Here is a 72,089-nt window from a genome sequence, read left to right on the forward strand (position 1 = left end):
CGGGGAGGGTTTCTCTATTGTTAGTGAGGCAAAGGAATGTTAGATGTTATAGGTGAACCGTTGAAGAAACAGAGAGTTTCTTATCTGTGAGTTGGCAAAAATTCAAATTCTTCCTTATTTGTTTGCTTAGAGTCCCTTTCGATTTTTAGCTGCATGATTTCATTGCACAAGAGTATTAGAGGTTGAAATTCTATTCCGATTTCTCATAATCCACTGAGACGTCCCTCTGTTCTTCTCTGTTTTCCGAATGTGATCGAACAGAAACCCTGTTTTAGTTAGATTAGCTTCTTGTGTGTCTGCCATTGCTCATATCCTGTTGGAAAACTTCTTGTGTGACTTCAATTGCTGATATAATATATGAAAAATAGTTCCTGTGGCAGCATTTCCTTTGTTTCATTGTTGAAATAGCATTCGAAACTTCAATCAGTTCATCCCTCTATCCTTTTTCCATTGTCATGGCTTCAAAAAAAATAAGTAGCCCTGTTTTCATGGCTATTTGTTCTTATGGTGGCGAAGCTCTTATTATTTCTATCTCCGAGGACACAAATCTCGATCAAATTTACAAGAAAATAGTGAAAAGGTGGAGACATCTTTCTGATACAATGGTAGAAGTTAAATATTTTATTCCAAACAAGTCTAGAATACTTGTTACGCTCCTGTGCGATAAGGATGTTAGGAATATGCATCAAATACACGTCAACTTAAATGCGCCGGTGATTGAGTTAGTTGTTAGTCACATTCCATGCTTGATCGAAGCAGCCGATGTCGTCATTGATATGAGGTAATGCAGAAGTTAATTGCATATGTTTCTATTTTGGTAATCTTAGTTTAAACTTTGTTGTATTACATATTTCATTTGTAGGTTTGTTCATGTTAAGCACAAATTTATTAGTTAGTATGCCGAATTTTTGTTTAACTTATTGTAGGGATAGTGGCCCATCCCAAAATGTCGAGTGGAGTTGCAGATCCAATTTTTTTTCAAAGGGTAGCTCAAGTAATTTCGGTCGAGTTGTTGAAGAAACAAGAACTGCAATTGATGAGCAACCTAGTCAAACAAATTCTTTGGATGCTTGGAAAACTTCTATAGAGGGTGTTGGTCAGGAGTTCAATGATGTGAAAACTCTCCGCGACACGATCCGCAACTTCTGCATTGCAAATTGTAGAGATTTTGTGTTTGTAAAGAACGATCGTCAGTGACTGACCGTAGAATATGCATACGAAGGATGTGAATGGCGTATCCATACTTCCCAACTTGGGAATCAAGAAAGATTTGCAATTAAAAAATGAACAGTCAGCATACATGTGGCGGAGGGTTGCAAATCCGGTCACATCCTAAGGCTTTGAAACGTTGGGTTTGAAACATTGTTAAAGAAAAACTTCAAGATATGCTATTATATAGGCCGATTGATATCGTAAAGGATATTCGTCGAGAATATGGTATTGAATTGCCGTATCATCAAGCTTGGCATGGCAAGGAGGTGGCTATGAAGGACCTTTATGGTCACAGATCAAAATCTTATGACCGGATACGCTGGTATTGTGACGCCATTCTTGAGACCAACCCCGGCAGCATAGCTGAGTATGAAACTATTGAAGGTCGATTCAGACGCCTGTTCATTTCTTTTCATGCTTCAGTAGTTGGTTTCATAAGAGGATGTAGACATCTGATTTTTATGGATGGAACATTTATAAAGCATAAGGATGGAGGAGTAGTACTTAGCACGACTTCCAAAGATGCGAACGACGATATGTTTTCTATTGCTTACGGTGTCGTCGATACAGAGACTGATGACAATTGAGACTGGTTTTGTCGAATTTTGAAAGAAAAAATTTATAGTTGCAGTGAGTGGCGAAGTGAATAAATCACATTTATGATGGATAGATATCAAGGAATTATTAAATCAATGCCGAAGTACTTTCCTGGCAGTTACCAATCATATTGTTCCGTCACGTGAAAGGCAACTTCAAGAATCAGGTATGGAATGTCATATTCTTAATTATCAACCCATAATTTATCTAACTAATTTAGGATGTTGTAGATCTCATCGTTTGATTATTGTTAATGCAGGTGCTTGTCCATTATTGTGCAAGTGAGAGAAAGAGGCTGCTCGATTTACTAAATGTTGCTGCCTATACTCCAAGGCTGAATGTTTTCCACAAATTAATTAGCAAGCTTACATTAGAAGCTCTAGGGAGAAGAACTTTTCTCCTGCATGCAAATCCGAAGCATTGGGCAAATGCAGTATTCCCAGGTCCATGATGGGGTATTATGATGTCTAACGTGGCAGAGTGTTTCAACAGTTGGATCATGGAGGCTCGCCAAGAAATAATGATGTGTAGATACATGAGAGGTGTGTGCCATATGTACATAAGTGTGTGCCGCCAATTGAAAAGTACATGCGAAAGTTTAGAATGCTTGTAAGTTTTTTGTACAAACATTGAAACTTTTTCGTACACCCTTTTGCAATGCATCATCTCTTCGCGTCTCTATCGGAGCAACGTCTCGTGGCCTTCCTTGCGAGAGAATGTGCAACTCCTCCTCTCTAGGCTCTAGTTTCTCGATCACCTGATGCAAGCGAAAACTTAAAGTTTGGCATCAACTTAAATTATTTTCGATGTAAGAAATAAAAATTCAAACCTGATATCATTTTAACTTCTTCATGATTTCAGCAATCACGTCCACCTTGCGAGGGAATGGGGCATTGCTCCAACGCAGGAGACGTGGATACATGAAGGGGGGTCGTTGGCTTCCAACAAGGCTGTTCGCATGCTCAATAGCCCATGCCTGCAAAAAATCAATGTAAACATCAAATTAGAAGTAAATACATATCTTAACAATGAAATTTAAAACAAACATTAAGATGCTTACCACCAAAGCGACCGTGCAACCGTCCATATATTTAGCCGATCCCTTGCCGGTGATATTTCTTGACCTCACACTATCGGCTAGACTAGGTATTTGTTTGCGAAGAAAAGAAAAAACAGCAAGACCCCAACTATATGAACCTAAGCGGTCTAAATCATCAAGATATGAACATAATGCCTTAGGAACATAATAGTGTATAGTTGGAAAGAGGATAGTCACAAAGAGATATAGAACCCATAATTTTGTGAAATCCTCTACATCTTGATGTCCGCTCTTTCCAACAAGAAATTGTAATCTATTTTTAACTGCATTTCTATTGGCTTTTTTTATGGTCCCGCTTAAAAAAATGGATAATGAGGTCAGACGTAATCCTCCCCTTCCTATGCAGTTCTATCTCATCGCCCGTCGCACTTAAACCAAGAATTAGTGCAAAATCGCTCCTTACAAAAGGAAGTAAAATCTTACCAAACAAAAAATCCTCCTCCTCGTCATCCCAGAAGGAGAGCAGAGTGTCCAGGACAGGCCTACTCTATTTAATATATAGAAGACCTAGCAAATGCCCAAAAGGTGTGCTGGTGATCCTAACCTTCTGCTCATGAGACATTAACGGGACTAGGATGACAATAAAATTGACAAAATTGACCATATTTTTTGGGCCAACAGCAAGTGCTTTGCGTCTAGTTTGAATTGGAGCCATCAAAAATGTCTGCAACACAAATATATTCAAACACTAATTGTGAATAAAATCAACTCAAATATAGAAACATATAATTGAGTAAAACATAGATGGGATAATGAATAATTTTAAAAAACTATAACAACGAACAGAAATGGAACCAAATAATTAGGCTTTTTGAAGACAAAAATCTCCATTTTGATATCACAGCGTCTTTGTCTGATAATTTCTCAAATCCTAAGCATTCGCACATTTTTAAAATAAATGCCCTACAATACTATATAACAGTTTGTTGTTAGGAAAAACAATTCGAGAAAATATGATGTAGGATTTACAAACCATCGAAGGACTGGCAATACGCCTCAGAGAGGGTTTGGGAAGCAATGTTGAACGAAGCGCCGTCAACCAACAATCAGGGCGAAGTCGCGAGTGTCAAGGAAAGCTTCTGGAGTGGGACTCGACAAAATGCTGTCGACTCAGAGCTCTCAGTCGGAGACTTGCCGGAAAATAGAGTCGAGAGAGGAACGGATTAACAAGACAAGGGAGCAAGAGCGATTTGCCGGTGGGAACTTGTTTACGGTCTTAGGGTTTGAAACATAGGACTAAAAATCAACCGAAATCGGTGAGGAAGATGGAAAATTTCGTGGGGAGATAGGATTACAAAAAGGGGAAAATATAAAACCTTAACGATGAGAGCTATTTCCGTGTGAAGATAAGAGTGAAAAATGGGAAGAGATGAAGCCAAATTGGTGAGAACTTCAGGGCTATTTTCGTCTCAAATGGAAAGCTAGAAACGGGATAGACTGGCTGTTACAAAAAGAGTCAACAAGGACTAAAACTTATAGTCCGGTCCAACACCGGACCGGCCATTAATTACCCCTTTTTGATATACACCTAGCAGCAACCCAAATACATACCTTTAGATAAATCGATATATAGTTTCCAGAATATAATATTCTCCAGTACAATAGTATATAATTACTTGATACACACCTTGCAATATAGTCATCGAATATCCCAATATGCACCCCATGTAAATTAATACACAGTTTCCATAATATGATTCTAACCAGTCTTACTACATGGTTAAGTAATACACAATCGTCGATTTTTCAATACATACTGTGAGCTTTTTTTGATATATACTGAGCAACAACCCAATATATACCTTCAGATAAATAGATACATAGTTTCCAAAATATGGTATTCACTAATACACACTGCACGATTAGCTGATACATGTCTACTAAAATAGTCATCGAACATTTCAATATGCAACTTTATGTAAATCGATAAACAGTTTCCAGAAAGAAGGAAGAAAAGAACTCGGAAGAAGAAGAAAGACCTTACGAATAGGAGAAATGAAGAAGATAGAAGAAAAGGCTCGACGAGAAAGAAAAAATGCGGATGATCTTTCTTCATAGATGGTTTCTCTTGGTGCGTATAATTTTATTTTATTTTATTTTTTTTAAGTTAGAGGATTGAGGACTCTGTTTGTAGAATTTTTTTATCCATATTTAACTTTTGAGTTTCTATTTAAGATAGGTGAAAAAAAAAAGTGCCCAAAAAGAGGTTATGCTCATATTATTATCTTCTATAGTGCTCCCCGCTATGATTTTTGCTCGTTTAAAGGAAGGATTGAGGACTCTGTTTGTAGAATTTTTTTATCCATATTTAACTTTTGAGTTTCTATTTAAGATAGGTGAAAAAAAAAGTGCCCAAAAAGAGGTTATGCTCATATTATTATCTCCTATAGTGCTCCCCGCTATGATTTTTGCTCGTTTAAAGGAAGGATTGAGGACTCTGTTAGTAGAACTTTTTTTATCCATATTTAACTTTTGAGTTTCTATTTAAGATAGGTGAAGAAAAAGTGCCCAAAAAAAGTTCTGCCCATATTATTTTTTTTTATAGTGCTCCCCCCGTATGATTTTTGCTCCTTTAAAAGTTATTCATTGATGCGGTTGTGACGCTGACCGCTAACCACGGGAGATACAAACCTTTACCACATCCAGGGAGCCCCGATCCCCGAAACGGGAATCGGGAAACGCATCCTATTCGTCCTTCCACATGGGAACGCCTTTCCGGGACACGTGCAGTCCGTAGCGCACGTTGGAGCTATCTTTTACCCTCTGTATGGAAGACCGATGAACGTGACTGGACGAAAGAACTCAAGGCTGAAGGTTTCGGCGAATCCATTATAAAAGTGGGTCCCACTTCCCCTCTCTCTCTCTCCAGGTACAATCGTGCGTTTCTTTGCCTTTGACAGGTCCCCCGAAGCTTTTCCACTTGCTAGGGACTCCAACGCGCCGCTGGAGAGGGTGAGAGGGAGAGGGAGAGGCGGAGGGGGAACTGGGAGAGCTTGGAGTTAATGGCGAGCTCGAGCCCGTAAACCCTCGTTGTTTAGATGGTCAGTTGCAATTCTGTGCACCGATTCTACGCCTTTTTTTTTTTTACCTTTTCTTTTGGATTTTTTTTAGTTTTTTCAGATTATTTGTTCTGATATTTATGTTCTGGCATTTAGTGGGGGATTTTGTTTTGTTCTTTCTGAGAGGAATTGGTTTGGTTTCTCTTTGGATTTCCAAGTGTATGATGATGGTTTATTTTTTGGGGGTAACAAACAAAAAAGAATGCACTTTTCTTCATTTATTATGTCCAATTTGAGAAATCCGTCTCCTAGTTTTTTCTATTTTTTCTGTAACATAGATCTTGGTGTACTGGATTGGATTCTTTGAAAAGAATCCTACTATTGGTTTACGAAGAGAGTGCGTGGGATCAAAAATTTGTTCAAATAAAGTCCCAATTTATCCTCATAATTTCTTTCAGGAATCAAGATGATAGTTCAGAAGGGAACTCATATTTCTTGGTATAGGAAAGACATTCTTTTAAGCAAGGGATCTGCCTTAAATTCTAAGGAAAGGTGTGACTTTTATCCTCTCTAATCGTCAATTCCACAACTTGGAAGAAAAACCCAGTTTTCGACGAGATCGGCTCTCTTGGTTTTTTCTCAACCACTGGATACCTTGAGAAAAGAATGAATTTTTATGTTTTGTGATCTCGTATCCTTCAATTGTATTTTGGAAGATGACAGGATGATTTAGTATAATTCAGTAATTTTGTAGCTTCTGTTTGCAGAAATTGAGGAAGACAGGAAGCAATAGAGACTATTCTGTTCCTATGGGGGAATACGGTGGCACTCAATTCCAGGGAATAGGTGAAGGAACTCTCAAAGCAGACAGTTTTCGGAAAGTCTCAGTTATTCCCCTTGTCTTCCTCATCTTCTATGAGGTCTCTGGTGGCCCCTTTGGGATAGAGGACAGTGTTCAGGCGGCTGGCCCCCTCCTAGCTATCCTCGGCTTCCTGATTTTCCCATTCATATGGAGCATCCCAGAAGCACTGATCACTGCCGAGATGGGGACAATGTTCCCGGAGAACAGCGGATATGTTGTCTGGGTCTCTTCAGCTCTGGGGCCTTTCTTGGGTTTCCAGCAAGGTTGGATGAAATGGCTTAGTGGTGTCATCGACAATGCGCTGTATCCAGTTCTCTTTTTAGACTATTTGAAGTCTGGCGTTCCGGCTTTCGGAGGTGGGCTGCCAAGGACATTGGCGGTGTTAATACTGACAGTTGCGCTAACTTACATGAACTACAGAGGCTTGACTATAGTTGGATGGGTAGCTGTCTTTCTCGGTGTGTTCTCAATCCTTCCATTCATTTTTATGGGGCTTGTGGCTATCCCGAAACTTAGGCCTTCAAGATGGTTAATGGTTGACATGCACAATGTTGATTGGAATTTGTACTTGAATACGCTATTTTGGAATCTCAACTACTGGGATTCTATCAGTACTTTGGCAGGAGAAGTTGACAATCCGAGGAGAACTCTTCCGAAGGCTCTCTTGTATGCACTCATCTTGGTTGTTGTTGGGTACTTATATCCCCTCCTGACAGGTACAGGAGCTATTCCGCTTGATAGGGAGCTGTGGACAGATGGTTATTTCTCTGATATCGCGAAAATTCTAGGCGGGGTTTGGTTGAGATGGTGGATCCAAGGGGCTTCGGCATTATCCAACATGGGAATGTTCATAGCAGAAATGAGCAGTGATTCTTATCAACTTCTTGGGATGTCAGAACGGGGGATGCTCCCAGAGTTCTTTAGCAAGAGGTCACGCTATGGGACTCCACTTGTGGGGATATTGTTCTCCGCTTCTGGTGTAATTCTGCTGTCATGGATGAGCTTTCAAGAGATTGTTGCTGCAGAGAATTTCCTTTACTGTTTTGGGATGATTTTGGAATTTGTGGCCTTTATAAAGTTACGAATTGAGCGGCCAACTGCTCCTCGGCCTTATAGAGTTCCTTTAGAGACCGTTGGTTGTATTTTGATGGTTATTCCTCCCACGGTGTTGATTTGTGTGGTTCTGGCGCTTGCCTCTTTCAAAGTTATGATTGTTAGCCTGGTTGCAATGCTTATTGGATTTGTGCTGCAACCATGTCTGATGTATATGGAGAAAAGGCGATGGCTGAGGTTCTCTATAAGTTCTGACCTGCCTGATTTTCGATCTGCTGAGCGTGAGAATGATGCTGAACCTCTGATGGACCAATCCAGTATTGTTTGTTGATAGGAGGCTACTCCTGCTTTGGACATCTACAATGTATTTTCTGACATACATTTGCTATCTATGTACACCAGGAAATTATTGTGATATTAAGGTCAACGGCAGGTAGTTTACTTCCAGTTTCAGAAAGCCCATGCAATCAGGCGCATCTTTCTGTGTCTTGCTGCTACAGATTTTCCTGTTCTTCCATTGTACGGGCGATCTTTCTGAATCTTTCATGCTGAAGCTAAGAACTTAGCAGTGCCCTGCAGCATTACTTCTAAGATACGTTGTAGTTCACTTTATCGCTTGATAAAATATAGCAGTAATGCTCTGCTTAGTTGTTGTTTTCTTATATGGAAGTTACATTGGTGCAGAATCAGCAAGGTCCACTTGAGACGTTCATGACTGGAAAGTGGTGCATATGAGTGGTAATTGTTTATGTTTATAATTTCACATTCTTATGCGACTGTCATTATGATGAAAGTGGTGCATATGAGTGGTAATTTAATCATGTGTTAGATCTGCAGCAGGGATAAAGACAAAACTACAATTAAAAAAAAAAACAAAATTCTGTCATTATATATGAGTGTGGAAGAAAATTTCAATCTCGTAAAATATGTAAATACATTGTTGAAGTGCATGGAAACTTGTTTTTATGTCAACTTAGCAATTATTCCTGTCACAAAAATGTGAATTTGACTTGAAAAGTGTTTTGACACGGGATGCTGGTTGTTAGGTTGTAGATAAAAGCTGAGTACTATTTGATATCTCAGACTGTTGAATTAGAAGCTAAGCTTGTATTGTTTGTACATGAGGCATTGCTATGAGATAACTTATGAAAACAAAAGCAGGACTGTCGCAAGTATGTTCTTTTGTTCATTCATTTTCAGTAAGAAGTTAGGTTTTGCTGGGCACGAGCATGGGAGGACCATTACATACTACCCATTGATGATTGCAAATAGGTCTGAAGTCTGACACCTTTTGGAGACCTATATATATATATATATGTATATGTGTGTGTGTGTGTGTGTGTGTGTGTGTGTGTGTGTGTGTGTGTTTGTGTGTGTGTGTGTGTGTGTGTGTGTGTGTATATATGTATATGCAATCAACAACTCCCTATGCCCACCATAAGTAATTCCTACGTTTTATATTGCTCTTGAATACATCTTAGACACAAAATTATTAGGTACTTCTCTCTCAGCAGCTACCAGAAGAGTCCTTTAGTATTTCTTTTCCAAAAAAAAAAAATAAAAAATCTCTGGTATTTTTTACCAGAATTAAATTTATTTGGAATGTGTGTGATGGTTACCAGATCTTGATTGACAGTAGCTTGCAAAACTATTATTGCTAAAAAATCTTTTTAATGACCTAATTTTTCCTCACTGAACAAACTAACGTGGAAGGTTTTTGCAGTGGCCCAAAATGTGTATCTAGCTTCAGGGTTTTCTTAGCTGACAATAGCACTAGTTTGACAAATCAAACTATGAACTAGTACTAGGACAAACTTTGGGGGCAAACCATGTTCTGGGATGATATGGCCAACATTATTCCATGTGGAAATTACCCTGATCTGGTTACTACTCATAAAATTATGTATTTGTAAACTAGATAAATGTTTTCCTGCCTACCTTGCCATGAATTTCTTGGATTCCTCGAGTTGGGTTACACCCATCATCTGTTAGCCAGTAGGGTGATTCGAGATGAAATAATCATGCGAGATTATGTGGTCAGTTTTGGTTGTGTTTGCACACACTTATTTGATTTGGTTGGCTTCCATGCTGTGGTCAGGGACATGCCTTGTGAGGAAAAACATAAAAACTAGGAGATGATTGCATCTTATTTGTTATAAATTGTGAAGCATAAGAAATCCATTTTTTTTTTCAGAATTTCTTTTCCTGTTTCAGTAAACTAATCCCATTTGTTCAAAGTTCCATCTATATGAAAGCCTGATGCATGTGCTCTCTTGGGTTGCTTTTTCATTTTGCATACCTAATTTAGCCCTTGTAACTTCAGAAACCATATCAATTTTCAACGTACATATCTACCCATTCAGATTGCTCGATAGTTTATTTCCTTAGAGTCCCTGTATCGTTCTGAAAACAGATTCAATTTTGTCAAATTCAAACATTCTAAGTCAACTTTATTCAATCAACCAGTCATAAATTTGTTGGTGAAAGGGCTTAGCAATCACTAAAATCTTGGTATCAGGTTATGTTCATTCCTTAATTCTCATTGTATTGAAATGCAGGAATCAGAGATGCCACGTTCTGGACATCATTTGTAAATTTTGAAAGGAGCTCTTGCATCGCCTCCTCAATCCCCATTTCTTTGTTCAATTTTTGTTTTGTCCTGCTAGAAACTCTTCTTACCAGACTCAAAAATGGTGACATATAGCATGCATCTCATTTTTGGTTTTAACCTAACGACTCCACTGTTATATAAAATTTTACTCATGGGAATGATATTCTCGGGTTGTGTAAGATGTTTTTTATGACCTCTCTCCATCATTGGCATTCCTGTAAAAATGACTACCAAACATTACAATTCCGAAATCCATGGGAGCCACCTATGGGAGGGCAATCTATTCTATTGCTAATGACCAAACAAGTCTAATGAAAGACTCGAGTCTACTGCATTATTTGCCTCAAAACCTGCGATGCTCTAGCTGTAGCAGAATGACCCAAGCCATTAACCTACGAGAATGAGATGCTAGGCCAAGCTCCTTTCGAAGAAAATGACTTGGAAATCATTGCCCGAACCTGCTTTAGCAAGCAACATTGAAATTACCAAGCTGCTCTGGGATGGTTCAGAAATTTGAATACTTTTAGCATGACCCCTGCACAAGAATGAAACGATATATTAATTTCAAATTTCAGACCTCCAGTGATTCTGGAGGGCTTCCCTAATGTCACATGCGGCTTTAGAAATGGTAAACGTGTGGCTTCCAGGGCCTGAGCTACAAAACAACCATCCTTCGGTATCAAAACAATAGCTTTGGGAAAACAAACTACCCATGTAATTGGCAAAGGTAAATAATTTGGCCGAATAATATCATTGTAGAGCACAACAGCTACACAAAAACAGAAATTAGCATTCATGCAATCGACATTGGAAAGGTCGCCAATGGATATTTCTCAAATGCCATGCCTGAACGTAAGACAATTAGGCCCTGTCTGGGAAAGCTTTTGGAAGGTTAAAAAGCACTTTCTGGCCCTCCAAAAGTACTTTTAAATAAAAATTGGTGTTTGGTAAAATTTTCGGAAAGCTGTTTCAGGCCTTATTTGGGGGAGCTGTTGGCAGTAGAGCTGTTGGAAGTAGAGCTGTCTGAAGTAGAGCTGTTATAAAAAGCTGTTTGCTGTTTGGTAACTACATTCGTAAAGTGCTGTGGTACTTTATTTTGTGTTTGGTAAACAAACTGAGAAAGTACTTTTGTATGACAAAATTACCATAAAGGACATTGCATAGTATTATACAACAGAACATAATAAAACATAACATATATTAGTACATAAATATACGATATAGTATAATATTATTGTAATATAAAATAATATTATTATAATATAGCATAATAGTAATATAATTATTAGAGTAAATTAATATTTGGTAATATAACATAATATTAAATTATTTAACATAACATATTAATGTATTATGATAGAATGTAATATATATTATATTTATAGTATAATACAATAATAAAGGTATAAAATATTATAATTATTAGTATAAATTAATTTTTCATAATCTAACGTAATATTAAATTATTTAAAATAACATATTAATGTATTATAATGTAATGTAATATAATATAATATTTATAATATAATATAATAATAAAGGTATAAAATATTATAATTATTAGTGTAAATAATTAATAATGTTGAAATATATTTATTTATTATCTTATTTATTCATTTATTCATTCATTCATTCATTTATATAAATATTTATGTATTTATTTTTTTTTTAAATTTTCTTTTCTTCTCTTTTTTTTCTTTCTTTTTCTTCTTTTTTTTTCCTTTTCTTTTTCTTTTCTTTTTTTCTTCTCTTCTTCTCCTTCCTTCCTCTCCCCCGTTCTTCTTTCTTCTCCTCCCGCGCGGCCGGCGGCACCGGAAGGGGGCTAGGCCGCCGCGGCCGCAGGAGGGGGCCAGGTCGGGGCCGGCGGCGGCCGCAGGAGGGGGCCAGGTCGGGGCCGGCGGCGGCCGCGGGAGGGGGCCGGGCTGCAGCCGACGGCGCCCGCGGCAGTCTCGGCGGCCACGACTGGCCCCGTGGGAAGTGCCCTCCTCCCGTGAGGCCGTCAGTGCCGGGCGGGCCGTGGCGGATGCAGGAGGGGGGCGGGTCGTGACCGCCGGCGGCCGCAGGAACCCCCTTCTTCTTCCTATTCTTCGGTCCCTCCCACCGTGGGACCTCCTTCTTCTTCGGCCCCTTCTTCTTCCTGTTCTTCGGCACCGCCCCTTTCCGTGACGGGTCGTCGCTGGTGGCAGCCGCGGGAAGGGGAAGACGACCTGTCTTCCTCTTCTTCGGCACCTCCCCACCAGGGGGGCAGGGGAGAGGGAGGGGGTGCGATGGCGGGGCAGAGGGAGAGGGTGTGGCAGCGGGGGAGAGGGAGTGGGGTTGGGTGGGAGAGGAAGAGACGGTGAGAGAGAGGTTTTTGGAAGAAATTTTTTTTAAATGGGGGTATTTTGGTCAAAAATACAGCTTTTCGAAAAAGCTGAAAACAGCATTTTTGGAAAGCTCCAAATTGGAGCTTCCCCCCAAAAGCTGTTTTCAGCTTCCCGCAAAAGCTGAAACAGCTTTTCGAAAAATTTACCAAACACTCTTTTTTAGCTAAAAGTACTTTTGGAGGGCCAGAAAGTACTTTTGGAGGGCCAGAAAGTGCTTTTTGGCCCTCCAAAAGCTCCCCCAAACAGGGTCTCAGTTTTTGCGGAAAGCTGAAAACAACTTTTGGGGAGAAGCTCCAATTTGGAGCTTTCTGAAAATGCTGTTTTCAGCTTTGTCGGGAAGCTATTTTTTGGACCAAAATATCCCTATTTAAATATCACTATTTTTCCCAAAACCCTCATCCAACCTCTTCCTTTCTCACCCATCCTCTCCCTCTCCCTCTCTATCTTCTTCTTCCTCTCAACGTCGCCACCTTTGTTCCTTCTTCCTCTTCTTTTTTTTTCTTTTTTTTTGTTTGGGAGCTCGTGGCTGCCCACGGTGGCAGCCACCATGCCGGCCACCACCCATGGCCGATGACCTTTCTATATTTCAATGAAATAAAATAATAAAATAATAAAATAATAAATAAATAACCAAATAAAATAAATTAAAAGAAAAATAATGAGTGAGTGGCAAATAATTTGATCTAAATAAATAAATAAATAAATAAATAAATAAATACAAGTAATTATTTAACCAATTTTATCACCTAGTTAGAAAATTTGTTAGAAAGATAAATGATCATTAGAAGAATGAAAAATTAATTTACACTAATAATTATAATATTTTATATATTTATTATTGTATTATACTATAAATATAATATTATATTACATTATATCATAATACATTGATATATTATGTTAAATAATTTAATATTATATTAAATTATTATTCTATAATACATAATATTATAGTACTATATTATAATAATATTATATTACATTACATTAATATTATATTATATAATATATTTATGTATTAATACGTATTATATTTTATTATGCTCTATTGCATAATACTGATAATGTCCTTTATGGTTATTTTACCATACAAAAGTACTTTCTCAGTTTGTTTACCAAATATATGTTAAATGCCACAGCACTTTATAAATATAGTTACCAAACAACAAACAGCTTTTTATAAACGCTCTGTTTCAGACAGGTTTACTTCCAAAAGCTCTACTACAAACAGCTTCCCCAAACAGAGCCTTACTCTATTGAGGTTACGTCTGGCATGTTGATATCAATTTGTAAACTTGATATTTATACAGAAAATAACAAAAAAGCATACTAAAAGCAAAAAAGAGCTATATTGTTATCAATTTTTCCTTGTCTCCTCACTGGAGGTCAGCCATCCAAGTTCATCAACAAGATTAAAGAACAAAGAACATGTCTGCAAAAGAAAAAAAAATTGTGAAAAGATCGTTATTGATCACCAAAACTGTATCACCAATATGGCCAATAGAGCTATAATGGAAAAAATCTGTTTAATTAGTCTCTCGGCATGGACTTTCCAGAAGTTCATCACCCTGCAGCAAGTGATGGAATTTCAAAACTCTAGTCTAGGGGCGAATATTATATTTCCTGGGCCAACAGAGGAGGCTGAATCAACTCCTCTTCCTCCTTGGGGGCGTGAATTGTAATTTGCAACAAGATCAGGCAACGTAGTGGGGACCTGCTTCCCCTTGGGATCCCAATCCAGCATGATCTTCACCTTGTTGCCAAGAACTCCCTGCACAGGTTGGATGTTGGAAATCATATCAAATGGATCGCCATGCACTTGAACTGTGGCATCTGATTTCAGTGGTACTTAAAGAAATCGTAGCAAGGACAAGATTGAAAGACAAAGCCTAAGCTCTAATGCACTAAGTTAAATATCTGTTTGATGCTACAATTTAATATATATTAGCATAAACATCAAATGATAACCAACTCAATCTACTCCAGTTTTTAACCACAAGGCAGAGAACAGCTGCCACTACAAATTCTGGGAAAGAGATTCAAAAAAGCAAGAGAGCAGAAAAGGCAAATATTCCCAGTTTTTGGGCATTACATAAATCCATCGACAGGTTTGTTTCCATGTTTAGTTGTTATGGTAAGTTTGTAAAGCTACATCCTGCCAAAAAAAAGCTACATCCTGCCAGACTCTTGACATCATCCTCCCAAAATAAGAAAAGCACACCTAAAAATTTCCATAACAATTAAGCAATTTTGTCCAACCTTCATAGTCATCAGGATTTGAGGAACTTCAAGATTTTGTAGAATGCATTTTCCTCAAAGAAAACCATAAAAGTTCCTCAACAAACCCCCATCAACTAAAAATACATGTGGCTTCCCTGAATTGAAAAACTGATGATCTGCAGAACGTAAGTTGGATATCTATTTAACTACATTGGAAGCTGACCTGTCTCAGAAGGACATGCCTCACAGCACAATCAATGTATTCATTAACTGGTTTACCAGAGGAGATCATGTAACCATCCTTCATTCACTTGGCACGTTGTGCCCTGAGCTTTCCGCTCACTATGACCTGGAAATAAGTCGCTCAGCAGCGAGACCAAAAACACAAGACTACTCACAGAAGATATTCGGTGGACAACCTTTTCTGTGAGAAAATCTCATAAAAAAGCACAAACATAGAACAATTCTTGCCATTCAAAGACTTACCTCACAACCTTCAGCACCACCGTCCATGATGAAGCGAATGACTCCATAGCAGGCCCTTGAGGCTTAAAAACGTATGACAAGAACTCATAGAATATAGATATTACACCACAGATGCATCAATATTTCAATACTTTGAACAGTTTGTACAAGGTCCGCTACTTATGGTCGTGATAGAAAGGCGAAAAAAACCCTCAAGAAAGTGAAAAGAAATGGGTCCACCAGGGGGGAAAAAAAGCAAAGTGTATACAGAACTATATCCCTGTTCTTAGCTTTCTGAGGTAAACAGCACTCATACTGTAACAGAGAAATATGAGATGGAATTAGTAGATGGCATCAAATATCAGTCATCTGTGGATCCATCCCTGCGGTTGTCTGGCCGCTGCCAACTGAATAGCTTTTCATTTACGCATTGTTGCTAAAGACACCACTATTTAAATACATGTGGCCTTATTATCCAACAAATGCAGTGAGTGAATGTATTCATGAAAGCAAAAGAATGCATGTGGCATAGTTAATGAATCGTGAATGCAGATCGATGCAGGATTAAATTGTAAATGCACACAATAAGAAAGAATGAAAAGAACCTCGTAATCATAACTCCCATAAAGCGGAAATCAGTAAAAGGAGTCTAGCAACCTGAAATGACTGGAAATCGTATTGAGGAATCATCCATGGACTGCAACAGGAAAGACTGCTCAAGAGAACCGCATGCCGAGACTTTATGGATTCAGAAGGTCAGATACCATAAGGTCTTTAGCAAGAGCTAAATGAATCTATTAACTTTTCTCTTGAAATTTGCATGGAGGCCCCTTTCTCTTGTAGCACATCTCAAACAATAGACCTAACCGCTCCCCCCCACCCCCAACACACACACACAAAAAAAAGAGAGGAAAAAAACGAAAGAAATAAAGAAGGAAACCTCTCTTGTGTTTTATCTTTATTACTAAAAATTAAAACATGCTGCATTGTTTGGTATACAAGGCAGTCCATTCAAGTCCACATATTCTAGCAGAGGACAGGCCCAACTCTGTTGACAGGAATAATTGATGTGAGATAGAATCAGTAGACAAATGGTATCCAAACCACTCACCTGTGGATCTATCTCTACGGTTGTCTGGCCGCTGCTGTAAAACAGCTTTTCCTGTACGCACCATATCTTGAAATCTCACTAGAAAGATGAGTGAGACCTCATAAATTTTCAGGTGCATGCACATTAGTATTGAAGCACAAAAATTTAAGTGTGTGCATACATACTGACAAACATTCAAGTGAACAAGTAACGGGGAAGTAGTCATGCCTATCCATGATGCATGCGTGCTTTGCATTCATATTCCACATAATACTATGTTGTATTCTTGTGCGGCAGACATTAATACCGATTACAATGAAAGGAAACATAAGTACATATGAGATGGTATCAGTAGACAAACAGAAATTTTTATCAGTCATCTGTGGAACCATCCCTGCAGTTGTCTGGCTGCTGCCGATTGAACGGCTTTTACTCTATGCATTGTTGCTCAGACCCCACAACCAGAACATGAGCGGCCTTGGTCATCCAACAAATGCACGAACATGAGAGAGAAAGGAAGCTGTTCACATACCTTTCCAAGAACTGACAAGTTTAAATCGCAAACCACAGTAGTGGTATAATAATATACTTTGAAATAAGGGGGTCTTTTTAAGAGAGAAAGTGAAAGAAAATAATCTCAATCGGTTAAAACACATGCTTACAATCCAAATATTTATTCGCTATTTCCAATTCTTTCATCCGAAAAAAACCAATCCAATTCAAAAATATATGGCTAAATCCAAGCCCTTACCAAGTATTCAACTTGCTTATCCTTTAGCGGCCCAAAAATTCCACATCAACTAAAAGTTTATTTTTATCATGTCACATGATTCTGAGATTCCCTTCGTGCAAAGATCAAGCATCTAGCCACTTAAATTCTAGGAGATCTTAAAAATCCTATAAGATACAAAAAAACAATTAATTACCCTACTTGGTCTACTGGGACGAACATATAGTGCAACGGAAACAAAACGCATCAATTACGGCTGCTAGAATGCATATAAACAGTGGCCAGTATGGAAGATGCTCGGTAAAGCAAATGGAGTGAAAACGAACGATCTAATCTATACCCCGATTAGAGTAAAATTCTTGGAAAAAAAGAGATGGAAGGAGATCTGAAGCAGAAGAGGACGAAGGTTCGGGTCAAAGAGGACTTGCCTTCCTCTTCTTGCTCATCTGGGTCGCCATGGCTGGAGATCAGGGAGGTAGGGCGAGCCCCTCTCTACAGAGCTCGAGCCTGAACCGTAGATTCGCTCGAAGAGGCGGCCGGGAGGTGGAAATGCCCTAAGAGAGCGGTACTTATTGTGGCAGGGACGGCTGCGGGCCTGCGAGAGGCACAGGCGCTAGGGTTGAGATGAGGTGTTTTTAGGCTGGAAATGGGTTGGGTTGGGATCGAGTCTAATTCAACCTCATATCAATCTAAAATTAATTAAAATTTTTAAAAAATCAATTATAATATTATTTTATTTTTTTATTTTTATTTTATGTATAACTAAAACTAATATTATGGAAAGATGAACAAATATTGTCTCAAATTAAATACAAAATAATATTCTAATTCGAAGCAATTTTAATTCCAGCTGGAGTATTAGTGGACGGTTTAACCATATTCTCGCATTCGCATAGTTTCTTCTTCTGTATGGCATTTCTTGTGGCTTATGCAAATAAATAAATAAATAAATAAATAAATAAATAAATAAATAAATAAAGAGGAGATCAATGCTTGGTGATGATCAAATTCGAACGATGCTTGGTGACGATCAAATTCGATAAGGAGCAAGAAAGAGAGACTAAAGGTGATAGATGGATAGGTATTTACAATGACATTTTTCTCCCGATCTTTTATTCTCTTGCTTGATTTGGTGCAAGTCATTGGCATCTGACTTGGGTGATTCCAATTGGTGAACTGCTCTGATTGAATGGCTTGAATAGGGCTTTTTCCTAAGCCGGATTTTACATGGACCCAAACTATAAAATATGCTGAAAGGTACTGATACGGTGCCATAAAATAAAAGTTAGATATATTATCTCGTTTTTTCTCAGGACAGTCTTATTACTGTGTAGTTAACTATATGTGGATGTTGTTTCATTCATGAAGCTCTTTGAATAGCTTAGTAACAAGTACCATTCATATCTTTGAATAGCTTGGTTACCTCGTTTAATTCAGTAGATGCCTTGGGTTGTACCTATCTTTGTTCTATACAGTGGTGTCAGTGTCTCGCAGCATCTATTTTCTTCTCATCTTTGTTGTGTGGAAAGTGGACAAGGGCCAGTAAGGGTTATCTTTCTTAGCTAGTCTCTGATGCACTGTTTCAGAAATTGTAAGAGAGATATGTCCATTTTGAGGGTCGAGTATGTTGTTTTTGTTGTTTTAATCGATTCATAACATATCTTTGACCCTGGGAACAATTCTACATTTCAACTCTAGACATTGCCACCAAGTTGATACCTGGGACTGCATTCACAGTACCCAACCTACTGCATGTTTCCCAATTAGAAAAGGTTTCAAATATTTGAAAAACCCCTATTGTGCAGCGATTAATCAAGATTAGTTTCAAAATATATCCCTTTCTCCACATAAATATGTGGATTCAAAGTAGCATAATGTTCATTTTAGATCATGAACCTTGATTTCTAAACTCAAGTCCTTAAGATGTGGCTTATTTTTCAAGAAAAAGAAAATATTCTGCATTTATATACACATCAATCACCAATGCTATTTCTATTGATGTGTATGGGTTTTCAGATGAGCTACAATCTTGATTGCTCTCTTGGTTGTTTAGAATGGCAGAGGGAAGAAACTTAGCACAAACATTACCATCAGATATGCAGGCAATTCTTCGGCTCCGTGAGAATCTTGAGAAGGAAGTGCGGCCGCTCAAACTCAAGTTGTGTTTCATGAACAGGTAAGCCCAATGACATTAGATCACATCTATATCTAGCAACCATTTGGAAATTACCTCCATGAAAAGGGTGGATGCATAAGGTTCAAGCAGTTGATGGAATATAGCAACAAAAAAATGAATCGAACTTATGGTGTTGCCCTCGAAATTCTAATGAAAAGCTCGGGAAGGATTCCGGTAACCACGTTACCCATAAAACCGAAACCATGATCAAAGCTTTATTCCATCCATTTGGGTTGGCTTTATGAATCCTCATTCACCAAGTATTTCTATTTAGAGCTGATGTCAGGCACATAAGAAATACTATCATGCACATCTGAAACTTCTTTGAGTTCTTATCATGATGTATATCACTAATTCCTCTGGCCTAGTCACATGCACACAAGATATAAAAGCTGAAAGAATTTTGCTAAGCAAACAAGCAGAGGGCAAAACTAATTTCAGTTCTAGGATTTAGACCGAACCGATCCTCATCAAACTAATTCTTTTTTTCTTCTCAGTATCAAAACGTCAAACAAGTAAACTGTAGTTGATTCAATCAAAAACATCATCATGGAATGCTACTTAGAGAGAGAAAGAGAAGGGATGAGAAAGAAACATAGGAATCAAATCGGCTGCTTCTTCCTTGGAGAAGTCTTTCTCGGCTTCGCGCAATCGGCCTCCTTCCTCTTCCTCCTCTCCACATTTCCTTTCCCAGTGATAGTAGGGCTCCTCACCGAGTTCCACTTCCTCCATGCCCGGCTTCCGGCTGGGTCCTCGATGCAACCCCTTCCCCCGCCTCACTATGCTTCCCCATCTGCTGCTGTTCCATGATCCTATCAAACTCATCTCCGAGCCTCCCCACCCTCTTCCTCTTCTAAGTGGACCCAGTTGACGGTGACAAAACGATGCTGACATCCTTTGCCTTCTTCTGCACCTCCTCCTCCTCGGACTCGGATTTGGAGGAGTCAGAACGGAGCGAGGCCAGAGAGCCTTGCCTTGGTCGCTGGGTTTCGGTCGAGGGAAGGGGAATTTTTGTGCATTCTATCTTGCTGGGCGCGGGGATTCTTGATGGAGTCCTTAGGCCGGCCCTGGAGGTGGTGGCGCTTAAGGTTGAGGACGCCCATGGACCAGTGGGCCTCGTTCGTCCACGAAAGCAGCGGATCCATGACGTGCACCGATGGGTCGACGCGGTCCTCGTTCAGCTTCACGTCGATGTAGAAGCGCGGCTGCAGGAGGCTGCTCCCGTAGAACCTGCCAGGCCCCAAAGCCGCCACCATCTCTGCGAAGATTAAAGAGGGAGAATAGGAGAAAAGTGGTGAGAGACGGTGGGGCGATGGGGCGCTTTTTATTGATGGGAAGTTAGGGAATGGCGGGAAGGTTCGGCGTCAGAAGGTCGGGATCACATTTCATAGCGGCAAACGGCTGCCAGTTATCCGACACGTCGATTTTTGAAGCCGAGTTGTGGGCTGCTTGAACGGAATTTTGATATGCATCACAGTTGCTGTAGGTTAGTCCAATTATTTGGGAGGACGATTCGACAACAATGATCTGATGGATTCAGGGGGTTCGAGGGACGAGAGCACGGACCACCTCTTGATCCGAGACATAGAAATGATGACGAGGGATGGAGTGGCCTTTCAGGCCAAGCATATATTTACAATGACCAACAGAGCGGTTGACTGGATAGCTGCCTACGTGGCTCACCACTCAAAGTACATCCTGTGGTCAGGAGAGGGGAAGCTATCACGGGCACTCCGCGAGCTTGTATTTTTTGATTTTATTGAGTGCATTCGTACACGCATTGTATGAAGAACCTGCCAAAGCAAAAAAAAAAAGCGAAAAGAGATTAATTACCAAAAAAAAAAGCGGCAAGAGATTCGATACGAGGCGATTCGAAAACCAAATGATGTGTGCGGACGGAGGCGGGGGAGAAAGATTCCCTCTTCCGTCAAACACCGAGATTCACTTTGGTTATTAGCCCAAGCCCTGATCATATAGAGCACTAACAATTTTATATATCAGGATTTAACTCAAAAAATCAGGGTGGAGCAGTTGATATTATGTGATCTTCATTAAGGCCATCACATATTATTGGCTTATTTTTGTGAACTCGTTTCCCTATTGAATCTTTGAGGAAAAGAAAAGTGCCTGTGAGGGAGAGAGATGAATTCAAAACCTAATTTATCCATTGAGACAGAAGGAATCTCTAATCAAGTTCAGGACTTTTAATTATGGTTTCTGATGGAGAAAATATTGGGCATCTCAACCTCGGACCAGACCGACCTCTCCGACCTTGATATAAATTGAGGTGGACAACTTTGGACCTAGTCGAGAAGCCATCAGACACCTGCCAACAAAGATAGATAGTATCTCAGACTGGACGACTTCAGCCTTGGCTGAAGAGCTGACTAGCTTAGGAGCCAATTGATATGTGCCGGCAACAACTGACAGTTCTGGCAGCCCACGATTGTGGTAGCACTACAGTCGGCATGCAGTCAGGGTCGTATGCTACCCATGTCGTAGATATACACTTGGCTACTAGTGCACGTTACATCAACCCAGGTAAACAACAAAATTAGACTCTAGTATATAAAGGAGTACTTCAAGGGACCTGAGGTATGCGATATCATACATAGAGCACTCAACTCTGCTAAAATCTCTTTCTTTCATACTATTGCTTCTCTATCCTAACTAAAGCATCGAAGGCTCTCCAACCAGAAACTCTCTAGCAAGTGGACTTCTTATAGAGCACTCCTGAAGAAGACCAGCCATCCCCACCTTAGCCAACTTGTTCAGCTCGATTTCTGGCGACCTCAAGGTCATCCGAGCTGCGCTCCGACCTCGGTCCGAATTTAGCGGCAACTGATTGGCACTAGAGGAAGGGTCACCCCCTAGCTACATTAATATTAATTGGAGGAAGATATAGTCAGCATGAGGTTGCGAGGAGCATACGGTGCATCTCATGCCTTGCAATGCCATACTCCAGCCTCATCAGAATCTCTGTAGAGCCCCTACACCTGTGGATAATGAATAATTCAACCTGCAATACAACTGGTGCAGGCTCTGATTGTGATGATTCAGGGCTTGCAACAATAGGTTGCACAACCAAAATCAGTTCACACTAGCCACCACTTTCAACGACCAGCGCATCATATGCACTTGGTTAGTCATCACTCGTGATGCCAAGACTCGAAGCAGTTTTGCCAGAGTCAACACTCCCAACAAAGTGGACTTGGTTAGGATGGAAAACAACGCACCCCAAGCCCCCATTCGGATAAGGCCTCAGCTCCGAGCCTCTCATCTCGCCCTACAAAGCCTCTGCCTCGGTGGGATGCCGAACTCGATAGAAAGATCAAGAAAATGAGCTGACAAATTCAGGCCTTGACAGGATAGGCGTCAAGGACGAGCAATGACCTCAGTTTCTCTTTGGAACCCTCCTTCTTTTGGCAGATCATGAAGGAACCGATCCCATCTCAGTTTAAGATGCCTCAAGTAGAGCCGTACAATGGCACCTCAGATCCTTTTGACCATCTAGAGAGCTTCAAAGCTCTCATAATGCTAGATGGGGCCACCGACGCCATGCTTTGCAAGGCCTTCCTGACAACCCTTTGCTAGGCGGCGTGGTTCTAATTCTTAGAAATTTGGTCGGGATCCATGCACTCCTTCGAGCAACTCAGGTGCCTTTTCGCTTCGCACTTCGTCTCTAGCCGAGGACAATGCCATGGCTTCGACGCATTGCTCAACATCAAGCAGCGGAGAAAGTTATGGCCTTCCATCGCAAGTTCGCTAATGGGAGACCTTCCAAAGGAGGCAAAAGGAGGCAAGAAAAGCGAGTGCATCGAGGAGTGCTTCACCTCGGTACGAAAAGCTCATGATGGTCCAAGAGCCCTCCTCGAAAGTTGGATGAGGGCTCCATCAACCAATAGAGACAAGAAGAAATACTCCCTCTTCCACTGAGATCATGACCATAATACTGAGGAGTGCCTCTAGCTCAAGGATGAGATCATGGCACTCATCTGATGAGGACGACTGGACTGATATTTTCATACATGATGTGACTGAGAAGTGCCTGCCTCAGCCTTTGATCCGCTACCCCAAGAGCTGATCAACAATCGTCCGACCGCTAGAGTCATCAACATGATTGCTGGCGGTCCTAATAAGGTCCCAAACACCTCAGGTAGCCGAGCTCCTCAAGTGACCAAAGCTGCCCCAAGGAAATAGCGCATGGGAGATGTCATCTCCTTCTCTGAGGCCGACCTAGGAGGAGTACAGACTCTTCATGATGACGCTATAGTTATTTCTCTTACTATCGCAAAATACGATATAAAGAGAATATTTGTTGATAATGGAAGTTCGACCAACGTATTATTCTACGATGCTTTCCAGAGAATGAGACTTCCTGTCGAACCACTCGAGAAAGTCAACACACCCCTAGTCAGCTTCTCAGGAGACTCGGTTCCTATGGAGGGCATGATCAATTTGTCGGTCACCATGGGACAAGAGCCCAAAAGTAATACTTTGTGGCTAGACTTTCTAGTAGTTTGAGTTCTCTTGGCCTACAATACAATTTTGGGCTGATCTGGTCTGAATGCTTTATAGTTGTGGTATCTACCTACCACCTACACGTGTGATTCCCTACAAGGAGCAGAGTGGAAAAAATCCGAGGTGACCAGACGATAGCTCGTCAATACTACATGGCCACCCTCAAGAAAAAGAAACTGGTAGGAACTCTACGGATAGAAGGACTGGACACAAGGGACGGATTGAAAAGCAGCAAGAAGAATTGGCCGAAGAGTTGGTGCAGGTCCCCTTAAGGAGGATGAGCCTGACCGAACTGTTCAGATCGGCTCCAACTTTAGTGAAGAAAACTGAGCCGAAGTAATCAACTTTCTCCACACCAATGCGAATGTCTTTACCTAGTCGGCCACTGACATACTGGGTATAGTCTCCATGGTTCATAGGCTCAACGTGGATCCGACTCATCGACCTGTGTGGTAGAAGAAGAGAAACTTTACCATAAAAAAATAACAAGTCATCAACCAAGAAGTTGACAAACTCTTGGATGCCAACTTTGTTCGTGAGGTGAACTATCCTGATTGGTTGGCCAATGCTGTACTCATAAAAAAAAGCTAACAAAAAATGGCGAGATTCCATCGACTACACCGGCCTAAATAAGGCTTGCTTGAAAGACAGCTTTCCACTCCCAAGGATTGATCAGCTCGTAGATGCAACTTCAGGACATCAGTTACTGACATTCATAGATGCATTCGTTGGGGACAACCCGATCCAAATAGTGCCCGAAGATGAGGAGAAAATAGCCTTTCTCACTAGCAGGAACCTCTACTGCTACAACGTAATACCCTTTGGCTTAAAGAATGTAGAGGCAACTTGCTAACATTTCATCAATAAGATCTTCAAGGAGTAGATCGGCTGAAATATGGAGATGTATGTGGATGACATGCTCATGAAGAGTGGAGTAGCAGAGCAGCACATAGCCGACCTAAAGGAAAATTTTATGACCCTCAGAAGGTACCAAATGAAGCCCAATCAAACGAAGTGCACCTTTAGAGTCACTTCAAAACAATTCTTGGGGTTATAGTGACATAGTCAGGCATTAAGGCAAATCTGAAGCAGGTCCGAGCAGTGCGGGACATGCAACTCCCAAAGACCATAAAAAAAAGTTCAACGTCTGACTAATCAGGTCGCCGCACTAGCAAGGTTTGCCACCAGATCAATGGAGTGTTGCCTCTTGTTCTTCAAGGCCTTGAAGCATCCGAAGAATTCCAATGGACCGAGGAGTGTCAAGAGGCCTTCGACCAACTAAAGGAATAGCTCAACTTGTCGCCTCTCCTCACCAAGCCATAAGTCGGAGAAATGATTTACTTGTATTTATTCATTTCTCCTTCTATTGTGATTTTAGTCCTGGTGTGAGAAGAAGAAAGATGCCAGAAACCAATCTATTACACAAGTCGGACTCTATAAGACGTCGTGACTAGATATTCTGAGTTGGAAAAGGCAGACTACACCCTTATCATGTCAGCTCAGAAGGTCCGACTATATTTTCAGGCCCATTCAGTCACTATCCTGACCGACCAGCCAGTGAAGCAGATCATAAAAAAAGCCAGAAAATATAGATCAACTAGCGAAGTGGGCAGTAGAGCTCAGAGAATTCGACCTGGAGTACCGACCATAGCCATCCATCAAGGCACAAGTGTTGGCAGACTTTTTGGTGGAATGCACCATCCTTATGAAGATCTCATCGAGCTCCCCAAAATAAAGACCATGAAGCAGCCATGGATCCTGCACGTAGACGGGACATCAGGCCTGGGGGCAGTAGGGCTAGGCTCATACGTATCGGCCTAAATTGAGTAATCATGGAGTACGCTCTGCGATTCGAGTTCTTAACCTCAAATAACGAGACTGAATATGAAGCGCTCATCACCAAGCTTAAGCTTTTCAAGAAACTTAGGGTCCAATAGCTGAAGGTCTTTAGCGACTCACAATTGGTTGTTGGCAATGTTCGAAGAGAATTCGAAGCTCGGGGGCCATCAATGATCAAATATCTACAAAAGAAAAAGAACATCAATTTGCCCTTTCATAGCTTCGACATACAACAGATCTGCCAGACAAAGAATGCAAGGGCCAACCTGCTGTCAAAACTGGCCATCTTGGAGACCGCCAACCTGACCAAAGCTACATACCTAGAATTCTTGAAGACGTTGAGCATCAATGAGCCTCAGGTCGTGATGAACACTGTTGGTGAACTGAGCTAGATAGATCCCTTCGTCGACTTCTTGAAGGATGGAAAATTGCTTGTGGACTAGGTTGGAGACCGCCACATAAAGCAGCAATCCTCCCACTATGCTCTCCTCGATGACAAGTTATATTGAAAATCATTTTCATTGCCGCTCCTCAAATGCCTTCGTCCGACCGAGGTAGATTATGCACTTTGGAAGTGCATAAGAACATTTGTGGCAATCACCGGGGGGGGGCAGATCCTTAGCCTACAAGATCCTGCGGTGAGGATACTACTGGTCGACCCTGCAAAAGGATGCAGCCAACCTCTTCAAGAGATGCGACCAATATTAACGCCATGCAAGCATTTAACGACGACCAGTTGTGCCGTTGACACTGATTGGTTCCCCTTAGCCATTTGCATAGTGGAGAATCGACATCCTTGAATCTTTTCGATGGCAATCGGGCAGCACCAGTTCCTCTTTGTGGCAGTGGACTACTTCACCAAATAGGTAGAAGCCGAGCTAGTGCTTGGATTATCGACGCAAAAGCTCGAGACTTTTTCTAGAAGGCCATAACTTGCAGATTCAGACTCCTTCAGGTGATCATCATTGATAACGAGCGTCAGTTCGATAATGTCCGATTCAAAAAATTCTACACCGAGCTCGGAATTGACCACCGGTTCACTTCGGCGGTGCACCCCCAGTCCGACAGGGAGGCCAAGGAGACCAACCGAACAATCCTGTAGGGACTGAAGACAAGACTGGACCGAGCAAAGGGACTGTGGGCCGAAGAGCTCTACAATATCTTGTGGTTGTAACGAACCACATCTTGAATCTCCACCGAGGAGACGCCCTTCAACCTTGCTTTTGGAATGGAGGCAGTGATCCCACTAGAGATCGGGCTTCTGTCATATCGGGTGGAAAGTGAAAGTGAATCCTAGGTTCTTCGGTGTTTAGCATGCTGAATTTTTTTTTTTTTTGAAAACCATGGCTGAACCTGATCGGGTTGCCTACGTACCCCTTCATAAGGGGGATCAAGCCATACGTAGTTCTTTTTAAGTTTTAAAACACAGCGGAAAAACCGAATCAAACAATTTAATTCATGCATGCTTACAAGATCAAATCTAGAAATCAGCACCTTAAGAACATATAGGATTATGCCGGAATCGTTTAAACAATTATGCTAAAACTTTTATGCATGATTAACTATCAGATCTGAAACTTAAGAACTCTATTCCAATTAATCTCCGAATATCCATCGAATGGATTCTGGAGATATCTCCGTGAGGAGCCCCAAAAGAGGGTAAAACCTCGGAGAATTGGACCTAGACCTTGACACCATAATAAATGATTAATGCTAGATTAATACCTTTTATGATGGATGAAAGTTGTGAATCTGATTCTTGACTTCGCAGCCACGCACACGAATGGCCTCTACGAGAAGTACACGCGAAGTCTTGAAGGATCTTCTTCCGCAACAGTGCTAGCAGCTGCAGAACACTTGAAAGCTGAAATCTGCCCGCCGGGATTCAATCAACTCTTGATCAATCGTCTTGAAGCAGATAGAGATGAGGTTTGTAAGAAAAGTAGAGGACTCAGATCTGATCTTGAATCTTCTAGATATTCACCCTAAAAACCCTATCTAAAATGGAGAAGAAGAGGAGGAGGAGGCGGGTGAGGAAGAAGGCTGCAATGGATGTGTTTTTGGTGCCCATGTTTGACCCCTTTTAATGGCCTCCGAATTTTCATTCAAAATTCAAAATTTATTTTCAGAAAACCTCTTTTAGTTGGCACATGCAAAGGAATAGGAACAACCCAAATCAGATCTCAACCAAATCTGATTTAAATTCAAATTTTAAACACATGTGCAAGAGGGAAGGAATTTGAAATCCATGCGGCAAGGTAAAACACTTCATAATTTCAAAATCACCTCTTAAAATTCGAATTTAATCCATTCAAAAACTCAGACGCCACCTTGGCTGATGGTTTGAGTGATTAAAATCATTTAACACATTGCTTAATGTTTGAATTTAAATTCAAATAACAAACAATGTCGCCATGTGTCAAGCAATGGGTCCATGTGCCATGCAATAATTTTGGTTTATTTAAAATTCATGAAATCCAATTCCATGTCACCAATAATTGCCACATCATCTGAGCCTAATCCCCTTGGGTTGCACCTAATCAAATTTGGTCAAACCCGAATTAAAACAAAGCAATTTGGTTGAACCCAATCTAATCAGGTCAGACCCTGATTGAGCTCAAATTGAATCCAATTCAATTTTGGCTCATGCAAACTCAATCAAATTGAATTATTACTTTGTGTTGGACCTAATTCAATTAGGTCAATCCCCAATTAAGAATAAATTAATTTAAAATTAATTTGATCAGCTTAAGTCCTTTTTGGTTCTGACCTAATCCAATCAGGTCAAAACCCTGATTGAGCCCAAACTTGAATCCAATTCAATTTGGCTCATCCTTAGCACAATTACTCAATCAAATTGAGTTTATTAGTAATTTAATTACTAATTAATCCTTCAATAATTATTTTAATTATTTTATAAGATAATTTGCCAATCAAATTGACCAAATTACCCCTGAATGATTCTTAATCATTCATCAGCTTTCTTGATCAATCAGGAATCTTCTATGCGTGTGACCTCATAGGTTCGAACCTAAGCCGGTAGTATAGGAACAATTTTCTACACTAATCGATGTGACCATCTAGCAATGGTACCCGACGTCCGAATAGGTCGAATATATGCGAAGCAAATATTCTGGAACTCTGAACTATGGTTACTGTATAATTCAATCCCTTTGACTCCTAATGCCAGGATGACTTAGAGCTCACTGTCAACCCTATAATTAGTACATCCATTATGTGATTAACTTTAGATATCCCGTGACTCCTCACTGGGATTACCCTGGCCAAGGTTTTGCTAAATTAATCACAAGACATTATCTCCTGTTTTCAGGAGGGGTCAATTCCATCTTGACTCACAACTGACTACGCAAGTACTTGACTGCACCCAGTGACCTTCCGTCACTGAATTAGAAATTCAGGTAGTCCGGTACCAAAGTACAGTGAGTTGCTTGCTAGTCACAGGTTGCGGTCTCAGGTCAGAGGGCCAAACTTATACCCATATCCACTCGGAACATCTCTCGACAGTAGAGCGTTCCGAAATTGGTCACGTTTAGTGAAATGTACTTCTACACTTCACTTGTGTGGCATACCAGTGTCTCCACACTCCTTGGTTAAGAGGACAACCAACGTATATGTCACACAACGACCTAATCTCGATAATGTTGTCGTCCTAGTAACAACATATCATTTCGTCGCAAACAAGTTTAAGGACTCAAAGATAAATCCTCCTTTATCATAACATAAGTCCTAAGGACTTCATCATATAAGAGTTCATTTGAAGATGAAATGATGAATAATGCCAAATAACACTTTATTAATTTGTCAATTCATTTACAAAATTCAATCATCAATATGCTGACGATTGACATTTAGGATACAAATTCCAACAACTCCCACTTAGCCTAATGCCAATCGGCACAGTATCTAATACCCATCTTCGACTTGTGTTCGTCGAACTCTTTGATGTCGAGGACTTTGGTAAATGGGTCAGCCAGATTTTCTTTTGTGTCAATCGTCTGAAGATCAATATCACCTCGATCGATGATCTCTCGAACTAGGTGGTAGCGACGTAGAATATGCTTGGTCCGCTGATGTGCTTTGGGTTCTCTGCTTGAGCTATGGCCCCAGTATTGTCACAAAATACAGGCACTGGACCATCAATGGAGGGTGTCACTCCAAGCTCGGTGATGAACTTCCAGAACCATACAGCTTCCTTGGCGGCATCAGATGCTGCGATATATTCTGCTTCACATGTAGAATCTGCCACTGTATGCTGCTTGGAACTCTTCCAGCAGATGGCCCCACCCTTAAGAGTGAAGATATATCCTGACACGCTCTTGCTATCATCTTGATCTGACTGAAAACTTGAATCAGTATATCCCTCAAGTTTTAAGTCAGAATCACCATAGACAAGCCACTGATCTTTAGTATTTCTCAAATACTTAAGGATGGTTTTTACAACCTTCCAGTGGTTGCTACCTGGATCAGACTGGTATCTGCTCACTACTCCTAGTGAGTATGCCACGTCTGGTCTAGTACATGTCATGGCATACATTATAGATCCCACTGCCGAAGCATTTGGAATTCTATCCATACTCTCTCTTTCTTGAGGGGTTGTCGGACAATCCCTTTTAGAGAGGTTAATTCCATGGCCCATCGGAAGATAGCCTTTCTTGGAATTAATCATACTGAACCTCTTCAGTATAGTATCAATGTATGTGGATTGGGATAATCCAAGCAATCTTCTAGATCTATCTCTATAGATCTTCATCCCTAGGATGTAAGATGCTTCTCCCAAATCCTTCATGGCAAATTGAGATGATAGCCAAACCTTTATTCCTTGTAATGCAGGAATGTCATTCCCGATTAAAAGAATGTCATCCACATACAAAATAAGGAATATAATAACTGAACCATTTGCCCATTTATAAATGCAAGGTTCCTCTTCATTCTTAATGAAGCCATATGTTTTGATTATCTTATTAAAACGTATATTCCAACTCCGTGAAGCTTGCTTTAATCCATAAATGGATTTTTGAAGCTTGCACACTTTAGACTCATCTGCAGATGTAAAACCTTCAGGTTGTATCATATACACTTTCTCTTCTAAATCTCCATTTAGAAATGCGGTCTTTACATCCATTTGCCAGATTTCATAGTCTAAATGTGCTGCTATCGCAAGCACAATCCGAATGGACTTGAGCATTGCCACAGGAGAAAACGTCTCGTCATAGTCAATACCATAACGTTGACGATAACCCTTGGCAACCAAACGGGCTTTATAGGTCTCTACCTTTCCGTCTGCGCCCCATTTCCTTTTGAATATCCACTTACACCCTATGGATTTAATTCCTTCGGGTGGGTCAACTAATGTCCAAACATCATTGACCTTCATGGATTCCATTTCGGATTGCATGGCTCCAAGCCATTTATCAGAGTCATACCTCTGCATTGCATCCATATATGTGATCGGATCCTCATCGTTTTCATCAAGTTCGATAGGATCCCCATCTCGGACCAAGAAACCGTAGTATCTGTCCGGCTGACGTGGTACTCTACCCGATCGCCTTAATGGTGCATCTAATATGGGTTCTGGATCTGATCTAATCAAATCCGACTCAACTGGTTCAGTAGATGGTGTCGGATCTTCTACATGTTGAACTTCTCTAAGCTCAACATTAGAGCTATTTGTTCCTTCACCAAGGAATTCCTTTTCTAAGAAAATTGCTCTATTGCTTACGAACAACTTTTGTTCTTCAGCAAAGTAGAAGTAATATCCTTTAGTTTCTTTAGGGTAACCAACAAAGAAACATTTGTCAGACTTAGGTTCAAGTTTGTCTGTCTTCAAACATTTGACGTACGCCGGACACCCCCAAATCCTAAGGTGAGAGAGCATCGGCTTACGTCCAGTCCACATCTCATGTGGTGTTTTATTTACAGACTTACTTGGAACCTTATTTAGAATATAGCAGGCTGACTCAAGAGCATATCCCCAAAAGGATATGGGCAGATTAGCAAACCTCATCATGGATCGAACCATGTCTAACAGAGTTCGATTTCTCCTTTCTGACACACCATTATATTGTGGTGTACCAGGAGGAGTCCATTGGGAGAGAATCCCATTTTCTTCTAGATATGTCAAAAATTCACTGGAGAGGTATTCATATCCTCGATCTGATCGAAGAGTTTTAATACTCTTTCTAGTTTGTTTTTCTACTTCATTACGATATAATTTGAACATTTCAAATGATTCAGATTTATGTCTCATTAAATAGACATAACCATACCTAGAAAGGTCGTCTGTAAACGTAATGAAATATGAATACCCACCTCTAGCATCTGTGCTCATTGGCCCACATACATCAGAATGTACAAGGGTCAATAAATCACTGGCTCGTTCACCTTTTCCGGTAAAAGGTGATTTGGTCATTTTACCAAGAAGACATGATTCACAGATTGTCAATGATTCACAATCATTAACATCAAGAATTCCCTCTTTACTTAACCTGTTCATCCTATTCTTGTTAATATGACCTAGCCTATGATGCCAAAGGTAGACATCCGTGACATTATCTATTCTAGGGCGCTTATTGGATTTATACATTACATGAACAGGCTGTGACAAAATGTAAATGCCATTACTCAGAATTCCATTCATTACAACAACACCATTCCAAATGACATTGCAATAATCCTTTTTTATTGATATTTCATAACCATTTTTGGCCAAAAGGCATACAGAAATAATATTCAATAGAAAACTTGGACAATAGTGACAATCACTAAGGACATTTACATGAGAGCTGAATTCAAGTTTAAGAATTCCTAAAGCTAGAACTGGAACTGGTCTTCCATCTCCAACATTCAGGAACCTTTCTCCTTCTTCAAACCTCTTACTGACTTGTAGCCCCTGCAACGAATTGCAAATATTAAAAGGACTACCGGTATCCAATACCCAGGTCGAATTATCACAAATAGAAAAATTGCAAGGTGTTATCATATAAGTACCTTGATTGGCAACTGATTGCCCACTTTTCTTAGGCCGGTTCGGATCGAGGGATGCAATGTAAAGAGGACAGTTCCTCTTCCAATGTCCTTGCTTCTTGCAGAAGAAGCACTCCGCCTTGCTCTGATCAGCCTTTTTATTCTTTTTCTGACTAGGCTGAGCATGGTGCACCTGTTTCTTTTGGATTTTATTTTTCTTTTTCCATTTCTTAAAGGAGCGACCCTTGGATGAACCTCCCACTAAATTCACCGTCTTCTTAAGAAGTTGGTGATCATTCTCAAACGTCTGTAGTAACCCCAACAATTGGTGATAATTCACTACAGGTTTCGTCATACGAAAATGAGTGAGAAAAGGACGGTATGATCCAGGCAATGAGTTTAGTATGGCATCCTTCCCCAATTGATCATGAAGGGGAAAGCCAAGAGAGCTTAGACGCTCGATCAACTCAATCATGTACAGTACATGATCAGTTACCGAGGTCCCATCTTTCATTCGGGCGCTGAAGATGGCACAACTAGTTTTGTGCCTCTCAACGTCGTCAGGAACCCCGAATGATTCATTCAACACTTGAATGATATCTTCCGGCTGCGTATTCTCAAAATGCCTACTAAACTCATCACTCATTGCTGCCAACATGATGCATCGAACAGTGATCCGGTCACTGAGCCACTTCTGATAAGTGTCTCTGGCCGATCTTGATGCATTAGCAGCGGGCTGCTCAAGTGCTTGATCCGTTATCACATAAAGAATCCTCTCATGCTCTAGCACTATTTTCAGTTTCCTATGCCAATTATTGAAATTTGGACCAGTCAACTTGTCATTGTCCAACAATGAGCGAAGTGATAAATTAGTGGCCATTTCTGCATAAAAAGAAAATTTGGCTATTAGTATATGAATTGACTAAACACAGTAGACTTGGACTTTAGTCTAAAGATATTCCCACTATTTTATACAAATTGGTAGCCTCTACCTCTAATTCGAAAAATTACTCCTAATTCTTTAGTGGGCACTAGAACCCAATAGATCCCATATAGGCCCGAGTGTGGCTCGGCCAACCCATATGCACCTATTGGTAGGTTCTTAACCAATTGCTTCACCAAGCAACTTCTAGTGATGATTTTGCCCTAGGTTTTCCGGCAGGCGTGTGGCGCCTCCACCGAATACCCTAGTCAGGTCCAACCATTAAATGATAGGGTTAAGTCTAATCAACTAATAGACGACCAAGCCCGAGTGTGGCTCGGCTCACCTGACCGCCTATTGAAGGTACACTTAACTCATCATATATTGAATGACAATTCCAATGCTTGATAAGTACCAGGCGTGTGGCGCCTCCAATAATTATCAAAACATTGGACCCATTATCACCCAACTTAATGGGAGGCTATGACCTAGTTATCTCCATAACCATTTCATTTTAAGGACCTAATAATTTTAGAGGATTTCTGTTGCCCAAGGTGACAAGCCAAGAGGGGGGGGGGGTGAATTGGTTACTTTTAAATTTTGGTGTTTTAAAAGTTTTCTTAATTAAGTGCGGTGGATGCTTTCTTAAATTATTTGAATGAGTTAAACTAGAACAAAGATGGAAGATAATGCAAGAATAAATGTAAGCACATGCACAACACAAACACAACAATATATAGTGGTTCGGTGCTCTCCTTAGCACCTACGTCCACTCCCCAAGCGACCCCTTGGGAATTCACTATAATCTCGCGGATTACAGTTGGATTGTTTTCCGAGCTCACAATCCAAAAACCTTTGTTGGTTTTACGGGCTCACCAACGAACCTATACACTTTGGTTTTCCGGGTTCACCAAAAACCTTTGTTGGTTTTGCGGGCTCACCAACGAACCTTTACACTTTGGTTTTCCGGGTTCACCAAAAACCTTTGTTGGTTTTGCGGGCTCACCAACGAACCTTTGCACTTTGGTTTTCCGGGTTCACCAAAAACCTTTGTTGGTTTTGCGGGCTTACCAACGAACCTTTACAAAGTGTTTAACAAATGAAAAGAAAAGATTCAAACTCCTAAATGAGCATATGAAACAATATAAACTACAAAGAAGAGTTAGAAAGTATTTATCGCTTTGAAGTGGCTTTGCTCTTCTTTGTCAAGGATGCTTCACTCTTCAAGGGAGGATGGAGCTCTTGATGCCTCTTTGAATCTGCTCAATCCCTTTTTTTGATTCTTGAATGAAGCACTTGGATGAAGCTTGCCTTGCTAGGGTTCTCTCTTGAATGCACTTAATGTATTTTCCCAAAAGCTTGCTTCCTCTAATGAATACTCCCTCTTAAATACTTCTCCAACCTCCAAATAGTCCTTTCTGACCGTTGGATTGAAGAAACTAGCCGTTTATAGCCGTTGGGAGTCCAAAAAGCATTTCTGCACAACTAGCCGTTATGTTCAGCCCGTGTTTGGGTCGGCTCAACCTGTCCTTGGGTCGACCCAACCTTCACTTGGGTCGACTCAAACATTCCTTGGGTCGACCCTCTCAGAAAACACAGAAACTTGAAATTCAGCCTTCCTTCCCTTGGGTCGACCCAACCTTTCTTTGGGTCGACTCAACCTTGGGTCAGCTCAAACTTTTCTTGGGTCGACTCAACCTTGGGTCAGCTCAAACTTTTCTTGGGTCGACTCAACCTTGGGTCAGCTCAAACTTTTCTTGGGTCGACCCAACTTTCAGAAAATTCAGAATCTTGAATTTCAGCCTTTCTTCATTTGGGTCGACTCAACCTTTCTTTGGGTCGACTCAAGGCTTACTTGGGTCGACTCAACTTCTTCTTGGGTCGACCCTCTCAGTAAATCCAGAGAACCATTTTCTGAGTTGTTTGAAGATCTTGATGTTTGGGTCGACTCATGTTTTCCTTGGGTCGACCCAACTCACTGTTCATCTGTGCCATTTTTGCAGAAGTGTGCCAAATGATTTCTTGATGTGCCGGGGTCGACCTAATCATCCTTTGGGTCGACTCAATCCACACTTTGCTGCATCTCAAGGTTAGATTCATTCAAATGAACAAAGACATGTCTCTATATCAATTCATACAAATATACTGAGAGTAATAAACTTATAAATGAAGTATCAATTTAACTTATAGCATACTCTAGATAATTGCTTGTTAATCATCAAAATAACACTATCATCCTCAATCTCCCCCTTTTTGATGATTACAAAATAAAGAGTATAAGCCTATTGATACTTGTCTTTAAAATCAGTTTATAAAAGGGATTAAATTGCTGAATTTCAGCTTTTCATATATACTTGTGAAATCTCCCCCTATATCATTCAAAAGTTGCCAATTTGACTTTTTGAATGGCTCCCCCTTTCATTTATAATTCATTAACAATGAAACTTCAAAAATTTGAGATAAAATATGAGTTTCAGGTTATGTATCGGGGTGCGAGAGGTGCGTGCCAAATTCTGAATTTGTATGTGCCAAATTCTGAATTGTGATAGAAATTTTTGATTTAAACAGTTTCATTGTTACAAATTGCTCCTCCTTAGATGTATAAGCTTTCTTATATGATTTTCAATTTGTTTGCCCATTTATTTCTCTTTTCTTTACATAACTTCTTTATTCACTTTCTTTACATACTCTAAACACTATCTTTACTTCTCCCCTTATTGTTATACGTATCTTTACTTCTCCCAAAATTAATACTCTTTCTTTACTTCTCAAATAAAATACTTTTTCTTTTCTTAAATTGATATACTCTTTTTTTTCTTCTCCCCCTTTTTGTTATCATCAAAAATACATATATGGGAAAAGATGCAATAAAGAACAAACTGCAGACTATATTGATCAAAATAGGAACATTTTCATACATTAATGCCCAAAATAAAGATAAGTACAATGTTCCTCAATCAAGATTTAAAGATGCATGATAACCACCAAATACATATGAGAACTAGATACATATCCTAGTCTCTAAACAAGATCGTGAGACTCTCTCGGATCGCTTGGCTACGGCTCTCTCGGGTCCCATTTCTCCAAGATCTTGAAGTAATCTACTGTTTGGAGATGATTGGAGAAGATTTGAGAGTGGGAAATAGGGTTTTCGGAAGAGGACAAAGGGTAAACAGTGCCCTAGATAGCTCACGGGTCCCCCTTTTAACAGTGGGGTCCCGACGTTGGGTCGACTCAAGAATTTTCTTGGGTCGACTCAACGTTGGGTCGACCCTATTCTGGGTTGGGTCGACCTAAGTGCAGAATTTTTCTTTTCTCTTCCTTTTTGCTTCTAAAAATTTTTCTTGCTTCCAATCCTTATAAATTCTTTCTGGGACAATGATACATGAGTAAGGAATCTATAGATTACAAGTTTGACTCATGTTTCATAGGTTTTTAGAAATGGGAGGAATGTATCATGAGACTGCTTGCTTCCTTTTATATCTCTTCAATAAAACGGATCACATATGCCTAATTTCCTCCTTAGCGTGCAGAATCTATCTTCACTCAAGGGTTTTGTGAATATGTCGGCTAATTATTTTTCAGTGCATATATGCTCATATGTTTCCATTTTGCACATGATCCCTAATAAAATGATATCTTATTTCTATGTGTTTGGCTTTAGGAATGAGATATTTAGAATGTAAGCCAGAAGTGATCTCTAAATGTAGATTCCAAAGATAGTTTTGAAATCAAGTGTAGATGGAATCTTTTTCAAGTTATTTCAAGGAGTATCAAGAATAATATTCAAAGAAAGCACGAATGAAAATCCAATATCCTCCTTTTTTTTTTTAATATATTAAGTATATAGCAACATGAGAGCAATCTAATTAATTTTTAGAGTATAGTATAAGAGCAGATAAAGATCAAAACTTATATACTCAAAAAATATAAGATTATGTTGAATCCTTAATTCTTAATGACTTCAAAGTTCTTTCATGATATAAAAGTATTGGAGCATAGATACCAAGACATGAATTTATGCAATGTAGGATATATAAAATTCAGGGCTTTGAAAGTTCTTTTAAACCTCTCTTAAAGACTTTCTTTTACTCCTTTAAAGATCATAGCATCAAAATCAATTAAAATGAATTGGCTCATGATTGAAACACTAAAGTGCAAGCCAATAAGAGCTCATTAGTAGATTCCAAAGTAAATTTCCAATACTAAGACAAATGGAATCCTTTTCACTTAGTTTTCAAAATAAGTGATTTACCAATTAAGTACAGATAAAAATCCAACTTTCAAAAGATATTCAATGAAGCACAAAGTTTAATACCACTTTACATTTAGTATTCTTTCTCTTATCTTTAGTTGAATTTCAGATTTTAATGATAAACGTGAATAAAACTGAACCTTTATGATATCAAGAATGTAGAGTGATCTAGAATTATTCAAAATTTATAGCAATCACTCTTTTTAATCTTTTAAGAACAAGTTATGCTTCCTCTTAATCTTTGAGAAAATGTACTGAAATATTAATTAGAAAATGATTCATTTGAAGCTCAAATTCTTTCAAAAGCATTTACATTTTCTTTCTTTTAAGAATCATTTGAGTGAGCTGAAATATTTCTAGACTTGAGATCATTCACTCTTTTAATAATATATATACATATATATTTTGATGAAAGTCTTTAACAATGTAGGAGAGAAAAAAAATATATAGATGATCATTGAAGTATATGTATTTATAGAACTCAATTTCTTAATCAAGGTTTTTCAGCAATGTATATATGAAGCACAATAAATCTTTTCAATATCAAAATAAAATCATATATTAAAAATATTTGTTTGCAATCAAGATCATCAAAAGACACATCATTCAGACCAATATTAGTACACTTTGAAGATAAGAAATGATATGTTTTAGATGCGTATCGGGGCAAGCAATCAAGGCATCAGAATTATTCTATTTTTCTTAAGCTGTAATTTTATCTAGAAATTCATATTGAGTTTAAGCTTTTATATAAAATCAGATTCTGAATTTCATAAAGATTCTCAAGGAGGCTTTCAAAGTTGTAATTTGAGATATGTATCTTCTCATTGTAGCTCATCTTAAATCATTACGATTGAAAATACATATTTCAAGAACATTAGAGCACATCCAGAATCTTTGTAATTCATATTGAATTTTGGTACAAATTGGAGGACATGATGTTCTAATGTTAGGCAAGATAAAAGATAAATCAGAATCAATTCATTTTGCCTAATTTGCAAATTCAAATTATGCTTTTCTTTTATTTTTCAAAATATATTCATTAAAACAGAATGATGTTGTTGTTGGTAATACCATGTTTCAATCAAATTTTATAGGCCTGAAGCATTACCAGTTATATTTAGGAAAAATCTTTGTTATTTGAATATTGAAGACACATAATTCAAAATATCATGTCACATGCAAAACATAATATGCATTAAGTCATAACATCATGTATTAAAACATTAAGAGCAAGCATGTCAAAGATCAAAATTTATTCTTTTCAAATAAACTCTCCCTATTTATATATAATTCTACACTGATTTTATCCTTAAGGTGTGTTTTCAAGTGATCGAAACTTCATTTGGCTTTTCACAAGCTTTTTATATACTTTCATTTATCTTGTCATTCATTTCCTTATTTTTGAATTTCTTCCTTTAACCATTTAGTGAACATTCTAATCTTCATTTCTTTTGGTATTACTTTTCTATGCTCTATACTCTATTTGCTCCCTATCCGGTGGAGTTGGAAGGGGCACGAGGTACTACCACTAGCCTCCCTCTTGTGCCGTCCCTAATATGCCCTACACCGAATAGTTGGGTCAAATAGTGTCGGGTACTACCACTAGCCTCCCCATTGACACCATCCCTATGATGAGCAATATAGAAGGTTTAAAATGTTCACTTCAAACTTTTTTTTTTGTAATTAATTACGGATTTTATCTCTTCCAAAGGAATGTTCATATTAGTCTCACAATTGTGCCGAATGTATTATGCTTGTTTTGCTTTTTCTTAAGATTGAAGTATTTGTCTTTACTTAGATTTTACTTCTCTTGAATAATATCCATTCTCTTTTCTTTATCTCTCTCTCTTTTTGTTATTCTCAAGTAATTTACATGAAAGAGCAGAATAAAGAAATAATCTTATATGCTGCATATGCATGTATATCATGCAAACAGCATTTTCATTATGCCCAATGATTCATAGCTTATCACAAGTTATTTTGAATTAGAGATTTGAGGCATAAACTTGTGTATTTCATGGCTATGCATTATATAGGAAAAAGTAAACTTCAATTTAATCACACCATGAAACAATCATCACTAGCATGAGAATGAAGCATGATATCAAGATGATCAGCAATTAAGGGTTTAATCATGCTACCATATAATTTCAGACTATTGATTTTGCTCAACTAACTCACAAGAGAAGAGTTTAGATTACCCGTGCATTTAGCATTCTTCAAGCCAAATACCTTTTAGATTCTTTACACCCTTGGCTGAAGAAAATCTTCCTCTTTTTTTTTGTTTCCAAGAGAATGTTTATTGTATCTTTCATCGAGGTGTCCTTCAAGTTGAAATTTCTTGCTCACAAATCCTGTATCATTAGCAAAATCTTTTTCTTTTCTTGAAGGCAATTCATTAGGTTCTCTAGGATATAAAAACATTCATACAACATATTTCTTAACTAGATGACTCAACATAAGATATGACAATAATTGAATATTAAGTCACTTCACTCAAGAGATTGTCTAAATATAAGCAAGCACAAGTCACTTGAACTAAAGAGATAACTTCATTAAGTAAAATGGTTCAAGGACAAGCATATGAGGTAATAGAAGGATTCATCAAGGTCAAATCAATTTTTTTTTTTATTTTCAGAATTAATTTAGCTTAGATTCTATTTGCTTAAGATAATTATCAATAAGATATACAAGTTGAGTTTTAATCAAATTATCTTAAACAATTGTTTCTATCAAAATTCAGATTGTTACATAGAATCAAAGTGATAAACTATATTCTCAATAAAAGATCTAGTTTTAATAAGAATAATATAAATTGATCTTTCTACAACTAGTATCTTTTCATTGAATATTCTATATGCATTGTTCAAAGAGTAATATCCAAAGAAATACTTGTTTTATCAGATTTGGCATATATTTCATTCTTGAGAACATAATATGTATAACTGAAAAACATGAAGGTATGCAACATTTGATTCTCTGTTTTTCATGAGTTCACATGGGGTTTTCTTTAAAAATAGATTTAATAGAAACCTTATAATATGACAAGCTGTGATGATAGTATTAATCAACTGCTATCACAAAGCATTGTCCTTACACAACAAAGGTTCTATTTTTTTTTTTTTATATATATTTTTATAACCCCTATATGCAATAGTGTTCTTGGTGCAAGCACAATTGTATTCAATACCATTTTATCAACAAATTGGTTTTCAAGGCTGTGCCATGAATTTTCACAGTTTGCAAACCTTTTTCATTTGAAACCTTTTGTAAGTTTGTGCCAAAGCAGAAAATATTTCAATTTAAGTGCCAAGAATAAAACCAACATTAGCTTTGAGAAATCATCCATAATTACAAAATTAGAGAGCTTATCTCCTAGGTTCACAATCCTAGAGATCCAAATAAGTTCTTATGAAGAGTTTTCAAAGGCTAAAAGGTGAAAACAATATTTTCAGATTTAGAAATGATTCTAGTTTGTTTTTCTAGATGACATACATAGCAAACTTTGACCTTGCAAAGAATAATCTAAGTGAACCAATGACAAGGTCTTTTGAGATCAAGTCCATACTAGTATGAGTTGATTTTATATGCCAAAACTAGACTCTTTAATCTTGGTATTCTTAATGCATATATTTAAAAAAAAAAATTATACCAAGTAGACATTCTTATGTTTGTGATCAATAGAAGATAATGTCATGGATAAGACCTCTCAATCAAGCATATAGAGAATTTAAAGAGTTATTCTAAGAGTATTGATTAAGCAAGTTATCCATCAATAACTGAAGCATAATATAGAAAGATGGAGTGATTTGGATATATTTTCTTTTCATGCCAAAAGTATCACTTATATCACAGAAATGATTAATACCTGCAATTTATGTTTTAATTGGATACTAAGGCAAAGAGAATGATGATATGCAAGGATTACTAATTTCATTATTCTTTTCATTTCAATTACTTTTCTTAAGTATATTTTAAGTTTCATTTTTTAATATATGTCTAGAGCACCCAATGTCTAAATTAACATCTTTTGGTTGGAGCCTTGAGTGCTAGATACACTTACAGAAAATATTCAGATTTTCAACTTAGGAACCCAAGCTCTTTTGGGTCCTTGTAGGTTAGCTATTATTGTTCCTTTTGGAACCCATATTTTCTTAATAGCTATTTTGTCCATAGACTTGCAAATTTTAGGATTACAAGGAGTGAATTTCTGCATCATCTTGTTAAATTTAACAAACATAGATTTAACATGAGTAGTAGATAAACTTACAATTTTCTGTTTTTGCCTATTAGGTTCATCAGATAAATTAGAATCTGTTTTAGGACAGATAGTAGAGGATTTAACACACATGTCATTAAGGGATTTTTGTGTGTACCAAGATTGATATCCTAATCCATCCTTTTCAAATTCAGCTCTTTGATTATTTATCATTAAGTTCAGCTTTTCAGAGCTAATAGTAAATTTTTCAACTATAGGCTTAAATTTGTTAACTTCTTTAGTTAACCTTTCATTGTCTTCTGAAAGCAATTTGTTATTTTTCTTAAGTTTATCATAGCTTTCAGTGAGAAGTTGGTTTTTCTGATTTAGTTCTTTATTTTTCTCAATTAAGATTTTAGTTTCATTAGTATGTTTCTTAATTAGTGTTTCATAATGATTAGACAGTTTCATTTTTTCATTTACTAGGATTTTTTTTTCATTCTTCAGGTTCTTATTTTTACAAATGAGTTTCTTATGTTCTTTCATTAGATCAAGAAATGCATCATGTAACTCATTAAGTGTAAAATCATCTTCAGTTTTATCATATACTTCATATTCAGAAGAGGAGACACTTTGTGTTTCAACACATACCTCGTTCTTGTGTGCCACAAGGCATAGGTTTTCAATATCTGCTTGCCTCTCATCTTCTTCAAAGCTAATTTTTGATTTGCTAAAAATGTTAGTGCTTTCATATTTAACCTCAAGCATATTCCATATGTCTTTAGCAGTTATGCAAGAAGATATGTAATTAAATTCACTATCATCTAATGCACAAAATAGAATATTCATGGCTTTTGCATTTTGCTGAGCCCTTTCTTTATCATGATTAGTGTTTGTGTGTAGCCCATTGACTATGATACTCCATAAATCGTAGTCATGTGCTTGAATGAAAATGCGCATGCGTGCTTTCCAATATGTGTAGTTTATTCCATCAAATAGTGGAGGTCTATCAATTAATTGTCCCTCACTCATAGAACATCCCACTTGGGTTGTCATGATCTTTAACTCTTGATTGTGAGATCAATGAGTACTATTAGAGCACCTTGCTCTGATACCACTTGTTGCCCAAGGTGACAAGCCAAGAGGGGGGGGGGGGGGGGTGAATTGGTTACTTTTAAATTTTGGTGTTTTAAAAGTTTTCTTAATTAAGTGCGGTGGATGCTTTCTTAAATTATTTGAATGAGTTAAACTAGAACAAAGATGGAAGATAATGCAAGAATAAATGTAAGCACATGCACAACACAAACACAACAATATATAGTGGTTCGGTGCTCTCCTTAGCACCTACGTCCACTCCCCAAGCGACCCCTTGGAAATTCACTATAATCTCGCGGATTACAGTTGGATTGTTTTCCGGGCTCACAATCCAAAAACCTTTGTTGGTTTTACGGGCTCACCAACGAACCTATACACTTTGGTTTTCCGGGTTCACCAAAAACCTTTGTTGGTTTTGCGGGCTCACCAACGAACCTTTACACTTTGGTTTTCCGGGTTCACCAAAAACCTTTGTTGGTTTTGCGGGCTCACCAACGAACCTTTGCACTTTGGTTTTTCGGGTTCACCAAAAACCTTTGTTGGTTTTGCGGGCTTACCAACGAACCTTTACAAAGTGTTTAACAAATGAAAAGAAAAGATTCAAACTCCTAAATGAGCATATGAAACAATATAAACTACAAAGAAGAGTTAGAAAGTATTTATCGCTTTGAAGTGGCTTTGCTCTTCTTTGTCAAGGATGCTTCACTCTTCAAGGGAGGATGGAGCTCTTGATGCCTCTTTGAATCTGCTCAATCCCTTTCTTTGATTCTTGAATGAAGCACTTGGATGAAGCTTGCCTTGCTAGGGTTCTCTCTTGAATGCACTTAATGTATTTTCCCAAAAGCTTGCTTCCTCTAATGAATACTCCCTCTTAAATACTTCTCCAACCTCCAAATAGTCCTTTCTGACCGTTGGATTGAAGAAACAATTCCTACGAATTTGCCAATTATGAGTTGGGCGCTTTAACCATTCAGCCATGGATGCTTAAAAGGGATCATCGTACATCGTGAATAACCAAATTCCAATTGAATTGAAATCTTTAGGAGGAATCAATGAAACGACATCAATTCAAATCCTGGATCTTCGAATTGAGAGAGATATTGAGAGAGATCAAGAATTCTCACTATTTCTTAGGAGGCATCCGCCCCAGATTATAGCCGTTGGGAGTCCAAAAAGCATTTCTGCACAACTAGCCGTTATGTTCAGCCCGTGTTTGGGTCGGCTCAACCTGTCCTTGGGTCGACCCAACCTTCACTTGGGTCGACTCAAACATTCCTTGGGTCGACCCTCTCAGAAAACACAGAAACTTGAAATTCAGCCTTCCTTCCCTTGGGTCGACCCAACCTTTCTTTGGGTCGACTCAACCTTGGGTCAGCTCAAACTTTTCTTGGGTCGACTCAACCTTGGGTCAGCTCAAACTTTTCTTGGGTCGACCCAACTTTCAGAAAATTCAGAATCTTGAATTTCAGCCTTTCTTCATTTGGGTCGACTCAACCTTTCTTTGGGTCGACTCAAGGCTTACTTGGGTCGACTCAACTTCTTCTTGGGTCGACCCTCTCAGTAAATCCAGAGAACCATTTTCTGAGTTGTTTGAGGATCTTGATGTTTGGGTCGACTCATGTTTTCCTTGGGTCGACCCAACTCACTGTTCATCTGTGCCATTTTTGCAGAAGTGTGCCAAATAATTTCTTGATGTGCCGGGGTCGACCTAATCATCCTTTGGGTCGACTCAATCCACACTTTGCTGCATCTCAAGGTTAGATTCATTCAAATGAACAAAGACATGTCTCTATATCAATTCATACAAATATACTGAGAGTAATGAACTTATAAATGAAGTATCAATTTAACTTATAGCATACTCTAGATAATTGCTTGTTAATCATCAAAATAACACTATCATCCTCAATTTCATAATTAGGATAGATGAGAAGATCCGGTTAGTCTAATTTCTCCCACTGACTTCACCAAATCAGATTAGACTCAAACCGGTTAAGGAGACACCTAAATCAGTCATACTGATTTTCTTTAAGGCATGGGCTAACTCGAATCATTAAGTGATCCAATCAAAATGTGATTGACCATGTCGGCCAGGTAAGTGAGATCGGTGGAAGGGATATGCCATTAACTCGACAAAGATGAATCAGTGCGAGTAGCTCCCAATTAAAAACCACCGGTCAAAACTGCCAAACTTACCTTAGACACCGACTGGTTAATCAATTTCGATTTGATTACTCAAATGACTCGGGCTACACCTCTGAGCCTAAATCAAGTTCCATCTTGGTCTAATCAAAGACATGGAATTGATCAATCTACAACTATTGTATTTAACCTAGAGTTTTCTTGACCTAATCTAGTTACTACTTAATTAGATTTGATCAATTAACTCTAATTAGACCATGTTTGATTCTAACCTTAGGTCTAACCCAATCCTAAGAACTTGATTCAAGCTAACCCATATGCCCAAAGAATTATGCAATGTCAATTAATTGAGTTACAATTCTATTTCATAACACTTAATTCTCAATTAAGTTTAGACTTATGAAAGTTTTGATCATTGCATATTTCTTTTTAATTACATATTAATTACAATCTTTCAGTTCTTAAAACACATTTTCAGATCTGAGTTTTTGTAATTAATCACATGTAATCAGATTTAATTCATGTTTAAGTCATTATGTTTTATGTTCATGCATCACATATACATAACAACATGAATTAATACAAACAACATACATCTTATGTATTTGTTTTTTCACTTTTATTTTCAGATCTGATTTGTTCATTAAAATCAAAGATCATATGAATCATAAACTTTATTTAGATCTAATCTAAACAATATTATGATTTCAGATTTATTCATGTTACTAATCCTAACACAAACATGCATCATATGCATCCAAAATTTCAGATCTACTTAATCATGCATAATCAGCAATTAAATCAATCATAAAAAGCACTTTAGATCTAATCTAAATATGTTAATGATTTCAGATTTAATTGCAAGAATTAAAACATAAAAGTTTAAACATAAACCTGACTCTGATACCACTGAAAGTGAATCCTAGGTTCTTCGGTGTTTAGCATGCTGAATTTTTTTTTTTTTTTTTGAAAACCATGGCTGAACCTGATCGGGTTGCCTACGTACCCCTTCATAAGGGGGATCAAGCCATACGTAGTTCTTTTTAAGTTTTAAAACGCAGCGAAAAAACCGAATCAAACAATTTAATTCATGCATGCTTACAAGATCAAATCTAGAAATCAGCACCTTAAGAACATATAGGATTATGCCGGAATCGTTTAAACAATTATGCTAAAACTTTTATGCATGATTAACTATCAGATCTGAAACTTAAGAACTCTATTCCAATTAATCTCCGAATATCCATCGAATGGATTCTGGAGATATCTCCGTGAGGAGCCCCAAAAGAGGGTAAAACCTCGGGGAATTGGACCTAGACCTTGACACCATAATAAATGATTAATGCTAGATTAATACCTTTTATGATGGATGAAAGTTGTGAATCTGATTCTTGACTTCGCAGCCACGCACACGAATGGCCTCTACGAGAAGTGTTGGCAGCGACCCGCACCGGAACCCACTCACACCAGCGCCGCCACCGACGTCGGACAAGCAAGAGAGATACAAACGGATAAGCACTCTCTCGCTCCCTCGACTCCGGACTCAAGGATCACCTCTTCGCTCCGCCTACGAAGGGCAAAAGATTACCCCGTGGTATCAGTAGGGTAAAACACTTGAGTACCGCAACGGATTATCAAAGATCAAAGGAAGAAGAAGGAAGAAAATAGCAAAGCAAACACAAAGATGTAACGAGGTTCGGCTACAAATAGCCTACGTCCTCCACCGCTCCAAATCTCAATAAAGATGAACTGATTACAGAGATAGCACACACCCGAACGATCACAAGCGATCGATCTACAAGAGATTCACACAGAATTCCCTTTGCACAAGAAGTAGGATCCCAATCCTCTTCTTCTCTAGAACCCTAGCCTCACAAAAACAAGAGTCTCTCTCAAATATACGGCCAATCACACTACCCTAGGGCTCTCATGAGTCCTATATATAGTCTCAAGACCTTCAGATGATCATAGCCGTCGAAATGCCACCAAAAACACCAAAAGAAAATCGTCCGTACGATTTTTTCGCGAGCCCGAGTCGACTCGGCTGTGGTTCGAGTCGACTCTGGCACGTCTGGACAAAACTGGCACGATCTAGAGTCGACTCGACTGTAGCTCGAGTCGACTCGATGATGCTTCGAGTCGACTCGACTGTAGCTCGAGTCGACTCTGACAGTCCAGACAGAAACATGGTTTTTCGGCCTTTCTTCTCCCGGGTCGACTCGACGGACCTCGAGTCGACTCGACTGTTCCCGAGTCGACTCGACTGAAGCTCGAGTCGACTCCGACAGTCCGCCAGACAGAAAACTATGCAGAATTGATTTTCCTTCAATTCTCTTCATCACCAAAGGTCTCCACATACCCCAACAATCTCCCACTTGGAGACCTTGGGTATATCCTCTTGTTACTTGGCTCTCCTCTGTGCTCCCACTGAAACTAAATCATCCTAGTGAAATAGGTACGATGCCTCCTCAACGTCTTCAAGCATGAAGACCAGCAGAAGCTGAACAACTCCTCAGCTTCTCCACCGTGACGACCTTCGTCAACATATCTGCAGGATTCTGACTTGTATGAATCTTCTCCAACTTGACGAGTCCCTGCTCGAGCAATGACCTCACGAAGTGGTACCGTATGTCAATATGTTTCGTCCTTGAATGGAAAGCTGAATTCTTTGCCAGATGAATTGCACTTTGACTATCTGAATATAACATGCAATCCTTCTGCTCCTTCCCAAGCTCCTTCATCAAGCCCTGAAGCCATATTAGTTCCTTGCACGCCTCTGTGGCTGCCACATACTCCGCCTCCGTAGTCGACAATGCAACAACTGGTTGCAACCTGGAAATCCAACTGACGGCTCCACTGCCCAAGGTGAACAAGTACCCTGTCGTGCTTCTCCTGCCGTCCAAGTCCCCTGCCATGTCTGAGTCCACATAGCCCTGTAACCGGATCTCAGAACCTCCATAGCACAATGACATGTGCTCAGTGCCTTTCAGATACCTCAGTATCCATTTGACCGCGCGCCAATGCTCCAAGCCTGGGCAGCTCATGAAGCGACTCACAACTTCCACTGCTTGAGCAATGTCTGGTCTCGTACACACCATAGTGTACATCAAGCTCCCCACTGCCGATGCATACGGGATTTTTGACATATTGAGCTCCTCCACCTGCGTCTTCGGACTTTGCCCTTTTGAGAGCTTAAAATGGGCACCCAGCGGTGTGCCAACAGGTTTGGCACCCTCCATGCAGAATCTCCTGAGTACTCGGCTGATGTACTCCGCCTGAGATAGTCTGAGGATATGTTTAGACCTATCTCTACTGATCCGCATCCCAAGGATCTGTTTTGCTGCTCCTAGATCCTTCATTGCAAATTTTCTTGACAGCTTCAGCTTCAATTTTGCAATCTCATGCAAGCTAGCTCCTGCAACTAACATGTCATCAACATACAATAGCAAGATAATGTAAGATGTACCGAAGTCCCGGAAGTAGCAACAGTGATCCTCCTGACATCTCCTGTATCCTATCTCAAGCATGTAACTATCGAACTTGAGATACCATTGTCTGGGTGCCTGTTTCAAACCATAGAGGCTTTTCTTTAGTTTGCAGACTAAGTCACCCGTGCCAGCTGCAATGTATCCCTCCGGCTGCTGCATATATATCTCCTCATCGAGATCTCCGTGGAGAAAGGCCGTCTTCACATCAAGCTGCTCTAAGTGAAGATCCTCTACTGCCACCATGCTCAGCACCGCTCGAATAGTACTCATCTTGACTACAGGAGAAAAGATCTCTGTGAAGTCGATACCTGCTCTCTGCTGAAATCCTTTTACAACTAGCCTGGCCTTGTATCGCTTCTTCCCGCCTTGCTCTTCCTTCAGCCTGTAAACCCATTTGTTTGACAGTGCTTTCTTCCCCTTGGGCAGATCCACCAAATCCCACGTTTGATTCTGCTCCAATGACTTCATCTCATCATCCATGGCCAACTCCCACTCCTTCCTGGTATCAACCTCCAATGCCTCCGTGAAGCATTCAGGTTCGCCATTATCTGTGAGCAGCAAATAACTAAGAGTCCCATCATACCTTTGAGGAGGCTTCCCATGAGTACTACGAGTGGACCTTCTTAGTTGTGGAGGGGGTGCCAATGCTTCAGGTTCTTGCTCTGACTGAGTCTTCTGACCAGAATTTGTAGACTCCTCTTCAGGATCCACAAAACACGGCTCAACAGGTTTTGTTTCTGATTCAGTGCTCTGCTGCATTTTCTCATTGAATACCACATCATTACTACGAATGATCTTCTTGTGTTCGGGATCCCAAAGCCGGTACCCAAACTGTTGACCTCCGTATCCAACGAAAATACACTTCTTTGATTTGGCGTCTAGTTTGCTTCTTTGACTGGAATCAACATGGACATAACTGGTACAACCGAATACTCGTAAGTGCGCCAAATCAATCTTCTTCGCTGTCCATGCTTCCTCAGGAATCCCAAATTCAAGTTTCTTTGATGGCCCTCTGTTGATCAAGTAGGCAGCAGTGTTAACTGCTTCTGCCCAAAACTGCTGTGGCAATCCAGCATGTATCCTCATACTCCTGGCACGCTCATTAATTGTTCTGTTCATCCTTTCAGCAACTCCATTTTGTTGTGGTGTTTCTGGAACTGTCCTTTGCCTGACGATCCCAGCATCTGCACAGTAGTCCTCAAACTCCCTGCTACAATACTCACCACCGTTGTCCGATCTCAGGCATTTCAACCTCTTTCCTGTCTCGAGTTCTACCATCGCCTGCCATCTCCTGAAGACCCCAAATACCTCTGACTTGTGCTTCAAGAAGAACACCCAAAGCTTCCTGGTAGCATCATCAATAAAAGTAACATAGTACTGAGATCCACCAATGGAAGAAACTGGTGCAGGCCCCCACACGTCCGTGTGCACGAGATCTAGCTTTTCTTGCTTCCGAGGTTTACCTTCTTTGTTGAATGAAACACGCTTCTGCTTTCCGAGAACACAATCCTCACAGAAGTCCATCTCAACACTCCTGAGACCCTGCAGCTTTCCCAACTGGTGCATCACCTCCAGTCCCTGATAACTCATGTGCCCAAGTCTACAATGCCATAACTTGGTGTCCACATCTGCTGCAACAACTCCAATAGAGTTCTCCGTGCCGTTGGTGACATAAAGTGTCCCAACCTTCTTGCCACTAGCCACCGTCAACGAACCTCTGGATATCTTCCACTGATCAGCTGTGAAAGTAGCCTTGTACCCCTGGCTCGCCAACTGTCCAACAGAAATCAGATTCCTCTGCAGTTGAGGTACGTGCCGTACGTCCTCAAGCTCAAGTGAAGATCCAGAAACCAACTTCACTTCCGCGCTTCTCCTTCCTTGTATGGTGCAAGGCTCTCCATCCCCTAGGTAGACTTTGCCAAAGTCTCCCTTCTCATATCCTCCAAGAAGCTTCCGTTAGGATATAGCATGGAAAGATGCGCCCGAGTCTATCACCCAAGACTCGTCACAGGTAGACAAAGATAGAACGAGGGCATCCATATCACCGTCTTCAGCAAGATTTGCCAGATCCTTGCTGACTCCTTCGGTGTGGTCGCCTTGCTTCCCTTTAGGAGATTTGCAATCCCTCCTAAAGTGCCCCGTCTTCCCGCAGTTCCAGCACTTCGCTCCCTTGTTCTGAGGTGCTCGAGACCTGCTGGATCTCGACTTCGAGTCGCTTCGAAATCGACCGTCCTTCTTTTGTCTTCCCCGGTCAGAGGTGTTTAGTGCACTTCCAGACGACTCCGTAGCTCCAGAAGATTTCCTTCTTGCTTCTTCACTCAGAAGCACTCCCACAACGTCATCAAAAATCAACTTCCCCGTTGCCGAAGAGTTGCTCACCGCCATCACCAGGCCCTCCCAGCTATCAGGCAATCCGGAGAGGATTAGCAATGCCCGAATCTCATCGTCAAAACTAATCTCCACTGACTCCAACTGGGCCGTGAGTCCATTGAACTCGTTGAGGTATTCTGCTACGCTGCCGCCATTTTTCATACGAAGATTAAACAACCTCTTCATGAGAAATACCTTGTTTGATGCTGAGGGTTTCTCGTACATCCGCGACAATGTTGCCATCAACTCCATCGTCGTCTTCTCATTTTTGATGTTGAATGCCACTTGGGATGCAAGTGACAATCTGATGGTGCCGAGCGTCTTCCGATCGAGGACCTCCCAGTCTTCATCGGACATCTTCTCTGGTTTCTTTGCTCTACCTCCAAGAGGTAAATAGAGATCCTTCTGGTAAAGGTAATCTTCTATTTGCATCTTCCAAAACCCGAAGTTCGTGCCATTGAACTTCTCAATTCGCAACTTCCCTTCATCCGCCATTGCAGAATAACCAATAGCTCTGATACCAATTGTTGGCAGCGACCCGCACCGGAACCCACTCACACCAGCGCCGCCACCGACGTCGGACAAGCAAGAGAGATACAAACGGATAAGCACTCTCTCGCTCCCTCGACTCCGGACTCAAGGATCACCTCTTCGCTCCGCCTACGAAGGGCAAAAGATTACCCCGTGGTATCAGTAGGGTAAAACACTTGAGTACCGCAACGGATTATCAAAGATCAAAGGAAGAAGAAGGAAGAAAATAGCAAAGCAAACACAAAGATGTAACGAGGTTCGGCTACAAATAGCCTACGTCCTCCACCGCTCCAAATCTCAATAAGGATGAACTGATTACAGAGATAGCACACACCCGAACGATCACAAGCGATCGATCTACAAGAGATTCACACAGAATTCCCTTTGCACAAGAAGTAGGATCCCAATCCTCTTCTTCTCTAGAACCCTAGCCTCACAAAAACAAGAGTCTCTCTCAAATATACGGCCAATCACACTACCCTAGGGCTCTCATGAGTCCTATATATAGTCTCAAGACCTTCAGATGATCATAGCCGTCGAAACGCCACCAAAAACACCAAAAGAAAATCGTCCGTACGATTTTTTCGCGAGCCCAAGTCGACTCGGCTGTGGTTCGAGTCGACTCTGGCACGTCTGGACAAAACTGGCACGATCTAGAGTCAACTCGACTGTAGCTCGAGTCGACTCGACGATGCTTCGAGTCGACTCGACTGTAGCTCGAGTCGACTCTGACAGTCCAGACAGAAACATGGTTTTTCGGCCTTTCTTCTCCCGGGTCGACTCGACGGACCTCGAGTCGACTCGACTGTTCCCGAGTCGACTCGACTGAAGCTCGAGTCGACTCCGACAGTCCGCCAGATAGAAAACTATGCAGAATTGATTTTCCTTCAATTCTCTTCATCACCAAAGGTCTCCACATACCCCAACAAGAAGTACACGCGAAGTCCTGAAGGATCTTCTTCCGCAACAGTGCTAGCAGCTGCAGAACACTTGAAAGCTGAAATCTGCCCGCTGGGAATCAATCAACTCTTGATCAATCGTCTTGAAGCAGATAGAGATGAGGTTTGTAAGGGAAGTAGAGGACTCAGATCTGATCTTGAATCTTCTAGATATTCACCCTGAAAACCCTATCTAAAATGGAGAAGAAGAGGAGGAGGAGGCGGGTGAGGAAGAAGGCTGCAATGGATGTGTTTTTGGTGCCCATGTTTGACCCCTTTTAATGGCCTCCGAATTTTCATTCAAAATTCGAAATTTATTTTTAGAAAACCTCTTTTAGTTGGCACATGCAAAGGAATAGGAACAACCCAAATCAGATCTCAACCAAATCTGATTTAAATTCAAATTTTAAACACATGTGCAAGAGGGAAGGAATTTGAAATCCATGCGGCAAGGTAAAACACTTCATAATTTCGAAATCACCTCTTGAAATTTGAATTTAATCCATTCAAAAACTCAGACGCCACCTTGGCTGATGGTTTGAGTGATTAAAATCATTTAACACATTGCTTAATGTTTGAATTTAAATTCAAATAACAAACAATGTCGCCATGTGTCAAGCAATGGGTCCATGTGCCATGCAATAATTTTGGTTTATTTAAAATTCATGAAATCCAATTCTATGTCACCAATAATTGCCACATCATATGAGCCTAATCCCCTTGGGTTGCACCTAATCAAATTTGGTCAAACCCGAATTAAAACAAAGCAATTTGGTTGAACCCAATCTAATCAGGTCAGACCCTGATTGAGCTCAAATTGAATCCAATTCAATTTTGGCTCATGCAAACTCAATCAAATTGAATTATTACTTTGTGTTGGACCTAATTCAATTAGGTCAATCCCCAATTAAGAACAAATTAATTTAAAATTAATTTGATCAGCTTAAGTCCTTTTTGGTTCTAACCTAATCCAATCAGGTCAAAATCCTGATTGAGCCCAAACTTGAATCCAATTCAATTTGGCTCATCCTTAGCACAATTACTCAATCAAATTGAGTTTATTAGTAATTTAATTACTAATTAATCCTTCAATAATTACATTAATTATTTTATAAGATAATTTGCCAATCAAATTGACCAAATTACCCCTGAATGATTCTTAATCATTCATCAGCTTTCTTGATCAATCAGGAATCTTCTATGCGTGTGACCTCATAGGTTCGAACCTAAGCCGGTAGTATAGGAACAATTTTCTACACTAATCGATGTGACCATCTAGCAATGGTACCCGACGTCCGGATAGGTCGAATATATGCGAAGCAAATATTCTGGAACCCTGAACTATGGTTACTGTATAATTCAATCCCTTTGACTCCTAATGCCAGGATGACTTAGAGCTCACTGTCAACCCTATAATTAGTACATCCATTATGGGATTAACTTTAGATATCCCGTGACTCCTCACTGGGATTACCCTGGCCAAGGTTTTGCTAAATTAATCACAAGACATTATCTCCTATTTTCAGGAGGGGTCAATTCCATCTTGACTCACAACTGACTACGCAAGTACTTGACTGCACCCAGTGACCTTCCGTCACTGAATTAGAAATTCAGGTAGTCCGGTACCAAAGTACAGTGAGTTGCTTGCTAGTCACAGGTTGCGGTCTCAGGTCAGAGGGCCAAACTTATACCCATATCTACTCGGAACATCTCTCGACAGTAGAGCGTTCTGGAATTGGTCACATTTAGTGAAATGTACTTCTGTACTTCACTTGTGTGGCATACCAGTGTCTCCACACTCCTTAGTTAAGAGGACAACCAACGTATATGTCACACAACGACCTAATCTCGATAATGTTGTCGTCCTAGTAACAACATATCATTTCGTCGCAAACAAGTTTAAGGACTCAAAGATAAATCCTCCTTTATCATAACATAAGTCCTAAGGACTTCATCATATAAGAGTTCATTTGAAGATGAAATGATGAATAATGCCAAATAACACTTTATTAATTTGTCAATTCATTTACAAAATTCAATCATCAATATGCTGACGATTGACATTTAGGATACAAATTCCAACAGAAAGCTTCGATGACCAAATAAATTCGGATCGGCTCTGAGTCAACCTCGATCTACTAGAAAAAACTATAGAGCAAGCTCAAATTTGCATGGTTGCGTATCAATGGAAAGCAACTCGCTACTACAACTCAAGGGTTAAGACTAAGCTCTTAACCTGGCGACCTCGTCTTTAGAAGACTAAAGTGTCACAACTAGGAAAATTCAGAAAGCTGAGCCCAAACTGGGAAGGCCCATACAGAGTAGCCGAAGCAATGCGACCTGGAACATACAAGCTAGAGCACCTCGACGGTGCTCCGATCCCATGGACTTAGAATTCTGATAACCTTATCTATCACCAATAAGGTCCGTTGTATTCAAAGTTTATTCCTAATAAAAATCTTCTCATTGTGTCTCTATCTTTTAGATCAGACTAGTATACCAAGCGTATTCGACTCGAGACATCCCAAGAATGCCTAGGCCTCGAACTAAGGAACTCCAGAGAGGTCAACTTCTCAAGCCAAGCTCACTCGAAATTCCTTCAGACACGAACTCCAGAGAGGTCAACTAAGAAGACACTTCAGCCGACCTAGGATCTCCTAAAGCCGAGCTCACTTCACTCAAAATTTCTCCAGAGACGAACTCTAAAGAGGTCAACTAAGGAGACACCCAGGGCCCACCTAGAATTTCTTCAAACCGAGCTCACTCGAAATTCCTCCAGAGATGAACTCTGGAGAGGTCAACTACCCCGTGCCGACCTGGGACCTTCTCAAGCCGAGATCACTCAGAATTTTTTCGGAGACGAACTCTAAAGAGGTCAACAAAGGAGACACTCCAGGCTGACCTAAGACCTCCTAAAGTCGACCTCACTCAGAATTTATCTAAAGATGAACTTCAGAAAGATCAACCAAGGAGCCCAAGATAGGCCAAAAATTATCGCCGATCCTCAGGTCAAAATTGAATATAAGAAGAATCGTCAAAGGAAAGTTCGTTGCGACAACCCGAACTCAAGCAAAAAATAGACAACACAAGCAAAAGCCAAAGTCAGGTACTTGAAAAATTCTTTATTTTTATTACTTTTGAATATATACATTGACTTCAACAAAGGCCGAGCAAAAAGAGATGTATAACAACCTCAATAAAAATCGAGCCAAAAATGAAGTACATCAAGCTCGGTCCATCCAAACAAAATAGCAAAAAGATAAAGAAGTGAAGGGCTTCATTCTTCACCTTCACCGCCGTCGTCGCCGCCCTCGTCGACCTCGCTACCTTCACCACCTCCGCCGGCCTCGCCGCCTTCGCCATCCTCGTCGCTTTCTTCACCGAAGTCAGGTTGAAGACCGAAAATATCCATCCCCAAGAAGAGTTGCTAGGCCAGAGCTCAACATTCCTCAAAGCCCTTCACAAAAGTGTCAGTTGCATTCTCCTCGTACTCGTCCTTGTACTAGTTTGAGGAGAGATATTTCTCGACCGCTTTGACGGTCCTCTAGTCGGCTTGAATGATGAGCTCCTTAGCTTCGGCGATCTTCCCCTTAGCTTGGATGACAATCTCTCGTTCCTTATTGGCCTTCTGCTCGGCATGTACTAGCTTCATCGAGTGCTCTGCGGCCTTTTGTTTGCCTCCTTGGTTGCGGATAGTTGACTCTCCTTGATCATTGCCTAGGTCTGCACGGCCAATTCGTAGGCTTCCGCCAACTCAGTCTTGTCTTCGGCAGCCATTGCCCTCTCCTCGGCCTACTAGGTCGGCTCCTCGGCAGCCTCCGCCCTCTCCTCAGCCTACCCGACCCGCTCCTTGGCAACCTCCACCTCATTTTGAGCTCTAAGACATACCTCATGAGCATCGTGATAAACTCACACAATAGCCAATCTTGTGAGCATGCTAAAAAGAAGAAGTAGGATTAGTTACCAAAGTGAACAACTTAGTAAAAATTTATAAGTCAGAAGCTTACCCAGATGACTGAGGTGAAGACCCTATCAAATAGTTCGCTGGCATTGATGGAGCGCATGATCTCTTTGTCAGCCTAGAGCTGTATATCTAGGACCATCTCTTTTGCCACCCTAGGGGTCGCTGAGCCAAATTGGGTTGTTGGACTGACCACCCCGAGACGTAAGGGAAAGTGAATCCTAGGTTCTTCGGTGTTTAGCATGCTGATTTTTTTTTTTTTTGTGAAGAACCATGGCTGAACCTGATGGGGTTGCTTACGTACCCCTTCACAAGGGAGATCAAGCCACACGTAGTTCTTTTTAAGTTTCAAAAATGCAGCGAAAAAATGAATCAAACAATTTAATTCATGCATGTTTACAAGATCAAATATAAAAATCAGCACATTAAGAACACATAGGATTATACTGGAATCATTTAAACAATTATGCTGAAACTTTTATGCATGATTAGCTATCAGATCTGAAACTTAAAAACTCTATTCCAATTAATTTTCAAATATTCATCGAATGGATTATGGAAATATCTCCGTGAGGAGCCCAAAAAGAGGGTAAAACCTCGGAGAATCGGACCTAAACCTTGACACCATAATAAATGATTAATGCTAGATTAATACCTTTTACAATGGATGAAAGTTGTGAATCTAATTCTTGACTTCGCAGCCACGCACACGAATGGCCTCTACGAGAAGTAAACACGAAGCCCTGAAGGATCTTCTTCTGTAACAGTGCTAGCAGCTGTAAAACATTTTGAAGGCTGAAATCTGCTCTCAGGGGTTCAATCAACTCTTGATCAATCGTCTTGAAGCAGATGGAGATGAGGTTTGTAAAAAGTAGAGGATTCAGATTTGATCTTGAATCTTCTAGATATCTACCTGAAAAACCTAGCTAAAATGGAGAAGAAGAGGAAGAGGAGGCGTGTGAGGAAGTAGGCTGCATTGGATGCTCTCACTGGCACCCATCTTGACCCCTTTTTATAGGCACGCCATCTAATCATTTGAATTCGAAATTCAAATGCAAGTCTGGTATTTGTTGGCGCATGAAGGGGATAGTTGCAACAAGATAGATCTTATCTTTGTTTGAATTCAAAATCCAAACAATATTTGGTTCATGCGGGTGAGATAGAATCAAAATGGATGCTGATGATCTTCCATCATCATCTAGCCATTTTTCCACATGTTCCACGATCCAAATCCCATCAGATTTTATTGAAAAACAACTTCTGGATCGAATCTCGGAAGTTCAAAACGTCCGCGAGCTCCAGATTTTTCGAAAGGAGTCGACCTTCCCAATCTTCGAGTCGACTCCAAGTCGCCTCGAGTCGACTCCAAGTCGCCTCGAGTTGACTCCTTCCCCTTCAAGTCGACTCTAAAGCTTCACAGTTTGACTCTGACAGAGAACATTTTCTCTGATACGCCCAGCGAGTCGACTCTTTCATAGCTCGAGTCAACTCCAAGTCGTCTCGAGTCGACCCCAAGAAAACTCGAGTCGACTCCACCTGAAAAAAATAGAAGAGATCGTCTCTGGATTCTTTGAGAGAGTCGACCCCAGCCAAGCTCGAGTCGACCCCTCTTCTCGAGTCGATTCCTAGGAAATTCAAGTCGACTCCACCTGGGAAAAACAAAAGAGGTCATCTCTGGATTCTTTGAGAGAGTTGACCCCAATTCTCGAGTCGACTCCTAAAAAACTCGAGTCGACTCCAATCATGTCAAAAACTCTGATTGAACCCAAAATTGAATCCAATTCAATTTGGCTCATCCTAAATTCATTTACTCAATCAAATTGAGTTTATTAGTAATCCAATTACTAATTAATCCTTCAATAATTACTTTAATTATTTTATAGGATAATTTGCCAATCGAATTGACCAAGTTACCCCTCAATGATTCTTAATCATTTATCAGCCTTCTTGATCAATCAGGAATCTTCTATGCGTGTGACCTCATAGGTTCGAACCTAAGCCGGTAGTATAGGAACGACTTCCTACTAATCGATGTGACCATCTAGCAATGGTACCCGACGTCCGGATAGGCCGAATATATGCGAAGCAAATATTCTGGAATCCTAGACTATGGTTACCGTATAATTCAATCCCTTTGACTCCTAATGCCAGGATGACTTAGAACTCACTGTCAACCCTATAATTAGTACATCCATTATGTGATTAACTTTAGATATCTCGTGATTCCTCACTGGGATTATCCTGGCCAAGGTTTTGCTAAATTAATCACGAGACATTATCTCCTGTTTCTAGGAGGGGTCAATTCCATCTCGACTCACAACTGACTACGCAAGTATTTGACTGCACCCAGTGACCTTCCATCACTGAATTAGAAATTTAGGTAGTCCGGTACCAAAGTACAATAAGTTGCTTGCTAGTCACAGGTTGCGGTCTCAGGTCAGAGGGTCAAACTTATACCCATATCCACTTGGAACATCTCTTGACAGTAGAGCGTTCCGAAATTGGTCATGTTCAGTGAAATGTACTCCTATACTTCACCTGTGTGGCATACCAGTGTCTCCACACTCCTTGGTTAAGAGGACAACCAACGTATATGTCACACAACGACCTAATCTTGATAATGCTGTCGTCCTTGTAACAACATATCATTTGGTCGCGAACTAGTTTAAGAACTCGAAGACAAATCCTCCTTTATCATTAATAAGTCCTAAGAACTTCATCATATAAGAGTCATTTGAAGATGTTGGTGCAAAAATAAAACTGCTCTCCCAAGTGCAGGAGAATCGCACAAGTAGTATAACTCGGAAGTCCGAGGTCGATTCCTCAGGGAACGATCTATGGATTATCAGCGTAATTTTTCGATGTAATTTTTAGTTGATTTTTTTGAAATTAAAAGCAGCGAATAATAGATGAATTAAACAAAGTTCAATAAGATAGAGATGGTAAGGGATCCGGAATCCCCCTTGATAATATTACTTTCAACAAATAAACTCAGAGATTCTCGATCAAGGATCAAATAAAAAAAATAGTTCTAATCATGAAATATATCATTTGAATACACGAACTCAATGTTTAAGCATTCATCGTGTTAATTATGTCTACGACAAATCAAATATCAGAGCAATCCATGCATCAATAAATATAAAACATGATGAATCTATCTAATAAATAAATAGGAGAGAATCAGAACATATGAAAATATGTAACTCAATTAAAACCAAGGTTCAGAGTTTACTTCAAGAGAGTAACAAATCAAGGGTTCTCCCATCACCCTTTGCCAAAGAAATTAGCTTTCCATTACAACAATCACCTCCCCTTTTGTTTTTTTTCTTTTCTTTTCTTTTCGGAAACAGGGCATACCCTGTTTCCTTCTTCTCTTTTCCTTCAACCCCAGCAGGTGGCTCCTCTGTTTTTCCGAATGAGGGGTCCCTTTGCCTCTCCCAACAGAGAGAGCTTTATAGTTGGCATTCAATCCCCCTCTTTGCACTCGACGGAAGGGCTGCATCTCGGGCGGATCAGGATGCTGGGATTACGAGCGAATGGGGCGTGAGATGGGCGGAAGAGGAGCAGGCGCAGATCTAGGAATGGCTTGCGGAAGGATAGGCTGCACACGGACGCTGTGAAGGAGGCTGCGGGCGGATCTGGCGTTGAGAACGGACGCCGAGGATCGTGCAAGGGAGGCTGAGGTCTGGGAGATTCAAATGGATGAGAGCTGCGGCAGGATCTTCGGATGCTGGGATCCTGGGACGCTGCTCACGGACGGCTGTAGGCGGGATCACATGCTGAAGAACGAAGATGGAGGAAGCTGGGAGGCGTGTGAAACGGGCGGAAGAAGGGGCGTTGATCGGGATGCTGGAGATGGAAATGGTTGCATCGCTGGAGGAGGCGGAATTGGTGGAGGAACGCGATCTCTTCCGGACGACCGCTGGGAGGTTTCACGGACACGGGAGCTGGAGCTGATCTTGGCTGGGCGGTGGCGGACGGCCGGGCGATGATCGTGGACTCGCGGATGCTGTGGAGCTGAGGAATCAGTGGATGAAGTTGATAGAAGGGGGATCTCGGGAGGTTGCACGGACACGGGAGCTGGGACTGGGAGATCATTGCGAGAGGAGCTGGACATTGATCACGGGATGCTAGGATTGGGTGCGGGTATCAGATCACAGATCCTAGCTCACGGACGGCTGGAATCTTGAGTTGCATTGCGGAATTTGGGGAGTCGCTTGGGTGCACGGAAGAAGAGTCATAGACTCTGTTCTGCAGTTGGGAAGATGCATCCTTTTTAGATGAATTTATATAAAATAATGTTAAAATTATAATAAGTACTAAGGATAAAATATTAATCATGCAAATGTTAACATCTATTATTTATCATTATTTTGCTAGCATTAGGCTAAGTTAATTGGTACTTAGATCGCACTTTTGTGCTCTCATCATACCCTCCAACTAGCTTATTGCTAGTCTCTAGCAATTCAGAGTAAATAATTACATGAGAGTACAAAAAAAAAATGTTGGTCAATTCTTTGACTTCTTATTAAAGCTAAAGACACAAAACTAAGATACGTACCCACTTTCGTAGGGCATCACGATTGCACTTAGCATGTGCAACAAGCCGTTAAACCCCTAGGTTATCCTAGTGGACGAGTGTTGTCTCGTGAGGGTTTGCAGTAATGTTACCCACAAACATCATTCATAAAATGATATACAATGAAATCTAAGTCAATACACATGTGATATATATATTTTTCTCAAGCTTGGCAACTATCAAAGCAAGGGGAATACTAAAGTGTAGTATGCATAAACAGAATGACTTTCTTAGAGCACTAATACCTCCACCACAATATGGTACCGCTTGAATTTTTAGGTGCACTACTCAAGTTCGCAAGTGTTTACTACAGTTTATCAGAACCTGATCTATCAAATTTTCAGAATATCACATGTTGTCTACATTCGTCAAGAATGGTTCGTATGTAAAGAAGAGCTATCAATCCCAACTAAATATCCAAAGTACACAAAGGTCCAATACAATGGAGTCAAACCAGCCATTACCACATGTCACTGGGTTCAGCCCGACCAACCCTATTCATGCTTTTTTTTTTATATATATATATTGGAAACACATATGGTGATTACAATAGTCCAACCCCCTTAGGCTCTAGCAAGGTCCATGTAGCGAGTTTTTGGCCAATGACTCCTGATCCAGTTGGCTCAAGGCATTAGGTGAAACACCCCTCGGGCTTAATTACTCGAATCAGACTACGCCACGAGGTTAGACTTGTCATCTCCTCATTTATTTATTTATTTATTTTAATTTTTTTTTTTCAAGATAGAGAAGGTAAACTGAACCATATAATGTGACTGCAACGTGACTATAGGTCAACCAAGGTCGAAACATAAGGCACTTAGATGATCTAGCCGGGGTATTCCATCTCTATCTTTATGTGAAAACCAAATCAAGAACCTTATAGTACGGACAAAGATACTCGTACTTCTTTTACAGATATGGCTTAATAAAAATGCATTAAACAAATGTGAACTCGTGAGGCCTTCCTATAATCATTAAATACATGTGCGGGGATCTAATAATAGGTCTCTGATCAGTCATAGTACGCATGTATTCCTTGCCTTAATAGTTACACAAACTCAATACAAAAATACATGTGCATTTGCTTAGAAAAGAATGCAATTTTTTTTTTTTTTTCAAAATACTTCCCTCCCCCCAACTTAAACATTGCATTGTCCTCAATGTAATAGATACAAGAAAGCTATAATGAAAGACAGTAGAGAAAATAATATTGAAGAGAAGAAGAATACCTTGAACTGTTGATATCCAGAAAATAAAATCTACAAAACTAGAAAAATAATCCTAACTAATATACACATACCTTTGCCTTCATGCTCAGTCATAAGAAGGCTTCCCCAAGGAAAAGGAGTTCTCTTCATCTACAAAATTCTCAAGAAAAGGTTTTAACCTATGTCCATTTACCTTAAAAATTCTACCATCCCGTGGATTCTCAATCTCAACCGTCCCATGTGGAAAAACAGTTTTTATAATGTAAGGGCCTGTCCATCTCGATCGCAACTTACCAGGAAACAGATGTAAGCGGGAATCATATAAAAGAACTTTTTGCAAAAGTTCAAAAGATTTTTTTAAAATTGATTTATCATGTAAGATCTTCATTCGTTCTTTGCAAATTTTAGCATTGTCATAAGCATCTCTGCGAATCTCATTAAGCTCGTTTAATTGCAATTTTCTAGCTAGACCGGCATCTTGTAAATCAAAATTCAATTTTCTAATTGCCCAATACGATTTATGTTCTATTTCTACGGACAAATGACACGCTTTTCCGTAGACTAGCCGGTAGGGAGACATGCCAAGATTGGTTTTGTATGCAGTACGATAAGCCCATAATGCATCTGATAGTTTCAAGGACCAATCTTTTCGTGATGGGTTCACCGTTTTCTCTAAAATACGCTTGATCTCTCGATTGGCTAATTCTACTTGGCCACTAGTTTGCGGGTGATATGGGGTAGCAATTCTATGGGTGACACCATATTTTTTCAATAAGGTTTCGAAAGGCTTATTACAAAAGTGTTTTCCACCGTCACTAATTATGATTTTAGGCATCCCAAATCGTGAAAAAATATTTTCTTTTAAAAACTTCAGGACAGGTTTGTGGTCATTGGTCTTACAAGCAACAGCTTCTACCCATTTGGACACATATTCGACACCGACTAAAATGTACTCATATCCAAAAGACGGTGGGAATGGGCCCATAAAATCGATGCCCCAACAATCAAAAATTTCGATAATAGTAATGGGTTGAAGAGGCATCATTTGCCTACGAGTTAGACTTCCAATACGTTGACATGGATCACATGTTCTGCAGAACTCGTGGGCATCTTTGAACATAGTAGGCCAATAGAAACCACATTGCAAAACTTTTGCAACAGTTTTCTTAGAGGCAAAGTGTCCACCGCAAGCATCAGTGTGGCAGAAAGAAAGTACGCTTTGTATATCATGATCCGGTATGCATCGTCTAAAGATTTGATCATTGCAATATTTAAACAAATAGGGTTCGTCATAGTAATAATTCTTTACTTCGCGCAAGAAAATTTTTCTATCTGTCGACCCCCAATGCTCCGGCATCCGGCTTGTAACAAGAAAATTTACAATATCTGCATACCATGGTATACTAGAAAGTGCAAACAACTGCTCTTCAGGGAATGAGTCCTTGATGGAAAACTGTGGCACTGAATCATGAAAAACTAATCGTGATAAATGGTCAGCAACCACATTCTCTACTCCTTTTTTATCTTTGATAGTGATATCAAATTCTTGGAGTAGAAGTATCCATCGTATTAAGCGTGGTTTGGCTTCTTTCTTATCCAACAAATATTTTAGTGCCGCATGGTCCGTGAAGATAACAATAGGAGCACCAAGGATATAAGAGCGAAATTTATCTAAGGCAAATACTACTGCAAGCAATTCCTTCTCGGTGGTAGTGTAATTCATTGGAGCATCGTTTAAGGTTTTGCTTGCATAGTAAATGACATATGGCTTATTATCCTTGCGTTGTCCTAGGACAGCTCCTAATCGCATAGTCGCTAGCGTCGCACATAATCTCAAAAGTTAATGACCAATCGGGTGGTCGAACGATGGGTGCAGTGCTAAGCATAGACTTTAACTTCTCGAATGCATCTTGGCAAGTTTTAGTCCAATTGAACGATGTATCAAGGGATAAGAGGTTACATAATGGTCGAGCTACGACACTAAAGTTCTTGATGAACCTCCTATAAAATCCGGCGTGACCCAAAAATGATCTAACATCTCTAACCGTCTTGGGTGCAGGCAGCTTAGCAATTAAATCAGTCTTAGCTCTATCTACTTCCATGCCCTTCGATGAAACAATATGTTCTAAGACAATTCCCTTTGGCACCATGAAGTGGCATTTCTCCCAATTCAGTATCAAATTTTTTTCCATACATCGAGCTAAGACAGCTTGTAAATGTGACAGGCAATCATCAAATGTGTCGCCAAAAACGGAGAAGTCGTCCATGAACACTTCCAAAAATTTCTCGTTCATGTCTTCAAAGATGCTGAGCATGCATCTTTGGAATGTTGCAAGTGCATTACACAACCCGAATGGCATTCGTCGGAAAGCAAATGTGCCAAAAGGACAAGTGAAGGTAGTCTTCTCTTGATCTTCCGGTGAAATTTCAATTTGATAATATCCCGAATAGCCATCGAGAAAACAATAGAAATCATGCCCTGCAACCCTCTCCAATACTTGGTCTAGAAAGGGTAGAGAAAAGTGATCCTTTCGTGTGACCAAATTCAGCTTTCGGTAGTCAACACACATGCGCCAACTCGTCGGGACACGAGTTGGAACTAATTCACCTTGTTCATTTTCTACTACCGTCAAACCCGATTTCTTAGGAACGACTTGAGTAGGGCTTACCCACTTGCTGTCGGAAATTGGGTAAATAATACCCACGTCAAGCAACTTGAGGACTTCTGCCTTAACCACATCTCTCATTGTAGGATTTAACCTTCGTTGCATTTGCCTTGTGGTTTTGGCATTGTCCTCCAAATATATCCGGTGCGTGCAAATTAAGGGGCTAATTCCCTTCAAATCGGCAATAGACCACCCTAAGGCTCCTTTATGATTCTTTAGAACACCAAGTAATTTTCTTTCTTGGTCATGATTAAGATCAGACGAGATAATTATAGGGTAAGTGTCCTCGGGTCCAAGAAAGGCATACTTGAGTTCCTTCGGTAAGGGTTTTAATTCGAGCTGGGGTGCTTGCTCACGGGATGGTACTATTTTCATCTCTCGAGGCGACAACCTCTCAAATTCTCCTACTTTTGGTCTCCACCCATTGACCATCTTGATATCCAGATTATCCACAATAGTTGTGACTGACAAATCATCGTCATCGATTCCATTAGGACACCAATCAATTAAGCTATCATTGGATGGGTCGTTAATTGCTTTAGCTAACAAATATTCTTCTGCGATGGTTTCAACCCAATCAACCTCCTTACTCTCTTCGGAATCATTGGGTTGTTTGCACACATTAAATATGTTCAGTTCTAAGGTCATATTACCAAAAGAAAGCTTCATGACGCCATTCCTACAATTAATCAATGCATTAGAAGTTGCAAGGAATGGACGTCCTAAAATGACCGGAATCTGAGACTGTGAGTTCGAAGCCGGATGTGTGTCCAATACAATAAAATCGACAGGAAAGTAGAACTTGTCTACTTGGACTAATACATCCTCGATAATCCTCCTTGAAATTTTAACTGACCTGTCAGCTAATTGCAAAGTGACGGAGGTTGGCTTCAACTCACCTAAACCAAGTTGCTCATATACAGAATATGGCAACAAATTCACACTCGCCCCTAAATCTAACAATGCTCGCTCTATCCTAAAGTCACCTATGATGCATGAGATGGTTGGGCAACCTGGATCTTTATATTTAGGGAGAATGTTGTGCTGCAAAATAGCACTCACATTTTCAGTTAAAAATGCCTTCTTCTTAACATTTAATCGGCGCTTAACAGTACACAAGTCCTTCAAAAATTTGGCATATGAGGGTACTTGTTTGATTGCATCAAGAAGAGGTATGTTGATCTTTACTTGTTTAAAAAGCTCAAGAATTTCAGAATTAGGTTCGAGCTTTTGCAACGGCTTTAACCGTTGTGGAAAAGGTGGAGGAAAAGGACATTCAACTTTCTTAGTAGAAGTTGGGACCTCAACTTTTTCTTTGTCCCTTTCATCAACTTTGGGAGCATCAGAATCAGAAGTGACCTGCGGTCTCAATGGGACGGTTTGATCAATGACTTTCCCATTACGCAAAGTCATGATGCTCTTTGCATGCTCTGTATGCGAACTAGAAGGAGCCGTATTATTACTACCGTGCATTTGTGGGTTAGGTTGGGGTTGAGCTGGAAGCTTACCCTTCTCTTGGGTACTTAGGACGGTAGTCAACATTGACAATTGGTTCCTTATGTCTTCAAAATTTCGAGTATTTTGAGCATTGATATTAGCTTGACCTTATAGAAAAGTTTGTATGGATTGCAAGGTATCCTCGATATTTGGCTTTTGAGAGGGTGGTGATGCAAAAGTAGGATGTGCAGGTGAAGGAGCTGAATGGTGTTACTGTTGAGGATGATCATTTCTCCACCTAAAGTTTGGATGATTCTTCCAACCAGGGTTATAGGTATTCGAGTATGGATCGTTATAAGGCTTTTAGTAGGAGTTCATAGCATTTGCTTGATCGTGCAAGACTTCTTTGAATGCCGGTATGGTGGGACAATCTGTAGTAGTATGACCCGACATATCGCAGATACCACAACACTCATTTCTAAGTTCTATAGTCTTGACAGGCTCAATCTTCCTAAACTCAATTTCTTCTACCTTCCTAGTGAGGGCTGCCATTTTAGCATGAAGATCATCCTCAGTTCTGAGGTTGTAAAGGCCTCCCTGTACAGAGCTAGTAGGCTTAGGCAAAGACTTGTTGTTTCTATCCCCGTTATCCCAAAGTTGGGCAGTCTCAGCAAGGGAATCCAAATACTCCCATGCCTCATCAGGTTGTTTTTCTAAGAATCTACCATTGCACATGGTCTCTACAAACTGTTTCAACTGTGGAGATAAACCTTCATAAAAGAAGCTAATGGTTCTCCAAGTTTCGAACCCGTGATGAGGGCATGAGAGAAGAAGGTCTTTAAATCTTTTCCAACATTCATAAAATGTTTCATTATCTTTTTGTTGGAAATTGCTGATATGTCTTTTCAAAAAGTTGGTCCTTTGTGTGGGGAAGAACTTCTTTAAAAATTCTCTCTGCATATCTTGCCAATTTCTTATTGATCTAGGTCGCAAAGAGTTTAGCCATGTTTTGGCCTTATCCTTTAGAGAGAAAGGAAACAATGTCAACTTGCGGACATCCTCGGTGACATTTGGCACTCTAAATGTAATGCTCAATTCTTCAAAATCCTTTAAATGAAGATACGGACTTTCGGACTCTAACCCATGAAACTTGGGCAGCAATTGGATTATCCCTGGTTTGATGTCAAAATGTCCTACATTATCAGGAAAAATTATGCATGAAGGTTGACTAGTCCTAGCCGGTTGTAGGTATTGTCTTAGAGTCATAACATGGGGTTCTCGTTCTCGATTGTGGTGACTCCCCGCATCTTCATTTAGATCAGCCATCTCACAAGGTGTGAGATATTTCGAAGGAATTTCAGAGGTATGTCCTAAGGGATGATCTAAAGTTGTACGACTTAATCGACCGGTGTCGTCCCTATTCCACTTTAGCATGCAAAATATTTTCCTCTTTTTTTTTTTCTTTTTTTTTAAAAAAATAAATAAATATAAGTACCAACTAAAGATACCCTAAAACGACATCCTAAAACAAAAATCCTATTCACAATCAAACATGCAACAAAACATTACACCTCAATTTCTAATGTTTTTCTTAAATTTCTAGACAGCTCCTAACTGGTTTGAAGAGGGCACCTAAGCCTCCAATCCGGTCTAATGAACTGAGTTGACCAGGTAAGCTCCCAGGTAAGTGGAGGGGTCACGATGCGTTCGCAAAGGTTCCACTTAAAACCCACTTGCCTCGAACAGATGAACTGTCTCCCTTATAGGGACAAAGCTTGCCTAGACATCAACTAAGCCACAGAGCGAAATTGGTGCAACTTTCGGTGGTCTTCGTCCTATTGAGCTCGAATGTCCTTAGGGGCCAACGTCTAGTTGATTTTAGTTAAGCATAGGATATTTATGCACTGGGGTGATTTTTGGGCTAAGGACGAGTGATGAAATCCCGACCTTATCTTTTTAAATGGGTTCAGCCCTTAGAATATTTTATGCTGATGCCTTATACTATATGCAACAATCAGGAGATTTTTTTTTTAATGTTTTATGACATGACATTAAATTTCATTGAATAGGTGATCAAGCAAATTAATTATATATATATTTTTTTTTAAATTTTATGAGTTGACGTTTGAAATTTGAATTCTGAAATTTGAAATTTGAAATTTTAAATTTTAGGTTTTCCCTCTTTTTTTTTTATTTTTGAATAATCACCCTTGATCTATTCTTAAGGTTTCTTTTCTTCAATTTTTAATTAGCAACAAGGGTTAATGAGATATAATAACAATATAATTCTGATTCTAAAAAATAAATGCAGAAAATTCAAAACAGAAATCAGCAAGGTTTCGTATTAATCTGATGGTCTTAAAAATATCAGAATGTCAATCAGACCGTTCAGATTATCTAACAATGCGTCTTGCACTATCTGACCAAATTTGAGTCAAATCAGACGGCTAATTTCTATGATATCAGAATTTGATGCCAACTGTGCAGGGAATTAAAAATAGTAGTAAAGATGCAATTTTTTTTTTCAAAAGAAAAATACTAACTACTAAGGTGAAAATTAAATCTAAAATTATGCTAATAACTCAGCCGTTCCCCGGCAACGGCGCCAAAAACTTGGTGCAAAAATAAAACTGCTCTCCCAAGTGCAGGAGAATCGCACAAGTAGTATAACTCGGAAGTCCGAGGTCGATTCCTCAGGGAACGATCTATGGATTATCAGCGTAATTTTTCGATGTAATTTTTAGTTGATTTTTTTGAAATTAAAAGCAGCGAATAATAGATGAATTAAACAAAGTTCAATAAGATAGAGATGGTAAGGGATCCGGAATCCCCCTTGATAATATTACTTTCAACAAATAAACTCAGAGATTCTCGATCAAGGATCAAATAAAAAAAATAGTTCTAATCATGAAATATATCATTTGAATACACGAACTCAATGTTTAAGCATTCATCGTGTCAATTATGTCTACGACAAATCAAATATCAGAGCAATCCATGCATCAATAAATATAAAACATGATGAATCTATCTAATAAATAAATAGGAGAGAATCAGAACATATGAAAATATGTAACTCAATTAAAACCAAGGTTCAGAGTTTACTTCAAGAGAGTAACAAATCAAGGGTTCTCCCATCACCCTTTGCCAAAGAAATTAGCTTTCCATTACAACAATCACCTCCCCTTTTGTTTTTTTTCTTTTCTTTTCTTTTCGGAAACAGGGCATACCCTGTTTCCTTCTTCTCTTTTCCTTCAACCCCAGCAGGTGGCTCCTCTGTTTTTCCGAATGAGGGGTCCCTTTGCCTCTCCCAACAGAGAGAGCTTTATCCCTCTTTGCACTCGACGGAAGGGCTGCATCTCGGGCGGATCAGGATGCTGGGATTACGAGCGAATGGGGCATGAGATGGGCGGAAGAGGAGCAGGCGCAGATCCAGGAATGGCTTGCGGAAGGATAGGCTGCACACGGACGCTGTGAAGGAGGCTGTGGGCGGATCCGGCGTTGAGAACGGACGCCGAGGATCGTGCAAGGGAGGCTGAGGTCTGGGAGATTCAAATGGATGAGAGCTGCGGCAGGATCTTCGGATGCTGGGATCCTGGGACGCTGCTCACGGACGGCTGTAGGCGGGATCACATGCTGAAGAACGAAGATGGAGGAAGCTGGGAGGCGTGTGAAACGGGCGGAAGAAGGGGCGTTGATCGGGATGCTGGGGATGGAAATGGTTGCATCGCTGGAGGAGGCGGAATTGGTGGAGGAACGCGATCTCTTCCGGACGACCGCTGGGAGGTTTCACGGACACGGGAGCTGGAGCTGATCTTGGCTGGGCGGTGGCGGACGGCCGGGCGATGATCGTGGACTCGCGGATGCTGTGGAGCTGAGGAATCAGTGGATGAAGTTGATAGAAGGGGGATCTCGGGAGGTTGCACGGACACGGGAGCTGGGACTGGGAGATCATTGCGAGAGGAGCTGGACATTGATCACGGGATGCTAGGATTGGGTGCGGGTATCAGATCACAGATCCTAGCTCACAGACGGCTGGAATCTTGAGTTGCATTGCGGAATTTGGGGAGTCGCTTGGGTGCACGGAAGAAGAGTCATAGACTCTGTTCTGCAGTTGGAAAGATGCATCCTTTTTAGATGAATTTATATAAAATAATGTTAAAATTATAATAAGTACTAAGGATAAAATATTAATCATGCAAATGTTAACATCTATTATTTATCATTATTTTGCTAGCATTAGGTTAAGTTAATTGGTACTTAGATCGCACTTTTGTGCTCTCATCAGATGTAAAATGATGAATAATATGAAAAAATACTTTATTGAGTTGTCAATTTATTTACAAAATTCAATCATCAACATGCTGGCGATTGACATTTAGGATACAATTCCCAACAGTAAGTTCTAGAGGCGCGGGCCGGAGCTGAAGGGCCCTCCTTGGCTAGAGCAGACGAGCTTGGACCCTACCGAACCGAGGCACGGGCCTTAGGGGACGATCGGCATGAAGATGTGGTGATAGCGGAAGGTTGTGCGAGGACGATCCCCTTCGAAGGGGCCAACCTAATCGGCGACATAATCTCGACCTCAGGATTGAGCTCCACATCTCCCCCCAAGGTATGGAAACCTTGGGGGAGACCTTGGAAACCGAGCCTCGATAGTAGCTTCGACGGAAAGAGCCGACGAGGATTCTTTCCTCGACTTCTTCTTCCTTTGGGGGTTTCACTTTCGGACGTTGTGGCTGCCCTCTTCCGCATCTTCATGCCAATCACCTCCATGTCAGTTTTTATCACTGCGATAGCAGTAAAACTGAGGATAAAGTCCGAAAGGAAAGTGACGAAGTAGAAAAATAGAAAAAATTCAAAAAAAAAACTTTTCCTGGGGTCGGCCGGGCTCAAACTAGCATCTCCTCGAACAACAACTCCTGCAAGGCAGGAATCTCGGATCGAGACTTGAGAAGTTTGTCCATGGACCCTTAATCGTTGCTAGAAAACATCGGGGGTTGATTCATAGATCTCTAAGATGCCCTCCATACGGTTTTAAAGAGCCATGGCTGCTCAGAGGAGACAAAGAAGAGTCTCCCCTTCCATCTAAAAAATGGCAAAGGGAGTACCTCTGATCAACTGGTAGCCTTTTCGAGGAGAAAAGAACCACGAGTTGCAGTCTCGAGGATGCCTCTTCAGGGTGAACATCCCTAAAAGAGGGAGACCAAAGCTTAGATGTTCTAGAGAAAGCAAAGAAAAAGAAAGCCGACGAGAACCTGCCAGAAGTTCGGAACTAGGTAGGTCAGTGAGGATGATAGTGTTATTTTGATGATTAACAAGCAATAATCGAGAGTTTGTTATAAGTTAATTCGATACTTCATTTATAAGTCTGTTACTCTCAGTATATTTGTATAACAAGTTAAAGATGCATTTCATTGTTTACTTGGATGAATCTAACCTTGAGTTGCAGCAAAGTGTGGATTGAGT

General features: G+C 40.1%; 2 protein-coding genes, 4 non-coding genes and 1 pseudogene across 8 annotated transcripts; 2 read left to right on the forward strand and 5 right to left on the reverse strand.

Annotated features, from left to right (window-relative positions):
- The first annotated feature begins 5,803 nt into the window (after nucleotides 1-5,803).
- LOC103695935 (probable polyamine transporter At1g31830) lies at nucleotides 5,804-10,612 on the forward strand. 3 transcript variants are annotated; one of them, XR_003383216.2, is made up of 4 exons: nucleotides 5,810-5,949; nucleotides 6,366-6,459; nucleotides 6,675-8,560; nucleotides 10,381-10,612. XR_003383216.2 is itself a non-coding variant. In XM_026800714.2 (2 exons), exons 1-2 carry the CDS (start codon nucleotides 5,947-5,949, stop codon nucleotides 8,151-8,153), a joined length of 1,482 nt encoding a protein of 493 aa, XP_026656515.2. In that variant the 5' UTR covers nucleotides 5,804-5,946; the 3' UTR covers nucleotides 8,154-8,643. The 3 variants fall into 3 exon arrangements, 1 of the variants encoding a protein (XP_026656515.2); XR_003383215.2 differs by lacking the exon at nucleotides 6,366-6,459 and having other exon boundaries at nucleotides 5,804-5,949; XM_026800714.2 differs by lacking the exons at nucleotides 6,366-6,459; nucleotides 10,381-10,612 and having other exon boundaries at nucleotides 5,804-5,949; nucleotides 6,675-8,643.
- A 3,514-nt stretch (nucleotides 10,613-14,126) lies between these two features.
- On the reverse strand, nucleotides 14,127-17,938 carry LOC103695936 (annotated as a pseudogene).
- LOC113461150 lies at nucleotides 15,811-15,972 on the reverse strand. Its single transcript, XR_003383219.2, has one exon. It is a non-coding gene; the product is annotated as a small nucleolar RNA snoR143 (small nucleolar RNA).
- LOC113461149 lies at nucleotides 16,550-16,713 on the reverse strand. Its single transcript, XR_003383218.2, has one exon. It is a non-coding gene; the product is annotated as a small nucleolar RNA snoR143 (small nucleolar RNA).
- Nucleotides 16,908-17,073, reverse strand: LOC113461151. Its single transcript, XR_003383220.2, has one exon. It is a non-coding gene; the product is annotated as a small nucleolar RNA snoR143 (small nucleolar RNA).
- Nucleotides 17,939-19,915: 1,977 nt separating the features above from the next.
- Nucleotides 19,916-20,882, reverse strand: LOC113461148. Its single transcript, XM_039115257.1, has 2 exons — nucleotides 20,437-20,882; nucleotides 19,916-20,333 (listed from the first exon to the last, which is right to left on the reverse strand). Exons 1-2 carry the CDS (start codon nucleotides 20,734-20,736, stop codon nucleotides 20,190-20,192), a joined length of 444 nt encoding a protein of 147 aa, XP_038971185.1. The 5' UTR covers nucleotides 20,737-20,882; the 3' UTR covers nucleotides 19,916-20,189.
- Nucleotides 20,883-67,425: 46,543 nt separating this feature from the next.
- Nucleotides 67,426-67,534, forward strand: LOC120104363. Its single transcript, XR_005506770.1, has one exon. It is a non-coding gene; the product is annotated as a small nucleolar RNA R71 (small nucleolar RNA).
- The last annotated feature ends 4,555 nt before the right edge of the window (nucleotides 67,535-72,089 follow it).

This window comes from Phoenix dactylifera, chromosome 17, assembly GCF_009389715.1.
Source record: "Phoenix dactylifera cultivar Barhee BC4 chromosome 17, palm_55x_up_171113_PBpolish2nd_filt_p, whole genome shotgun sequence".
NCBI lineage: Eukaryota > Viridiplantae > Streptophyta > Magnoliopsida > Arecales > Arecaceae > Phoenix > Phoenix dactylifera.

Bases quoted from the DNA above. Each gene is read 5' to 3' on its own strand.
- LOC113461148 (XM_039115257.1), bottom strand. From the start codon at position 20,736: ATGGTGGCGGCTTTGGGGCCTGGCAGGTTCTACGGGAGCAGCCTCCTG. The intron at 20,334-20,436 runs GCTCCGTTCTGA...GGGTCCACTTAG, and splicing joins AGGCAAGGCTCTCTGGCCTC to AAGAGGAAGAGGGTGGGGAG.